Genomic DNA, 70,885 nt, shown 5'->3' on the forward strand with positions numbered 1-70,885 from the left:
AGAAGACCTTTTTTCACAAGCCCTTGTAGAGCTTTCTCACCGGCATGGCCTAATCTCATATGCCACAATCTAGTAGTATCTGAATCAGATGTGCCCATATTTTCAGAGACTACAAATGCTTCACCTGTCACAGTGCTTCCCTGCAATAAATACAAATGGCCACATCTAGGAGCTTTCATCACAACAAGTGCACCATAAGTAACTTTCAATGTCTGTCCATCTGAATGAAACCTGAAACCCTTAGATTCCAAAGTACCCAAAGAAATAAGATTTTTCTTCAAATTCGGTACATACCGAACACCTGTCAACTCTTTAACCATGCCATCATGCAACTTCAAACGAACTGTACCAATCCCTTTTGTTGTGCAAGGATTGTCATCTCCCATGAACACAACGCCACCATCAAACTCTTTCAAGCTTGAAAACCAATCCTTGTGAGGAGTCATATGATGAGTACAACCCGTATCCAACACCCACTTAGTAGCACAATCAAATGATGAGGAAGTGGTTAAAGCAAAATCAGAAAAATCTGTTTCAACCTCAGCAACATTAGCTTCAGAACTTTCTTTGCCTTTGGTCTTCAATTTAGGACAATCTTTCTTCCAATGGCCCTTATTACGACAAAAGGCACATTCATCCCTTTCCAAAGGTTTTCTACCTTTAGAGTTTCCTCTAGGTCGAGACTGTGATTTTTTTCTGCTAGAAGATGACTTCCTTTCCGATGATCTACCTCTAACAAATAAAGCTTCAGAGGTACTATCATGATTTTTATCTCTATGCCTCATTTCATAATTCATCAAGGCATTTGACACATCTTCAAATTTCACAGTTTCTTTACCATGCATAATAGTGGTAACAAAATGCTCATAAGAGTCCGGCAAGGAATTCAACAATATTAAGGCCTTATCTTCATCCTTAATATCCTCATCTAAATTTAACAAGTCGGCAATCAACTTATTAAAAGCATCAAGGTGTCTAATCATTTTTGTACCTTCTTTGTATTGGAAGCGGTAGAGCTTTTTCTTCAAGTGTAGCCGGTTCTCTGCACTCTTTGTCATATACTTGTCTTCCAATTTTTGCCACAACAAACTTGCTAATGTCTCCCGCATCACAAAATACTTCTGAGTTTTTGCAAGGCACAACCGAATTGAAGAGCAAGCCCACAAATTTAATTTTTCCCATTCCGGCTTCGACATAGTTTCCGGCTTCTCTCCCAAAGCGGCAAGTAGATCTTGTTGAGCCAACACATCTTTGACCTCACATTGCCACATCCCGAAGTTGTTTGTGCCATCAAACTTTTCCACTTCGAACTTTGCATTTTGCACCGTCGTTCTTGCAAACCCGGAGCTGCTTCCAAAAGGATTTTCATCTTGCCCGTCTGACATCTTTGGCAACTAGACAGTACCCAAGAGCAACTAGTGCTCTGATACCAATTGTTGTGCTAGGATAGCACCAAAACTTTTGGAACCAACTCAAGCTAACCCACAGGAAATTTATCAAATGAAAATGCAAGAACAAAATATAAAAGACACAAAGATTTTAACGAGGTTCCTCCACAGTCAGTGTAACTGGAGTACGTCCTCGGAGCAGTAGGAGCTCACCCAATAATCCACTATCAACCAAATGGGAGTTTACAAAGTGTTGGCAATCTCACAACCCAAATAACCCAATACACCCAATAGCTCTCACACACCAAGGAAACAAATAGAGAAAGAAATATAGTGATTAATTTCTTCTCTATACAAAGCTCAAAGCTATTACAATAATAATACTTTGATGGAGTGAGAACCAACCAAGAAAGAAAATCACATTTCTTTCTTATATGGAAGTTGCGTACCTCTCTTCTTCTTTCTGCTGCTCCCTTCTTCTCTCTGTTATCCGACTGTCTTTCTTCTCTTACAACCAAAGCAGCAATTGCTGCTCAAATTCATTAAGTCACCCCGTGACTTCTCACATGGACCAAAGAACAAAAAACCTTTAGACAAGATCCATGTTTTCCTCCCCAAAACAAGGAAATATGTTGTCTACTTTTGGTTTGTTTATTCTAAAGTATATGGCCACTTGGCCACATAATTCAACAGCCAGTTGATATAAATGTGAAATCCTAACCATTTAATACTACGGTTTAGTGATATTCATTTCCAGTTGATGCTTGAGTCATTTCGGATGGCTTTATGAGCAACATCAGCCCAGATTACCTCTAAGTACTTGTAAGTTGAATCCTAAGTACATGGATTTCAAAGCAGATTACGTAAGTAAGATGCCAAGAAATAAACAAACCAACACCAACATACACCTGAAAAAATAGCGATAGAGAAACAAAATAACCCCAAATATAGGAACTGAAGCATTCGATGATTGCATGTGCTGCAGAATGCTCTGCTAGCTTAACCAGCAAATACACTGGATTGTGGCTATGGGTACTGTTGGAGCGTAAAATTTCGGGTTCTCGAATTCTCCACCAACAAGTAATCTTAAACATGTTGAGAAGTTCTAGACACAATCTTCGTTTGTCAACAATGAGAGCAGGGGACCTGCAAGAAAACACTCTGACGCTCAAGTCAATATTTATTTAGGAATGCTCATAAAATATAGAATGATCTTATACCTCTCATTTTCTCCCCCCACATGCTGGTGGGATTGTTGGCCTTTTATAGGCTTCCAATTATTGGGCTCCAAGTTCCGCCTTCCTTCTATTTCTCCAGTTGAGGAGTAACTTTTGGCTCCCACAGGTACGTAACAAAAACTATGAATTGCATCAATTATATAATTGCTATTGATGAGTAGATTTTATATTATATATTTTACCCTAATCTTAGTATATTTTGGTTAATATTTTGGAAAAATTTTGATACTTTGAATTGTATTTTCAATCTACGACTTTCGACTTCCTCTGGAGCAAAACAGGACCAAATTGACGAATTTTGGATTAATTCCAGTTGGAGGAAGTTCGTGAGTCACTTAGCTTGATCGAATCAAAATTTGGGATTTTTCCACCAAGCGGTTATTTTATGGCGATAAAATAAAGGAGCGATGCGCGGTGCTGGAAAATGACATTTATGGGCTTAAATTACGTTTTTTGAGCCCAAGATGACCTCGGATGGGTTCATGACCTTCTGGAGAAGTGCAGAATATTCCAAACATTAAATCCAGGTATATTGGGCCAGTTTTGGAGTAGCTTATGGGTCCAAAATGTGGCTGTTCAGGTTTTAGGCGAATTTTACTATTTAATTTAAGTTTATGTTTCCTATTTTATTTTTTTATTATTTTTAGTTTCCTAGTGGGAATAAAGGACCTGTTTTTAGGGTTTGTGTGAGGGCTTAGCAGATATATTGCTTGGCCGTCTACAATTTTTCTCTACGCTTTATTTTTATGCAACTTTGGAGACAGAGAGAATTGCTAGGGTTTTTGGAGATTTTCTACTTGAAGGTGCTTTCAATCCTTTTCTTAATAATATTTTCTATGATTTTAATTATGAATATGCGTAACTAATTCCTTTTGCTAGGGCGAAGCCTTGAGCCTTAGCATGAATATGTGATTTTTATTTAATTGCTTATGATTGATTGCATGCATACTTTGAATTGTTAATCACCGGGATAAAAACTATCTAATTATCTTAATGCCTGATCACCATTAGGATTTTTAGAAAAGTAATTTGATGCAATTTTGGTCGGAATGTTCCCTGAAATTGACGCTGGCTTCTTGTGATTAATAATTGTAATTTCACTTAGGATGAACACTACGTCTTAAGGATTGCATGGTTTTTCAAAGGGTTTTCATAAAGCATAATGAGTCTTTCATGTTCATATTTGATCCGAACGTCCGGACGGGTTGCATGCTAGATATACGTTCTATGTTTGAGGTTCCAAGTAGAATATGAATTAGAAAAATATAACCTTCAAACTTGGCATGTGTAGATCATAAGTAATTGGTAAAAGTTCATAGGATTGCTAGGTGATGGTGGAACCCTAGTGCTTTCTTAATTTGATTTCTCCCAAAACTGTTTTCTTTTCCCTCTAGTTTTTAATATTGTAGATTGTCTTATTTTTATTAATTAAATTCGTTTTAATTTAAGTAGGTTATAAAATCAATCATCTCAATTTCTACTTTACAATAATTAATTGGAATTTGGTTTGTTTCGAATTATTTAATAATCCCTATGGAGAACGACCTTACGAGATCCGTTTATACTACAACAACCTTGTGATTCTTGCAAGTATAATAGGAGTTTTTAGCTCGTTCACATGTGTAGTAAAATCCTTATCAGCTATCTATACACTTACGTTATTTTTGGTGATGTGAAAGAAATTATTGTTCAATATATGACAGTCATATACCATGACGAGTTTATATAATGGATCAAATATTAAGGGTTTAACGAGAGAATTAGTTGTGTCATCGAGGATAATGAGTTATAAGCCTATATATCTTGATTGCAATCATAACTAAGAGATAAGAAATGATAATTATTGGTTTTTTTTGTTTCCGTTATTTGCTTCAAGGGCAACATAGGTATGTGAAATAAGAGGATTTATACCAGTCAATGGACTTTGAACCAGCAAGCAAAAGGACTAGACCAAACCCAAATTTGAGTGCAAGTGGGTCTTACTCGTAATTGGAACGTTAAATATGGTCTGAGACAACCCATTCTAATACCATATCAAGATTTCAAAGGGCTTATGATTCACTTCTAAGTACTGATCACACCGATATTGTCTCAACCTTATCACACTTACATAGCCCAACATATGTTGGGTTTTAGGACCTATGTTAAGTTATCTCTATCGAAGTCAAGACTTATCCAATCTTTCCAACCATCCAACTTGAATTTTTTCTAGTGCACATTCATGTTACAAATATGAACAAAAGCCGTTAGATATATCTAAGTTAAATGATCTAATAACTCTTGTTCAGATGTGTAACATAAATATACACTTTTCATGTGCACTAGAGAAAGTAGCCAACAAGAAAAGCTCATAGCTTAGCGCACTTGTCCACTGGGCTACATGTAAAGCCCAACTTGTTTGGTCCCAAACCCTTGGTTGACTATCTCTGTTTGAATTCGAACTAGCTGGGCCCTTGGGTTGACCATCCTTGTGTTTAGAATATTGGAATTAGGGCTTTATTTTTTGTTTGTGTTCTTATTGGGCAAGGCTTTTATGTATTTGAATTCCCCCAATATGTTTTGGGTTATTTTCCTTTCTTGTGGATTAGCCTGTAACATTTTTCTATTTAACGAATGTTACTTTTCGACAAAAAAAAGTGTTCAATTTCTTAGACAAAAATCATACTTTGTAGCTTATAGATTCTTTTTGCTCAATCAAAGAGAGTGCTCAATTCTTACTAGAAATAGACCAAAGGGGTGTGCTATCCACACACCCCTTTTTACTTCTCTCACACCCTTTGTTAATTTCTGTCATTTGATCTTCTTTAATTCATCTGATCCGACGGCCGAAAATTGAAAAGGTGTGAGAGAAGTAAAAATGGATGTGTGGATATCACATCCCCAGACCAAATTGCAGATGTCAAACTATTAAGGTACAAAGTATGAGGAACCCTAATATTATTATTTGAGATTCTGCGTAATACAGTTCTAATAATATGAAAAATAGTTTCATTTCAGAAAACTAAGAAACCTTACAAGGATTTACAAAGAGTTTCGTCATTCCCTCAATTGCCAATTAATTTTCCAATTAACCTTTAAAAAAAATTATAGAATGAGAGCATACTGACAAAATCACCAAACATTAAAAAAAAACACTTCTTGACCAAAAAAAAAAAAACATGCGGTCCCGCTTTGATGATGAGATCTGTCGTCGGTCCTGGAAAAATCAAACATATAGAACTAGTTTTCCTTTTGTCATTTCTTTGCCTCAAATTAAACTACTTTTCTTCAACGGTGGTTGTTAGTTTGGAGATTATTCAAAGCAAGGTGCAATTAAAACTATGATTCATCGTATCAATTTTGAATTTAAATAGTGAGTAGAGATTACAAAGAGAGATGAAACTATGTTCAATAACAATTTAACCATTTTGTTATTGCGTGATTCAATGAGTTTTTTACTGAATAATAGTAGAAGAGAAATAATCACTTTTAAAAAATGATTTTAGCACAATTTTTTTTTATGCATCTTATTAATTGTGACATATATTTATTTTTATTTGATCAATTATATGGTTGAAAAGTAATGAGAGTATGTCGAATGTAAAAAATATGCAACGAATAACAAATAAATGAGAGTTTGTAAGACGTTGCGAGATGAGATTTTAGTTAATATGCATGTTTTACAGTCGTAGTAATGAATAACAAATTTATACTTTGAGACATGGACAACGTGTTCAACTTAGGCTTCACGAGTCTATCAACCTTTGCAACGTTATACCAAAAAATGAGCCTATAACTATATAACCGTAGAAAGAAGAGGGAAAAAAACAAGGAGGATGAACTAGGGCACGAACGCACCAAGCAGAGCAAGCTACCTCTAAGGCCCCGTTTGGGATTGAGGTGATTTAAAAAAAAAGTCACTGTGAAAAAAGCTGAGGGTCATTTTTGTGTTTGGTAAACTGAAAAAAAAAGGCTTATTTTGAAAGCTGCTGTGAGAATAAGCTGAAAATCAAAGGAAAAGCTGAAGCTGCTATTTGCTGCTTTGAAAAAAAGCCAGTTTTTTCAAAGCACACGGAGCTATAATGCTCCTTTAATGAAAAGACACACTATCATCCTGCTTTTTTTTCCAAAAGCACTTTCACAAAAAAGTTTACCAAACACTCTACTGGCTTTATTTCACAGCCGCTTATTCTCACAGCACATCCGCTTATTCTCACAGCAGCTTTTTTTCAAAGCACAGCAATACCAAACCAGCCCTAAGTACTGGAGACTCCAGTTCTTGAGCTTTCAACTTTGCCTTCTTCTGAGCCTTCCCATAAGTTTCCCTTGTCCCTTCAAAACTGCTAAAGCATTAGAAACCTAGATTAACCGCCTCCAAACCATGCAAGCAAGTACGTACTCTCTTTCACACCAAACTAGTGGACTTCTAGCTTCCACGCCACCCTTCAATTTTGACATCAATCATTGCTATATCGGAGTAATTGATTCATCTAGAATGTTTCTTGAAACAAGACACGCTAATTATTTTGAAATATTTCAGGACTTGGTACCGAAAACGAATCAAGTGACCTGAGCTGAGTGCTGACGTCCAAATTCAACTCGACCAAATAATCCCAACAACTGTCATATCGACACACTAGTTAGTAACAATGCAATTACATTATTAACACAAGACGTTACGATTGCCTATATATGCTCCATGCAAGTCCTTCTTTTACGAAGAAGAGGATAAATTAGACATTAGAGGGTAATTTTCCAATGACTGACCGTATATCAAATAGAGGTACGAGCATATACACTCAACACCTTTTACAAAACAAAATGCCAAAAAAAATAAAAAATAAATGTAAAATGAACCTCGAGAATATAAGTCACGTGAAGGCACGTGAGGCCTCGCGTGCCGGCGTGCCCTGCTTTATCCTACAGAAAATGTTGAAAAAGCCTGGGACCCACGTGAGCAGCTGTCTCTGAAGCTTTTTCTTCTGACTTTTCGTGTCAGTGACGTATGCCTCCTCAGACATGTGACCACAATTATTTTTTTTACGTTTTTTACATTAATTAATTCGGATTTTTCAATAATATCCCGGATGAAGACGAATAGGTGACGTGGATAGCTCAGGTGGGCCCCGGCTAGATCCGTACGTGCAGTGGATCCAAGATGTCTTTTGGCCGGTGGGCAATGGGCGGTCTCGTGGAAGTGTGGTGTGGGTTGACAAATGTGCCCCTTGAAACCTTCAAAATTCCCAAACAAAACCGGTTTTTGGGTTTTTTCGGGTCCAATACCCGATACCCACATGAAAGCCAACGCTCCACCTCAATTTCCGTTATCCGTGTTTGCCCTACAATTTAAAAACTTTTTTTTGAGTATTTTTTTAATTTTTTTTATAGGATATAGAATAAAAACGTTTTCATAACATGGTTGGTTTGAATCTTGATCATGTCCTAAATGAAACACAATTTTAGATAATGTGATTAGGGAAGGAGTTTCGAACTCGAGATTGATGGATGAAAATCCGACACTTTATCTCTAAAATATTGAATCATCTGCAAAAAAAATTACAGATTAACTTGTCTTACCACTTAACTTGTCACTAATGCATGTTTTACTAGAAAAGTTTAAATGCATAATTGACTAACCTTTTAGATACTCCGTTGTAGTTAAGTTCTCTCTCTTTGTTGCCACAATATGCCTACAACATGTTGTGCACATAAAACATTATCCTATTCACACTTTTTACGTTGAAGTTACAAGAAAAAAAAAATGGAACACAATTTTTTTCAACATGTTGTTGAAAAAGTTAATTGATTAGCAATTTAAAGATGGAACACAATTTTTTTCAACGTGTTGTTGAAAAAGTTAATTGATTAGCAATTTTGTTTAGGAAAATGATTTCTACATACTTTTTTTGAACACCTTATTCCTTATTATATTTTGTCTAACGGTTAAAAAATAAAAATTATGTGTCTGAAAATGGGGTATAAAAATCATTTTCATTTTGTTATATTGTTTATGGGTATCATTGTAATTATGTCTTAAGAGTTTTTACTGTAAGATGAAGATTCGGTTGCCTCACCAAATAGAAGTAGGTTGGTTCTTTGTAAATATAATATTAGTAAGGGTAAATTACACTTTACCACCTTAGGTTGGAGGTCGATTTCAATTCCTTACAACATCTTTAAAACATTTCACTTTCATACCTCAAGTACTATTTTATTTCAATATAATACATCTGTTACATTTTTCATCCATTAATTAGTTAAGTACTGACGTGACGGCCACATTTGTACTACGTGACTGCCAAATTTGTGTCGCATGACAAATATTTTTTTTTATTCATTTAAAATATTATAATAATTTACCCTAAAAAAAAACACACACACTGAAACCCACCTTCCCACAAACAAACCCATAAACCTTTTCCCCCTCCCCCTGACCCACCTCCATCTCTTCCACTCTCTTCACCTCCCCTCCCATCCAAAAACCCACCCCACCTCTTCGGAGAAGACACATCAACAGCAGTGGTAGTGGCAATGGGTCATTCTCTGCCACGATATCCTATCCACCGATCCCTCCAGCACCCATCTTCTCCTCCTTGTCGGCGAATGCCAAGGCCGCATCACCCTCCTTGACCTCCACCTGAAATCATGATCCTCTGGTTGATGGGTTTTAAAGCTTGAAGCTTGCAGATGTGGGTTTTTTTTTATCTGATTTGTGCTCAAATTTTGGGGTTCTGGTTGTTAAATTTGTTCTTTCGAGGGTTCCGTGAACTGGGTTGCAGACATTGGATTTTGCATGGAAATTTTGAATTAGTGTTTTTTGACATTTGATTTGGGATTGTATTTTTGTAATGTAATGGAAGTGGGGAAGGTGGGGGTAGGGTGGGATGGGGTGGGTTTTTGGATGGGAGGGGAGATGAAGAAAGTGGAGGACATGGAGGTGGGTCGGGGGTGGGGTGGGGTGGGGTGGGGGGAGGGGAAGGTTTCTGGGTTTGTTTGCGGGGGTGGGGGCTGCAGGAATGTGGGTTTCAGTTTTTTTTTTTTTTTAAGGGTAAATTATTATAATATTTTAAATGAATAAAAAAATTATTTTTTGCCACTTGACACCAATTTGGCAGCCACGTGGCAGAAATGTGGTTGTCATGTCAGCACTTAACATATCAATGGATGAAAAATGTAACGGATGTATTATATTGAAATAAAACAGTACTTGAGGTATGAAAGTGAAATGTTTTAAAGATGTTGTAAGGAATTGAAATCGACCACAAACATGAGGTGGTAAAGTCTAGCAATGTGTAGTTTATTTGATTTAGAGAAATGCTAAGGAGACTCTTTTAAAAATGGAACTCTCTATAGAGTATATGTTACATCGTGTTTTTGATACAATCTTTTATAATGTGCGTTCGAAAAATTGATGTTAAATTGTCAGGTAACAGAGAGTTTATAAAGAATCTTACTTTGAGAAAGTCTGCTTAACGTGACGTACTCTAATTTTCAACTGTTGCAAAAGACTTATAATGTTCATCATCACCATTCATTCAACCAAATTACGTAATAGAGAAATGGCATAGAGAGAGAATTTCTAAAAAATGAGATTTTTTATGAACTTTCTAATAGCTCATGATTTTAGTATAATATTTTAGGGTAAAAGACTGTTTACTACCCTCATGTTTCATGGTTTTCAACATTTAGTACATCAAGTTTTTTTCGTCTCAGAGTCATACCTAAAGTGTAAATTTTGGGACAGTCTCATACATCCGTTAGTCAAACTGTTAAATGTGCCGTTAATTGTGACGTGGCGCCCATGTAGACAATAACTGGGCGCCACGTGTCAGCCACGTTTTTTTTTTAATTCTTTTTTCTTTCTTCTTCTTTCTTCTTTCTTCTTCTTCTCTGCAACTTTTTTTTTTCTTCTTCCTCATTCTCCTTCTTCCTTCCTCCTTCTTCCTTCCCCTTCTTCTCCTTCTTCCTTCTTCTTCCTTCTCCCTTCTTCTTCCTTCTCCCTTCTCCCTTCTCCTTCTCCTTCCTCCGAATCTGGGGAAGTTCTTTTTTTTTTCTCCTTTTTTCTCCTTCCTTCTTCTTCCTTCCTCTTCATCTTCTTCTTTTTCTTCTTCCTCCGAATCTGCCCAGATTTGGCTTTTTTTTTCTTCTTTCTTCTTCTTCCTCCTTCTTCTCCTTCTTCCTTCCTCCTTCTTCCTTCACCTTCTTCTCCTTCTTCCTTCTTCCTTCTTCATCATCTTCCTCAAAAAAAAAAAAAAAAAAAAAAAAAGCCTTCATCTTCCCCAGATTCGGAGGAAGAAGAAGGAAGAAGGAGAATAAGGGGAAGGAAGAAGGAAGGAGAAAGGAGGAAGGAGGAAGGAGGAAGGAAGAAGGAAGAAGGATAAGAAGGAGGAAGAAAAAAAAAAAAACCGAATCTAGGCAGATTCGGAGGAAGAAGAAGAAGAAGAGGAAGGAAGAAGGAGGAAGGATAAGGAAGAAGGAAGAAGGAGGAAGGAGGAAGGAGGAGGAAGAAGGAAAAAAAAAAAACTTCCCCAAATTCGGAGGAAGAAGAAGGGGAAGGAGAAGGGAGAAGGAAGAAGAAGGAAGAAGGTGAAGAAGGGGAAGGAAGAAGGAGGAAGGAAGAAGGAGAAGAGGAAGAAAAAAAAAAGTTGCCGAGAAGAAGAAGAAGAAGAAAGAAAAAAAAAAGAAAAAAAAACGTGGCTGACACGTGGCGCCCAGTCATTGTCCACATGGGCGCCACGTCACAATTAACGGCACATTTAACAGTTTGACTAACGGATGTATGAGACTGTCCTAAAATTTACACTTTAGGTATGACTCTGAGACGAAAAAAACTTGATGTACTAAATGTTGAAAACCATGAAACATGAGGGTAGTAAACAGTCTTTTACCCAATATTTTATTATGCTGACATGAAATAAACGTTAAATTATGAAGTGACAAAAAGTTGATAAAAATAAAGTCTTTAAGACTCATTGTTAACCATGATTAACCTAGCTAAGTTTAAATTAGCAATGAACAAAAAACATGCTTTGATTTGATAGCAAAGAATAGTAATCGACAGTGAAAGAGTAGAGAACTAGAAAACACATGCATTAAAGTAGTGAGCTCGATCGAAGTTGACCTTCGTTCGTCGGTACAAGAATACATATATAACTGTATACACAAGTTTGGTTCAGTTGTACAGATACTGTAGATGCAGGCAATGCCTCTGACCTCTCTGAAAATTTGAATAATTGAAAACAGAAAAAAGACAGATGTTCATGATTCTTTCTGCCAGTTCAAATGTATGGAAAATTTCCTAATGTGACAATTGGACGATTTGGGAAGACAATAGGGTCATCTCCGGTAACGTAGGGCCGATCGTAAATTTGTTATAAGGAAAAGGGAAATTTTATTTAAACTCATTAATCCTCTTTCCACATCCAACTTAGAAATTTTATCCCACAAACTTACCATTCTACCTTCAAATACAAATTTACAAACTTGAAAAAAATACACAAACACATAAACCCACCCAATCACCTACCCTGGCAACAACCGGACTTGATTATGGTCGTCATCAAGCAACCAATCGACAACCTTGCTAGGCTGGTTAAGACCAAGCCTTTCTTGAAGATCATACAATTGGATTGCAGTGGGTACCGATAGCCTCACCTGCCGATCTTGAAGCCCTCTTATGGTGCAAACCTTGCTATGCCTGTCCTTTCCTCCAAAAGCTCGAGACGCACGCACAATCCTTGGATCCTTCAACCTTGGCTATGGAGTTAATGAACGAGATAAATTAGGGTTTGATGAGATTTTATTAGCTTCTCTGGCGACGCATTCTCTTGGTGTCGTCGAAGACCACAACCGCCCTCCACTATATTTTTGATGTTCTTCTCCACCCTCCGGTAATCCATTTTCCAATTTCCGGCAGCCAATTGTGGTTGGATTTTTCGCCAGTTGATAATATCTTTCTACACCCATATTTTCTTTAGGGCATAATTGGAATATGAAATGTAACAAAAATTTAATGGGTGTAGAAATAAGTTTATTGGGTCCAAATAAAATTTCTCTAAGGAAAACTAATGAAAATTGTTTGAAAAAATTGAGTTTTAACGATAAAGATAAAATAAATGATGAAATAAATAGTATCATGATTAACTTTTTAGTGTAAAAATATGGTTTTTCGTTAAAGTAAACAATACTGGGAGTTTTTCGTTAAAATTCCCTTTATTATATAGTCTTTTGAAAATTAATACTATTGTAGGTTTAAAATTTTTCATCTCCAACTATTCAGTGTTAAATTTTATTTATTTATTTTGGTTTATAATGCATATGTTGGGGCCTACGAGGTGTATAAGGGATATGTACCTAGCTCTTGGTTAAATTTAACCATGATTCATTTTAGCAGATTTGGTTAGAGATGGCCTAACAAGAATCATAAGTTTACGGGACTTCAAGACGAGATAAAAACTTCAAAGATCAAACTAGAACATCAAGATTTTGGGGAGCATTGTTGTAGAAAGTATTCACGAAATAAAGGTGTAAAATTTGCTAGCATAAGTGAAGGAAAGAAACTCTCTTGTGACGGAAGACATTATTTTTAACAAGTGTTTGACGAGTGATGTATCTTTAAACATGTAAAAAAACATCCATTAGCTGGACAATGTACGTAAAATTAATCAAGGTCACAAAATTTAACAAGAACTATATACAAGTTTTTGGGAGTTGAAAACAAAATTGAAAGTTCATATATCAAAGTAACATCCAAACTTCGAGGAGCATTGATGTAAAAGTATTGACGAAATAATAGAATATATAAAATTTGGTTGCGAAAGTAAAAGAAAGAAACTCTCTTGTAATTAAAAATAGAGATGTACTATTCACATATCTTATTTTACTTTTTAGACATAGTTTGTTAATTTATATCCGTTAATTCTCTTCAATTCATCTAATCTGACAGTCGAAAATTAGAATATTGTGAGAAAAGTCAAATAAGGTGTGTGAATATCACACTTCTAAAAATATTGTATAGAACAAGTATTTAATAAACGTGTGACAAACATCTATTAGTAGAATAATATAACTAGAATTAGCATTAGTTGAAAACTTGAAAGATAAAATCTGTCAAAACGGAGTAGGATTCTCTCCTATTTTAATCTCTCTTCCCTTCCATCATCTTCTATTTAAATGGTTACGATTACGCCACGTTTATATCTTGTTTTAAAAAATTTATATGGAGAATAAAACAAAAAGAAGAGTGTGAGAGGAGATGATAGAAATAGATAGTAATAAGAAGGGAGACAATCCTATTCCTAGCGAAACGAAGAACGAAAGTAGGTAGGTTGGAATATAATGCATGCGAGTAAATTGTAGCAATGATCCCTTAACTTTAATCAAATTGGAGCAATGGTCCCTCAACTAAAAATCCATTATCATTGGTCTCTCAACTTATCAAAATGTGTAGCTATAGTCATTTTCATCAATTTCGTCAAAATTTTGTCAAAATAAGTTATATTGGAATAACCATTTATATAATTAGGGTCTATCAACTCATCAAAGTGTGTAATTATGATTATTTTCGTCAACTACGTCAAAATTTTTGTCAAAACGAGTTATGTTAGAAGAATCATTGCTACAATTGGTTAAGGTTAAAAGACTATTTCTCCAGTTGAATTAAAGTTGAGGAACCAATGGTAATGAATTTTTAGTTGAGGGACCATAGCTGTACGTTTTGATGAGTTGAGGGACCAATGATAATGAATTTTTAGTTGATGAACCATTACTTCAATTGAGTTAAAGTTAAAGAATCATAGCTACAATTTACTATAATGCACGCATTGAGCAAGGTGGAAAGTTTTGTCAAAGGACTAGGTGAGTAGGTGCCGATGGCGTTGTGTTGGAATTGAGTTGTCATGTCGACACAGTTGTAGATATTAAGTTGGTCAAATCAGTCCAACGCATTAAAAAGTAACACAGAATAAAAAGAAGAAGAAAGAAAGAGGAGGAGGAAGACAGCTGGGAAAGAGAAGGCACCCCAACCCCCTCACCCCCTCCCACCCCACAACCGACCACTTTCTAGTTCTACCACTTTTGCTTGCTCCCCTCTTGTTTACTTGTTTTACTTTTACGGATTAATTCTACGGAGTGGAAAGCGATCAACGGTTTAGGATTCTCAATTTGGCTTTGTTCCACAGATGGATTTTTTGAGTTCACCTGTTATTCTTTGGCATACCATTTGACACATAAATTATAGATATGAAATTATCTCATATAGTATTGAGCTGCATAAATAAGAAGATAGCTTGCTTGTGCAGTGAGATACCTTTTTACTTACTTGTTTTTGGGGCTTCTAGACATAGGCTTTGTGTCTAAAAGCCCATTTTACTTAAATAAGACGATTTCTAAACTATAACCTGAAAAGTATTTTACATCTAAAAAAGTTCTTTTATTTTAATACATGATGACATGTCACTTAGACGTTAGAACAATATAATAGATTATATTACTATTTACAAGAATGTCATCTTCATCGTGTCCACAACATAAGCTCTACCGTCAAAGTTTCAAAAACGTAATCATAGATTCATTATCACCCATAAATGTATCTTCCATCTTCATTGTCTACATGAAGGAGGAGGATTCTCTACCCTCATATTCTCATCTCCTTTCATCCCCTCCTCTCATACATTACTTTTTTTTCTTATTATCTCTATAAAAAAATCAATATAAGATGTTGACGTGACTTAACCGTGACCGTTCAAATATGTGGGCATGGAAGGGTAGAGAGATTAGGAGGGTAGAGAATCCTACTCCGTTTCGACATATTTTATCTTTCAAGTTTTCAACTAATGCTAATTCTAGTTATATTATTCTACTAATAAATGTTTGTCACGCGTTTATTATATACTTGTTCTATACAATATTTTTAGGAGTGATATTCACACACTATATTTTACTTTTCTCACACTATTCTAATTTTTGGCTTTCAGATCGGATGAATTGAAGAAAATCAACGGATATAAATTAACAAAGGGTGTGTAAGAAGTAAAATGGGATGTATGAATAACATTATTCTCTACAACATACCCAATATTTTTTTTTGTTCTTGATATTTATTCAAATTTTGAACATTGTATAACCAGTTCCATTGTCACACTTTTGAAAGCTCTCATAATGACATTGTGTGGAGAATGCACTAATTTACGTCCAAAACTTGTCTTAGCCAGACACGATTACTTTACCATGCATACCATGCGGTTGTTGAAAGACATAGTGGGGAATTTACATTTTGTTTAACAAACGATATTAAAATCCACCGTCAAAGTTTCAGAAACGTAATCATAGATTCATTATCACCCATAAATGTATCTTCCATCTTCATTGTCTACATGAATGCCATCATTATTCCCTATTACATACCCATTGTTATTTTTAAAAAAAATTTTGTTCTTGATATTTATTCAAATTTTTAACATTGTATAACCAGTTCTATAGTCACACTTTTGAAAGCTCTCATAATGACATTGTGTGGAGAATGCACTAATTTACATCCAAAAATTGTCTTAGGCAGACATGATTACTTTTACCATGCATACCAAGCGGTTGTTAAAAGACATAGTGGGGAATTTGCATTTTGTTTAACAAACGATATTAATATCACTAAAAGGGGGAGAAGTGGGTTTAGCCTCAATGTGGTTCAACATCGCATTTGGTGATAATCAAACCTAGGACTTTTCATGAAGATGAATATCACTAACTTGTAATACTAAGTGGTAGTATTGAATTTGCATTGTTTGGTTCTATGTACAATTAGGTTCAGTTGATTCAGTACATTGGGTGAGTTGTATAGTTTAGATTCGATTGATTCGGTATGATCAATTTGGTCCAGTTTTATTTTTTATTTTTTATGTTTTAGTTCGTTAGTTCCGACAATTTCAACATTTTTGATTCGTAGGCTCATACATTAGTTATGATTGCTTTTCAATTTTTTTGGTGTTTGATCCATATAACAATTTTACCTAAGAGTAATATAGGCAAATTATAAACAAAAAAAAGTTTATAAATAATAACTAAATTTGACGTGAGGTATAAGCTAACGTGAACATGAGTCAAAGAACTGTTTTTAATTTTTAGTCTTGCATACAATATTATTAAAAAATAGTATTTTTTAGAGCTTAAAATAAGTTTTCCTATTTTTTTTCTTCAGAGATTTGAACATGCATGCATGCTATTAAATTTGTTCAAATGATCTCAAAAGAAAAGACAAAAGTGTAGTAGTTCTTCTTTCTGAAAAATTGAGATCTCTTCATGTGTGAAAAAAGCAATAAAATCTATTTATTTTTTGGTAAAAAAAGCAATAGATATTAATTCGCCACAAAAGTAAAAGAATCTAATTAAAGAAAAAGGACAAATGAGATAGAGTATAGTATAAAATGAGTACTTGTGGGGTTTTTAATTTCTATTCTCAATTGATCTAAAGAAGTGAGATGTTCAAAATTTGAACTAATCTACGCGCTCAATCGATCATAGCTAAATATTAATTATACAATTTTGAAAATATAACATAAAGTTTTACCTACGAATAAGATAAATGCTAATAAACCGTAATGCTACTCATAAATTATATTTCTCATATAAGATGTTCATACTTTGTTCCCAACTGGAACTATGAAGAAAAGAACATTAACTTCGAAAGCTGAGTGATAAAGGTTGAAGATGTAACTGCTCTCTCTCTCTCTCTCTTCTCTCTCTCATTATATCATGCAAATGGATCTTGGGTCCTGGGTTAGAAATCAAGCCTAATAAAAAGGGTAAACTGTCGGTTTACCCCCTGAACTTTCACCTCACTTTCGATTTCCCCCCTGAACTTTTCTATTGGAAAATTAAGGACTCAAACTAATTTTTTTAGCCAATTTGCCCCCTACCGTTAGTTTTTCATATATTCCATCCATATTTCCGTTAAGTGAGACCATGTGCATAACATGTGAGGATAGTTAAGTCATTTCAATTTAAAAATGATTAAAAACTGAAAATAAATAATAATAATAATAATAATTTTCCCTCTATTTTTTCCCACTAATTCCTATCCTCAATTTTAATTTTCCCTCTCATTCCTACGCATGAGAAATAACATATGGTGTTATTGTCTTCATAAGTAGCTAAGTTAATCTTTTTTTTGAAGCATGTACTACCATTTTTATTTTCTCTAACAAATTAATAATTTGACAAATGCTTATGGTGTTATTGTCTCCAAAGCAGTACATTAATATAAGAAACATGTCCATTAAAAAGACTAGGGTTTCTTATATTAATGCACTGCTTTGGAGACAATAGCACCATTAGCATTTGTCAAATTATTAATTTGTTAGAGAAAATAAAAATGGTAGACAATAACACCATATGTCATTTCTCATGCATAGGAACGAGAGGGAAAAATAAAATCGAGGATAGGAATTAGCGGGAAAAAATAGAGGGAAAGTTTTGCTTTTTTTATTATTTTTAGTTTTTTAATCATTTTTAAGAGTGAAATAACTTAACTACCCTCACATGTTGTGCACATGGTCTCACTTAACGGAAATATGGATGGAATATATGAAAAACTAACGGTAGGGGGCAAATTGGCTAAAAAAATTAGTTTGAGTCCTTAATTTTCCAATGGAAAAGTTCAGGGGGGAAATCGAAAGTGAGGTGAAAGTTCAGGGGGTAAACCGACAGTTTACTCCTAATAAAAACACCCTTCTGCTATTTCCAAAGCATTTGCAGTGAGGCAGAAAGTCTGCAGGGTTCTTCCTCTCTCTCTCTCTCTACTCTCTAGCTCTAGCTATCTGTTTTCTTCCAATTTTTTTAATTAATTTTAAAATTCTTTTCTGGGTTATACTATACTAATATTTTATCTCTCATCTGTCTTGTCTGCTGTCTTTTCTCAAGTGCCTCAGGCTTCTTCACTCCACTTTAAACAAAACTTTGCAGGCTTTTTCTGTCAGAACCTCTGCCAAAAGCTTAAAAAAAAACAATCTCCACACCCAACAAACCCAACATATTAATCTCACCCAGTAAACAACTAATCACCACAACAGAAAAACAGACCAAGCTTGAACCCCACCCCATCTCTCTCTCTCTCTCTCTAGATGGACTTTCACCTTGAGCAATGGAGAACCCAGCAGCATGAGTCAGAGGAACAACATTCTGCAAAGATACCAAAACTTGACCTTGATCCCCATCAAAACTCAGAGCTTCCATCTGCTGGGTATGCTCTCCCTCTGTTTGTTCCTGAACCCAACACCAAAATCCTGTCAGCAGCATTTTCTGAATCCTCACCTGCCACCTCCAGATTTCCCAGTAAGATTTTATCTCCTTCTTGAACCTCTCCCTTTTCTTTCTTCAGTCACACACACATACATCCAACCCACAAGAAAAAGTTTGATTCTTTGAATAGAAAAGTTGATGTTCTTGCCTGGTCTTTTTTTCTTGTTTCTTCTCAAGTTTTATTTTTAAAAGCTCAAATCTTTTAATTTAATTATTGTTTTCTGTAGAAGAAATGGGAAGCTATTTCAGCTTGTCACAGTGGCAGGAGCTGGAGCTGCAGGCTTTGATATTCAGGTACATGGTGGCCGGTGCGGCTGTTCCTCCGGAGCTTCTTCAGCCAATCAGGAAAAGCCTCCATTCTGCTCCTTATTTCCTCCACCACCCTCTCCAACAGTTCCCTCACCTTCAACCTGCTTGTATGTGTACTTTTAACTCCAAACTTTAATTAAACCAAATATTATTATTCAGATCTGTCACAAATAAGAATCTATTTAAAATGCCAATTTGATTTGCAAACGCGGGTTAGGTTAGTTAGTTAGAGTAGCGTGCTCGTCTCTTGCCCCCTAAGCTCGAATCTCCTTTCATAAATTAGAGTAGTTTAGAATATCGTTTTTTTTTCAAAGAAAACAATGCTCATTTAGTGGATTAATATTCTAATCTAATCTAAATTACGGGGAGGAAGATTTGAACTTGGGTACATAACTTGCTCTAGTCAACTTTCTAAGCCCAGGTTTGCTGAGATTTGAGTGAGTTGAGCATGGAGATTAATGAAAAATCATTATGTGTATTATCTTTCAGTGTTGCAATCAGGGTATTGGGGAAGAGCTGCCATGGATCCGGAGCCAACGAGGTGCAGGAGGACAGATGGGAAGAAATGGCGGTGCTCGAGAGATGTGGTTGCAGGTCAGAAGTACTGTGAGCGCCATGTGCACCGTGGCAGAAACCGTTCAAGAAAGCCTGTGGAAGTTGCCACCACAACCACCGCCGCCACCACTACCGCTGGTGGCGGAGGGAGTGGCACTAGTCTTAATAATGCTACCACCGTCACCAATACATCCGCTACTGGGACCCATTTCGCTCTTTCTGGGTCTTCATCATCCCCTTCGATTGATCTTCTTCATCTCAACCAAAGGTAGTAAACACCACCACCAAGGCTATTATTTTTGGGTTTAATTCAATTTGAACTAAATTAATGTCACTAACATTAACCGATGTCACTTGTCGAATTAAATTAATGTAGTCCTCGACAAGTGACAACGGCTAATGTTGGTATGAAACACTTCAAGAATCAAACACACAAGAAAAATAAAACACACTAATCGTCATTGCACAATAGGTGGTGGCGGGTTTTGTTTCCTTTGTGTGCTACTTTTTAAGTGTTTCTCGCTAACATTGACGAGAGGGCACGCTAATAAAGTAGGTAGTTTAATTATGGAATCTCATGGGCCCCTAAAAGTACATGATGCTCTATTTATATGCTCAAAAACTTTTTTTTACTTTGATTTCTTGCCCGTAATTGCTAGTGTTTCATGTCAACTTTAGTTCTTCAGAGGCCAAACCTGAGAATATGAGCCTCTTCGGGCCCTGCAGTGAGGTCTTCGCTAGTGCAAAATCCGACAGCCATGTGTTGAGGCCCTTTTTTGATGACTGGCCGGGGAAGCTTCAAGAACTCGACAATGCAAGAAGCAATGCTAGCTCAATGAACTCGGCCACCAGCCTCTCCATTTCGATACGTGGAACTACCTCATCGGATGTGTCGTTGAAATTGTCTACTGGCAATGGGGTCGAGCCAGGCCACCAGGACAGCCATGCTGAGCGTGGGCAACCACATTTGAATTGGCCAGCCGGGTGGGCAACAAACCAAATGGCTTCCATGGGAGGACCACTTGCAGAGGCCCTGCGGTCCTCTTCCAACTCCAATTCGTCGCCAACCAGCGTCTTACATCGGTTGCCCCGCGCCTCTGCCTCCGAAGCTAGCTTCATCAGCACTTGAATTATCATCCGTATCAGACAGTTCCGGCAAGCTTCTTATAGTTGCTTGTGTAAATCGCTCTCATTATTTTACTTTAACTGGACGAGTTCTGTGTATGTTTTAACCAAAACAAATTTAACACTCATTATCTCGTAGATGTGCAATTGCAATTCACTTTTCAAGTTAAGGTGATTCTCCGTTGTGAGCTAGACCAGTTGGTCAAGACATAGTTTCGCTCTCATGCGCTTAAGTTTAAATTCTTCTCTTACATCGTTTTAAAGAAAAAACAACCATCCAAGCACGAAGGACTCATCGTATTTTCGGTAACAAAACTCGGCGAGCCCAGATGTTTGCCAACTAATGTAACACCACGATCAGCTACATGCTCCATCTGTACATTAGAAAATCTCTAGCTTGGAAAACAAACTGCCATGTATGTCTACTTTCTCATAGGCCTATGATAGACACTGGTCTCCTAAACTTCTGCCTAAATTCTCTCACCTTAGCAGTTTCAAGTTCTGGTTTTACTTTGTTAACCTCGTTCTTCCGACTTTGGCGTAGCATAACTGCCGAAGGCGGCAGCGGAATTCCACATTGACGGCACTTTTATTAGCTAATGTACAGGGCGTCTGGTTTTAGGAGTGCGGGAGGATGTAGACATTTTGAGCACCGGAACTGAATTAGAGTCGGATATCAGCCTTTTTAGGTCCCTCTATGAAGGCGTAGACCACGGCTGTTCTACAAGGTGCATACAGTAGGAAAGAATGAGGCCGCTCATCGAACCACCCATCCTGCAGATCACAATGAGGGTTAGTAATATTTTACAGCCGGGAAGTACTCACCCGAAGTCTACACATGATAGCACTGGAGAAGATCCAAAGGAAATTTTTCTTACAGTAGTGAAGTACTCAGCACTGTGATCAATCCTATCGAAGCCTCCGAATAACTTTTCATCTGAATCCAAGACAATCTGGAAGAAGAAACACAGCGTTATCATATGAAAAGAATAAGCGAAGAGGAGTTCTATGACATGCACTTAACCAATAAAGATCAATTCTAAAAAGAAAATGTGAAAGCGCGGAAAGATAGTATATTAGGCTATGAGGGCTTCATAGAAATTTTTAGAGGAAATACCTTATACTTTCCTGGCTTTAAGCAGCCAACTCGGTGGTCTGAATAGCTGTTACTCCAATGAAAATTGAAGACAAAAACCAGGTCACCCCTTTCAAAGACGATAATTTTGTCTCCTTCATCCTTGCGTGATATGTATTGATGCTCAGAAGTCATGAACTGCATCAGCAGTTGACCAATTTTTCATACTATAATCTAACAGATATGGCACAACCCATGCCCTAAGTAATTAAGTACATGTACGCGTTTGACTAAACTTACACCATAGGTTTCTTCAAGATGTTGCATCGCTCGATCAAATTCTTGCATTCCATGATATCTTAGATACTCTGCATCCCCCTGGTCAAGCATAATCAACAATTCAGAAAACATACGATGTAATCAGAAGCGACAAAGGTTATGCACAATTTATTTTCTGTAAGGCCAATATACCCTTAAAAGAACCAGGAATATGGAAATGGATATGCAAAGTTCGACAAGGAGATAGTACTTCAAGAATTTCATGTGCAACATAAAAGAGATTGCTCAACAGAGAGATTCTATAGTTTAGTAATTTGCTAGTAGTAGCACTGTCAAGATCAATATATCTTGATGTATGTATCACGAGTACGCTATTAGGTTACCAATCAACTTGACCTCGGTTAGTAATTTTCTACTGCCTTTACAAGTAGCATTTAATTGTATTATGTCATCATGCTCTTCAGTTTTTCAGCACAACTGAAAAATCTCTTAGGAATCATGCATTGCTTCAATTAGCCACCATCTGAACTAAACACAAATTCTTGTTACATAATTACCAAAATGTTGAGGCACAAAAGTGATATAAACTAACAGGCATGCTTCATGGATAGAAAGAACTTACAAGATCAAATCTACGTCGGCATTTGTCAAAACTGTTATTGTTCCCAGGGACTATTTTTCCATTTGGAAGATGTTGAACGCCTCTTGGAAAATCAATCCACTCTGAAGAGAAAAATAAACACAAATATAAAAATGAATGGCAGCTCGACAGAATGATGATGTACAATATCACATTTTGGCCTAATCTTACCAGGATGTCCAAATTCATTTCCCATGAAATTCAGATATCCTTCTCCGCCTAATCCCATAGTAATAAGCCTAATCATTTTATGTAATGCTATTCCACGATCTATAAGGGGAGTTGATGGTCTATCCAGAGCCATGAAATCATACATATCCTGAGAGAAGCATAGAATATTAGACAAATAATTCTAATACAAGAAACCAAAGTATACACATCCTTCAAGTTACGAGATATGCAAAATGCAACGAAAACTTGTATAACCTTGTCCATCAGCCAAAATGCAATTGTTTTGTCACCAACAAGAGCTTGGTCATGACTTTCGGCATAAGCAACACAATTCTCCCCCCACCTTCTGTTGGTGAGTGTGAAAACAATATCACCCATTTGCCACTGTTCATCCATTTTCCTACATCAAATTTCATGCGACAATGTCAACCAAAGCTAATTAGTTTTTTTTCACAAATGCCACCTACATCAGAGATAAAAGACTTTCTAACTTTAAAAATGGAGCAGATATGCTTTTGTATCGCAACTTACTGGAGGAGCTCAATCCATTTATCAGCAATAGCCATATGCAGGCGATAATCAAATCCAACACCACCATCTTCAACAGGAACACAGAATGTTGGCATTCCACTAACCTGTAAAGGTAGAAATATGCATAACCAGTATAACAGCCTATAAAAGTAGCATTTTCATCATATTTTAAACCAATTGAACAGGAAAAACAGATTTGACTTGTTAAATCAGCTAATGAGTGATGATTCAAAGCTCAAAATATTTATGGCTATTATTTCTAAAATCTAAATATAACAATGAGCTCCTCTATAAAACCTTCCTCAAACTCGACAGGTCAATTTGATTGAAACTCAAACCTGGCTGTATTTTCATTTCTAATGAGAAACATTGAAATGTTATCAACTCAAAACAAGCTGAATTAAATACTCATCTGAATAGAAATAGTTGTAAAACTACATGAACTTCCATGTCTTAAGGATTGGGGGAAAGTGGATGAGAGAAAAATTAAAATAGTAAAAAAAAAAAAAAACTAAAAAAAAATGTAGAACTTATATAACAGTGGTAATATTTTATTTTTCTTATTTCAAGTTACCAAACCTTGTAAACAGTTTATTTCAGTTCAGTCCACTGTGAAATCTAAATTCATTACTTGGGAGATAACTGCAACAAAGGATGCTCAACTTTACTTATGAAAGGGTATAGACAACATACATCTTCACCAATGGTAACAGCTTCAGGGTAGAGCCCATGAATCAAATCGTTAACCAGCATCAGGTAAGTAACAGCATCTACATCGGTTGCTAACCCAAAGTACTCACTGTAATTTCCAGTGAATGCTACCTAAAGCAAGCTCAACCAATAAACAAATATAAGAACCTGTCATTGGACATTTGAAAGTAAACTCGAATTGTAGTAGCATATGTAGCAACAGAGGTACCAATGGGAATACTGAAACTGATATTGGACATCAGAATCAACGAAAAACTATGCTGACAAAAGATTTTTTTGGGTCAAATATGCTGACGATAGATAAGCAAGGAAGTTTTCCATAAAAAATTGTAGGACCTTAAAGGCAAATAAAATGAAACACAACCAAAACAAAACGTACACATAACATTTATTATTTCAGTGAAACTTAAGATTGAATAGCATATGAGTCATTCAGATACCCATAGTAGAAGACAAAGTAAAATCTAAAATGGTACCTCCAATCCATGGTGAGTGTACATCATTGAAGTCACACCATCAAATCTGAACCCATCGAACTTGTATTCTTCCAGCCACCACCTTGCATTGGAAAGAAGATACCTCAAAACCTACATGAAAAGTTAAAATCAGTACCTCATAAACATAGGATAAAGCAAAAGATTAAGGCCAAATCTCTCACAGTGCACTATTTAAAGAAAAGAATGCACAAAAGCACATACCTCCCAGCTTCCATAATTAAACAAGCGGGAATCCCACATCCAATGATATCCTCGAGACCCAGAGTGGAAGTAATGACTATCGGTTCCATCAAACATGTTCAAACCATCCAATGTGTTATTTGATGCATGGCTGTAGTGTTACATATTTAGCAGTTAGATATTTAGACAAATAAGTTCATAGTAATTAACAAGTAATATTCAGTCTAGAAGTATGATTCGTGCAAAATATTTGAATAGGATAGAGTGAAAAAAGAATTTGACATCGTCAATCCCAATACAAATAGGTGGAGTAATACATCAAACAGACTAAAGTTAGTACAATAAGTATAAAAAGAAATTTATGGAAACTTAATCAGTATTTCTGCTAAGCATGTGAAAAATGTTGAATATGATTAACCCATGGATGTGTCCAGGAACCTAAGTCCTATCTGCTGCGAACAATTAGTTATTACCTGTGAACAATATCCATGAGTACAAGCAGACCAAGCTCATGAGCTTTATCTATTAGAGACTTCAGATCGTCAGGGGTTCCACAGCGGCTGCTAGGAGCAAAAAAATTGGTGACATGGTACCTGCACCACAAACAGAAAAAATTTCAATTTTATTTTTAGAAAACATCAACTGCTCACAAGAAATTCCATTTGTTTCAACAGAAATATATTTTCCCAAAAGATAAAATGGAGTACAAACAGTTGGAGCATATGTTAAAAGGACAATACCCAAAGCTAGCATAGTAGGAGTGCTCTTGAATAGCCATGAGTTGAACAGCATTGTAACCAAGTTTTTTAATGCGTGGAAGCACATCATCTCTGAATTCAGCAAACGTGTTAATTTTGGGCTCCTGCAACTCAAAAGTTAATGGTACTGTGAGGGAATAAAATTTAACAAGTGATTAGAAACCAAAAGGAAGAAGAGATCTAAGACAGCTCTGTGGCACAGTAATCCCCTTGAACTTTGGATGATTTCATGTGGATAGATTTCAATACAAAAAAAATGCCGTTGATGCTGTTAGAACTATTGATGACAGATATAAAAAGATGTTTCCGAATCATCTATACTATTCTTGTCTAACATGTTAAAACATGGGTCATAAAATTTCGGCCACAACTAGAGCATTCATTTGTGAGGCGCATGCCAAACTGAACTCCCAACTCAAGGATCTTAAGTTATGACCACCTGCACTAAAATAAAGAACTTTAAAAGCAGATTCTAAAAATAAGATCCTACTGATCTACAGCACACCTAAGGTGAGGCTTATCAAAAAGAAGAATTAAAAATTAATGTGCAAGAACATAATAATTAGCTGAATAAGCTAGAAGGGTTACGATGCACACCGTGCTACTCATTCCAACATGTGCCTCATAAATGCGAAGTGATTTTGGTCTACTCGGCTGAGAATGTTGAAATACATACTTTTCCTGAAAAGAAGTGCATGCGAGTATCATTAACCCATTGAAAAGTTGAACAACAATAGGAAACATGAACATGTAAATGAAGCAGACTAACCTATTTACTGTCTTAACTATTTCATAAAATTAATGAAGTGATGTTGGAGAGGGAATGATTCCCAACTGAAACCTATGATAAATCAAAGAACCAGTATAAGAATCCTAAGAATCATTAATGACTTGGGAATCATTCCCTCTCCAATATCACAAACATTTGCTCAATTTTGATTCAATCCTATGGTTTAATTTCTACCTTACTGCAGCCTTTCTTCTACCCAGAGCCCCCGCATCCCTACCAGTATCAAGCATAACTGATTTTTTTTCCGAAGAACATACCTCTTCTGGTGGATCATAGTATATGCCATTGTATGGGATTTCACCTGGAGCCTGTATGGAAAACTTGATCCAAGCAGGAATCGAGTCTTTGATGCCTGAAGGAGTATCCATACGGACCTGCAATTTCACATAACATACTGAATTAACTACACAAATTTATCTTATGGCAATAACATGAGATGGACAAAACTTGCAATTGTAGTATGCCTTGAACTATTGTTCATTCTCCACAATAATTTCTAGAAGAGAACAAATTAAAAAAGTGTATAACCAAGCTCTTTTTTGAAATTATCACTACAGACAAGTCAACAGACAAATTAGTTAAGGATTACTTAGATGAAAATAAGTCCTCTTTTTATTCGCTGGATTATGAAGCATTACAATAATAGAGAAAGAGCAGCAAAACCAGACATACAATTATCCACAGAAAATATTACCTTCACTCGAGAACCATGGGGAATTGCAGGTGAGCCATCTGCATTGTTTGGCAAAAAGATCTCCCAGACTCCCAAGTCATTCTGTTCACATATGGTACATGAGCAATGATGTTGTACAAAAAATATTAATCATGTGGCTTGATGTAATTCATTTGTCCACTATCTTGAAAATCCCACTGCTACAGTTCCAAAAACATACCTGAGTCATCACATCTGCATTCGTGTTCCAATTGTTGAAATCTCCAATCAGTGATGCTGACTGAAAAGGACAACAAGAAACGGCAACCATGAGATTAAACCTTATTAAGGTACCTAAACTGGTCAAATAAAACCTTCCATCAAATGACAAGATACTCCTCACAACAAAATAAGGGGAAAGGATCTTAGTAAGCACATCGTGTCTATGATTGTTGGTCTCAATAAGTCACCCTTATAGAGAGAGTAACTAACTGCAAAAAGTAAAATCCTTAAAACACCAGACAAGGAAAACAAACCTTTGCTCCAGGTGCCCACTCCCTATAAGTGATACCTTCGGCACTGAAAAACCAGCAGAGATAATAATCAGCATTAAAGATTTGACAAATTATAATTTAGTTTTAAACCAAAAACTATGGAAATTACTATGGGAAATTGAAAAAGGAACCCTAAAATAAAAAATAACAAAAGATATTACCCACAGAATAAATACAAAGATGTAAACAAGGACAATAATTAGCTAAGAAGGTGATAAAGGGCACTGCCACAATAAGGTGGATGAGAGCATGAAATCGCTAATCGTAACACAATATTTAATATAACGCCAGTATGCAGTTCAAAACAGTCAAAGGAAAAACCTTTCTCTCGTCTGCTCTATGATCTATCTGACCTTATACATCGACGCCCTATTAGCATATTTACCTATTAATTTCTATTCCATATCAAAATAAAAAACAACTAAAAATGTGGTACGTATTCAATGTTGTAAACTACTCAAAAAATATGGAAAATACGTGGACTCCAGAAGATAAAGCCAAAAGTAATACCTGCGTGTGAAGCCAAACTTCTCATAGCCACGAGAAAACACCTCTAAACCACCTTCGTACTTGTCAATCTCCTCACGCAGCCTTTTGTATTGTCTATAACTGACCATCGTAAAACAAAATTACTTAAAGCCTTATGAACCTAATTTGGACATAAAGCAAAGCATGAAGGATTTGTAACCGGAAATAAGAAAAAGAAAGAAACATAATTCAGTGCACTAAAGGAGCAAAAATAATCTTGCACTTGTTACACTAACCAGCTAGCTGCCATGTGCCCTTTTGCTTGAAAGGGGTAGCGACATTGCTGTTAATCAATTTATTTACTCTTTTTTCAATTTTAGGCCATCATCCATTCATGTTGTATATGTATTATAATCATAAACTAAAATATGAAGGGGCATCCTACCGGTAATCAAGGTGATCACGGTGACCCACCAAAAGTGAATCTATTTCATATATCTTTTGCCCATTGCCAGGCGGTGGAATTGTCTTTCCTGTTGCTTTGTTTGTAGCAGTACTTGCTTTCACTTCTAAGGGACGAGGTGTGTCCTCAACCTTGGCTTCAGCGTCATCAACATTGGCCACAACTAATGAAGGGGCATCCTCAAGCTTCTCTTCATCTTCCTTTGCTACATTATCTACGTCCTGAATCACCTAAACAAAAATTATACATACACAGTACAACAATATGTTATGCGGGATCCTCCAAGATGTCACAAGGAAATTGACTAAGCTACGGCATTCTGCACACCCAATAAAACCTTTGAATTGAAAGCATAATATTTTAATTGATACCACAGAACATAACTGGTATGCATATAGATGGGTATCATAAACCTGAGGATCCTCTGGAACTGTACTTGCAGCTCCCGACTGCTCCTTCTTCAAAGACGAAGAGCCATCACTCTGGCTGTCAGGAACAAGCATTTTCTTCGATGCAGTAACCGCTAAAGATGGCAAATTAGAATCATACGAAGGCTTTCCAACAAAGATCTTCCCTGCAAACGTGCATCAATTTAGCTTAACACACACACACACCACAAACATCGAATAAAAAGTATGAAATAATAATAAAAGAAATCATTTTTAAGCTAATAAATTCATCTCTTAAGCACAAAATCGACTAAAACAATGCCTTTTTTCTAAAATTTTAATTCTTTTCAACAAGAATTAAATTCAAAATTGCTATCGGACACAAAAAAAGCATAGGCATTACGTCCATATAATCCATAAACGAAATCCATATGCTTTTTTGTCCTCTTCAAAAAAGCATAAGTCTCCATTACTGTTCCAAGCTTCCAAAAAAGCTCACAGCATATCCAAGTAAGCTCCATCTCTAAGAGGGTGACCACTAACAATCAATCAATCTACGCATAACTTCAAAAACTAAAATTAAAAAACAATAATAATACGAATTATATAACAAAAAAAAAAAATTAATTACTGAAAAATAAACAGAAAATCGAAGCAGCCGATTGAAACAGAGAAATCGAACTCGAATATCAATTTTTTCGAAACGAAAAAAGAAACGGAGAGAGAGGGAATACGAGAGGAGGAGGTGTTGGAGAGGAAGAGAGAGAGGCCGGAGGTCCTCCGATCGCCATTGAAGCTGGAATGCGAGGTGTAGGCGGAAGGTAGGAGAGGGAAGCGAATCCCCGAGAGAGTCGAGACCATTTCTTCTTCCTCCTTTCGTTATCAGATCGACCGAAGCGCGCGAGAAGGATCGATCGATCTCGAAGCAGCAGCAGCAGCCGTTTCGTTTTGCGGAGTTTCGAAACTCGCCTCCCGGGAGAAACGTTGAGTGAGTGAGTGATGCAACAGAGAAATCGGGGGGAGAGAGAGAGGGTGGAGTGAGAGAGTAACCAAGTATTTTGTTGAATACCGCTGGATGCCACGTGTACAGTTGAGAGTTGCATGGGGATGTGTTGGTGGGACCCAGTCTGCTTCTCCTCTAAATTTTCGATCGTCCATGGAATTTCGACTTTTATTTATTTATTTAGTGTGTGTGTGTATATATATTTTTGTTTTTTTGAGAACTATAACTATTTATTTAGTATATATATTTGGTAATCTAAAAATTAAACAATAAAATAATGGGGGGTATGTTGGAGGGATGGAGAGGATCCTCTTGACCAATTATTGTGGGCCATTGGATAAAACTCCAACGGTTACAAATAGGAGATCATTTTAAAGTTATAATAATTATAACCGTTGGATTTTCATCCAACGACCCACAATGATTGGTCAGGAGGATCATCTCCATTAGCTCAGGAGAGGATACAAATCCTTGGAGGAGGATGAGGAACGAAAGGCTGTGGGGGTAGAGAAGGGATATTTTTGAGATTTTGTTTGCCCGTTTGTTGCCATTTCTTGTTATTTTCACATAGGTTACATTCTTATTGGAATAAAATGAATTTTTGTATTTCCTTCTGGAATTTTGATAAAAATTTAACTAGTTTTGATTGAATATTTTATAAAAGTGATTAGTTGATAGTTTCGTCACGATAGTTCACCCTTTAGGAATCGGAAAGATTTATAAAAACTATTAATCAAGAATTGAACTCAGAACATGCTGTGTGAAATACGAACTTGAAATTCGTCTTCAATTACTAGGTCACCTCGTGATAAGTGAGGTATTATATTCAATTCTCGCCAAAGACGAATTTAAACCACTTTATAATTAGGGAAGTGTTATTGGCAATCCAAAAATCTCATTCTATACTCCTCACAAGTATATTTTTCTTTCCAAATATAGAAAATTTGAAGTATATAATGAGATTTTTAGAATGCCAATAACAATTCCGTGAAATTATAATTTAACTAGTTTTGATTGAATTTTTTAATAAAAGTGATTAGTCCAGTCATTTATAGCCTATCTGTGACTCTATGTGTGTGTCTCTCTCTCTCCTATCATGCTCTCTCTAACAAAAGTCACTCTCATGAGTCATGACCTTTGTTTTCAGTTAACCTTAAAAAATGGACCGCAAGTGAATGATCCTCACAAAATGGAATATACCTTCTTCATCCGTCGATCGTCAGATAATTGAAGCGCCAAATTGACAATGAGTCATTCAATTGTAAATTCATGTATGATATGCGTTGCCATTGTCTTTTAAGCAACAGAGTTTCTAGTTTACAAACTTGCGCACAGATAGTAAAAGCTATAAACCTATGCTTATCAATTGTAACACAGTTTCTAGTTGGTCAACGCATCTGTATCCCGGACTATTTTCACAGAGGGGAGCACAACTGCAGCCACTGGTCTTTCCGCCATACCACCGCCTTCATCGATGATCAGTCTGAGGCCTTCAATGTTAAGTTTCCCGTGATGACCGCTTACAACAACAGTTGGTTTCTCTGTCAGTTCCTATCAGGACCAAAACACCGATATCTATTGATTTCAGTTGCATTTTATTGTATGAGGTTGTATATCATATCTCAGTTAACCCACAAAAGATAAAATCTTTATCAAGAACTAACGAACGTAGGAAATACAAAAATCATCAGACAATAAACAGCGAACGTTTCAGTAAAAAGGATTGCTGATATTAAGAGGTAGAAAGCCACTACCTTTGGTATATCCCATACATTCTTCCTCCCACTCAGAGCCTGTATCTTAGGCACCCGGGTGTCTCTGGCTCGCAAAAACGCCAACTGCTGTTTGACATCTTTATCTTTCTCTAAACCAGCATGGACAGCAATCAATCTAGAGTGTTTGATTCCATCTGCAGTCTCTATGCAGACATCATCCTGGAAAAAATGCACATCATCAAGACCGACTAAGGTCAGCATTTGGTCCTACAGTTTTCAACTACTGCATTCTGCTCCATGACACACAAAAAGAATCGGAAAGTGAACCAATTGAAATTTTAAGGTTTTTTCTCACATTTTAGTATCTTACACAACGACTCTAGTGTTCATCGAAAAAAAAGATAGCAAATAGAACAGGCCTCACCTCTTCATGGACCCAAACCATATCAGCAAGAAACTTCTTGTGTTCATCAGGAACTGCCTTAACCAAATCTGCCCATAACAATCATTCTTTCAACACACAAAACTACATAACAAAGCCACAGCATTGAATTTACAAATAAAGCACACAAACCAGTCTGATAGACAGCTGGATTGTAAATATATGACACTAAGTCACCAAATCACCGAGTACTAACAAGTTCTTTATTGACAAGACCATATTCTAAACTATTCTAATCTACGGGAAGGAGGATTCACATTTGGATGCTAGGGGCGGGAACATTACCCTAGCAAACTGCCCTAATCCACGTTTGCGAATACTAATAAGTCAATAACACAATGGTACTTCCACAACTTAACAAAGTTTAGCATTTGTCAATTGCTAGTGAACAGAACTGGAATGCATATAATTTTTAGGCCTCTTTTGGATTGCTTGTGGAAGGGTGCATTCCGACAACCAAAAGTTTTTCTGTCTACGTTTTGAGAGAAAAAAAATTTGAAGCGATCCTGAGATGGAAGAGTTTTCTGGAGAGGCAGCTGCTAGGCGCTGAAGCAATTTCCAGTGCTTACTGCTTTTCCATAAGTTTTTTTTTTTTAATAAAAGCTTTGATATGTTATCATAAAATCACTTCTATCAGAAGCTCTTTTGAGCACAAGTCTTTCCTACATAAACAGTCCCAACCGACAAAACAACTTAACAATTAACAGAAACATCAATTGGCATCAAATGGATCAAATCAACAAACAGAGAATCCAATCAAACAAACCAAAACAAAAGAAACCCAAATCACCAAACAAAAAACCCATGAATCTCACACACAAATCCAGAAAAACTCGAAACACATACCAGCAGAACCATGTGGGACCCCATAGGATTCAAATGTGGGCCCAGCATCATAAATTGACCCTTTGTACTCTGTCCCTTTGGCCACATTAAACTTAGCCTTGATCTTGCCACCCCATCTCCTCCCCTGCAAGTGCATCCTCTCGTACCCATCTCCCTTGAACCACCCTTCTCTATCCTCGCTATCCTCATACTCCTTCCACCCATCGGAAAACTCCGACCCGTCAGGAGGCGGCGGCAGGACGCCCACGAAGGCGGCGAAGGCCAGGTCGTGGTTGCCGGTGAGGAAGACGTGCTTCTGATTCGGGTACCTGGAGGGCAGGGAGACGAGAAAGTCGATGACTTTTTTGGTGTCCGGGCCGCGGTCGCAGTAATCGCCGAGGAAAATGATGAGGGCGGTGGAGAAATCTGATGGGTCGATGGCGGATTGGAGATTGGACCAGAGGTTTTGGAGCTTGGTGTGGAAGCCATGGGTGTCGCCGATGCAGCACACTATTCTGGGTTTTGCTTTTGGGTCTGACATTGAATTTGTGTGGTAAGTTTGAGTCTTTGAGGCTGATGGTGGTTGCGTTGGGAGATCTGGGGAGGTTGAAATTTGAGAAATGGGGATTATATAGGTGGTGGTGTTTAGTGGCTGTCATTTTACTGGCGGTTTTGAAACTTTTTGGTGCGACTGTTAGAGCAACTCCACCCTTGTGGATTGCTCGGGGGACAGGGTAGAGAAAAGGGTCCGAGGCCCTGTGGATTTGCTCCAGCGTGAAGGAGCCCGAGCGGAGGTTGGGGCCCGAGCTTCGGGCCTTTTTTTTATGTTTTTTTTTTCTGTCAGGTGCGAGCATCCCACTCGAGCGTGGGGTGTGTCGTCCGATAACTTTTCAGAAAAAACAGCCCACTTTTCAGATATCAATGTTACCGTTGGGAAGCCACGTGGCTTCCCACGGTCTGTTCGATCTCACGACTATTTAACTTGGACCGTTCGATCTCAACGGTTAAAAAAATAAAAAAAATCTTATTTAATATCAACCGTTCGATTTGAGATCAACGGTCGATATTAATATGCTTTATAAATAAATAAATAAAACGAAAAAATAGTTTTAAAATTAAGAAAAGTTACCATTGTGACATGTGGTACAATCTGGAGTGTTGCAATTCAATTTTTTTTAAATCCAACAGCAGAGATTAATTATTTGAATAAAAAAATTAAAAAAAATCTGAAAATTAAAAAAAAAAAGTTTCTACTTTTCTATAAATATCTTCTCATTATCATCTAACTTACACCACAATTTCATATGTTCTCAACTACTTTCAATCACATTCCTATCTTTCTCTCAAAGTTTCAATCCAATTTTTTTCAACAAAATGACTACTGATGCAGGTACGAATTTGACGTCTCTTGAAGATGTTGCATTAGGTACTAGATGGGTTGAAGTTACTCATAGTTCGGGTACGGGTAATGAGATGCAGTTGCGAGAAATGTGAAGTCTTATTCATACCAATTATCTTGAGAAAATGGGTGGGAGTAGAACCAAAGAATCGATGTCTAGTCGTTGGAAATTACGGTGTGATGCAGTGTTTAAAATATATTCAATACGATCGATATATTTATAATAGATATCGATATTGATATTTTTAGAGATTTGTTTATCGATATTTTTACTGATACTGATATTTTAAACACAGGTTAGACGTGAATTGATAATCCTAATTTGACTTGTCACCCTGGAAGATTTATTTGTTCATGACTGCATTATTCACAAATCAAGTTGTAAAGTCAATAAATATGATACACAAGTAACGTCATTTGTTATTGGCACAAGTTGTAGGGTTGTATACTTTGACAGTTACACAAGTAAGCCATAAAATAATATAATCGGAAGAGTAAAAAAGATACAAGTGAAGTCTAGTTACTTGCTACAAAGAGAGCTTATATATAACGCTTCACGTGACATAATTGTAGGGTCGTATACTTTGATAGTTATACAAGTAAGTCATAGAAAGAGTCGAAAAGATACACAAGTCTAATTGCTTGCTACAATGAAAACTATATATGTAACAGTAACTTCACATTGACATGTTATACAAGTAAGCCATAAAATAATATCATCTTGTCATTCAAATACATTAGTCATGAACACTGAATTGATAGTACTGTTTGACGTGATTGATGTATATCAAATAGCCGAGTGGATGGAGGAAGACAAAAGGATGCAACATGAATTTACAAATTTGGCGTCCAAGTGCCGCTTTGGGAGCCTTTTTTGAAAAGAACGCGACGTCCCAGTTCAAACTTGCTGTTTTGCTATAATACATAATGAATTTTAGTCATTTGAGTTCGTTTAAACTTCAAAAACCGAATTTTAATGTTTGTAATAAAAATCCAACTTTTCAAATTCCTTCCAATTTATATCATTTTAATTCCCTAAGACCAGTGAGCTTCCTAGGGATGGATTTAAGTCTATTTTAGCATTTTGGCTCCTATCACAATCATCATTCAATAATTATTCAAATAAACGTAATAATATAGCAAACGGACCTCAGTTTTCTGATAATTATAACACGTGAATTAGTTATATGACGTTATTTAATATCAAACACTCAGCTTCAGCTATGTTTTTAGTACAAAAGCAACACTCTTACAAAATAATACAATAATACACATGATAAGTAGGGGAAAAAGGGAAAACAGTTTTGGTTTGTTTTCCTCCATTACTTACAAAATGCTAATCTTAACTCTCCAAGACTCTCTTGAGTCGATTTGCAGTAGTATGTAAAGTTGGTTCTTTCTTTATCTCCTTTGGAAGTTGAGGAACTTGATGCCATAGGCAAACACAAAGCAGAAAAGGAGAACCCAGCCGACGTGTGCGGCGGCGACTGCGGGAAGGAAATCATAATCAAAACCGAAGGCATCTTTGAGGAACATCTTCAATGGCACGGTGCCATATCCAGGGAGGACAATGTCAGCATTCTTGTCACCCATTTGGGACATCACAAGGCCATAAAGTGTCCAGGCCACAGGGGAAGCCCAGTAGTACCACCTCCACCAGATTGGTATTTGCTGCAACACAGATAGACATTCAAAGTTAATGTGGATTTTTGAAACTATGGACTTTCATATAGTGTGGTTAAACGGAAGCAATGAGCATCGATCGCGTATTTACGGTTATTTTGGGATTGATTTCGCAAAAAGCAATTTTACTTATAAAAGATTTTGTCATAAATATGGCAGACGTTTCTCCATAAACCGCTTCTATGGTAGGCGTTTCAGCCATCCCAGAAGCAATCCCGAATAGGCCCTTAATTTTGATATCACGTACCGGTCTTGGAATGAGGAAGCCGGAAAACAAGTTCCAGAAAATGAGGAAGAAGGACATGACAATGGCAGCAATCTGATGGCCTGGAGTCAGTGCAACGACCATCATGCCGTACATGGTGAAGTAGATGAAGCACATTAAGATATAGTAGTAAAACCACAAGAATTTGCCGATTTTCCACTCGAATCCAATCATGGAGTAGAGGAGAAGTGTATATATGAATGTTTGGATTGCAACATAGATTGTCTCTACAGCCACCTGCAAAAGAAGAAGATAACTTGTCAGTCAAGTAATATGATGGTGCAACAAGGTCTCTAAGCAATTTGTCAATTTTATATATTACCTGAGAAAATGCATAAGGCAGTTCAGAATACATCCCGGCAGCTCTTTCGCGGTAGAAAACTGTTCTTTCAATGGCAACAACAGATTGGACCGCAGAAGCATTCGTGGCTCCAAGAAAAAGCACAGCAGAAAACAAGGCTCCCAAAAGGTTCATCAGATCTTGTTGTTGGGTTCTGTTACAAGAAAACTTTCATTTATATTAAACAGAGATGCTAATAACATGATTTCGTCAATTATGCAGTTAAAAAACCAGATCTTACATCTGCTGTCCCTTCTGCCAGAAGATAATACCGAATAAGACACCGATGACAATGGTTATGAAGAATCGGATGGCATTGTACTGAGAGTTTCTCCAATAAGACCAATACATTTTCCAGAAACAAGCTTTGCACTGAATAGAGAAAGGTTGGGAGTATTTGGTTGGAAAGTAAAGATCTTTGGACCCGGGAGCCGGTGTGCTAAGCTCTTTTATAAGCTCCTGGTTCCTTCTAAAAGAACATCAAGAGGAAGAGTGAGAATCTTAAAACTAGAAATCATAGATTAACCGATCGAGAAAGATATTACGACACTTACTTGTAAAGCAAGGAGTTTGTGTAAATGTCTGCAAAGTCCACATCAAGTTGAGTCTCAACGGCAGGAGCAGTGACCTCCAGCATCCATGTAGCAGGATTACAACCATCCTTGATCTTGGTCACACCATGGATGGCCTGTAGAAGGTTAAATATACGAGTCGAGACTGCATTAAAATCACAGGAAATGACTTCCACAAATGCATGTTCTTCTTCTGCACACCTCGTGTATTTCTGTCACTTGATTCTCCTTTGATTTTCTCAATGTAAAGACTACAAATAAACAGGGGTGTGCAAGAGAGAAAATGCATGTGCGGAAACGACTTCTCTAAAATCACTAGTGAAGGACGTACAAGAAATAAGAACTGAAAGGAAAACTCACTTCAAAATGCTCTACAAGCTTGTGAGAATGGCGGCCGAGGGGTCCACCATAAATGACTTGCCCTCCACGTTTCATCAGAAGTAACTCGTCGAAAGCTTCAAAAATATCTATGCTTGGCTGGTGAATTGTGCAGACAACAGTTCTGCCTGTGTCCACCGTGTTTCTCACAGTACGCATGACGATAGCAGCAGCCCTGGCATCGAGACCAGTTGTCGGTTCATCCATAAAAATGATAGAGGGATTAACAACCAGCTCCACAGCTATGGTTAGTCTCTTCCTTTGTTCTGTTGAAAGACCGTCTATTCCCGGGAGGCCAACAAGAGAATCCCTTAGTGGATTAAGCTCAACCAAAGCCATGACTTCTTCAACAAACATCTGTATCACCATTAGGAAGAAACTTTTGGTACTCGAGAAGATTGAAAATAGGATTTCAAGAAGAAAGGAAAGATTCCAGTGCAACATACCTTTCGTGTTTGTGTATTTACATCAGAAGCAAGACGGAGCCAGGCTGAATACAGGAGAGATTCATAGACAGTAACATGTGGGGAATGGATGTCATTCTGTTCACAATAACCGCTGACACGAGCAAATGTTTCTTGCTTCTTTGGATAACCAGATATGTTAATGGTCCCTTCGATATATCCACCAGTCTTTCTACCTGCCAAGACGTCCATAAGAGTTGTCTTTCCAGCACCACTAACACCTACAAGGGCTGTCAATATTCCGGGTCTAAAAGCACCACATACATCTCGTAGCAGTTGAAGGCGATCTTCCTCAACTCCATGAGTCTTCATTTCCTAGAATCAGTAATCGATAGAAGTATATCTGTTGATCAAAATGAGTATGTAAAACATTTGGAATAAAATGTCTAAAATGAATAACTTACAGAGGGCATATCCACGAAGTAGTTCACATGGTTAAACGCAAGCGAAAGAGGTTGGAAGGGCAAAGCCATTCCTTTCTTTGGTGCATGATCCGAATCGCCAATCATTTCTGAAGAACTTTTCACTGTCAGTTCTTCACTTAACGACTTCTTTCTCTTTCCTTCACTTTCTTCATCAGACACGACAGCTTTTGCATCCCCGAGAGCTGATGTTGGTTTCCCAAAAAAGAAAAGGAGGGTGTGTCAGCTCCGGAATTTCATTCCGTTAAGAAAAGAGAGTATAGCTTCAAAATGAGATGAACTTACGGTTCAGATAAGTCAATGCTGCAATGAACAAGATGTTGAAGACGAGAGAAAAACCAAATAGTGCTCCAATACATATCCAAAACCAGTATTCATCTGTGAAGAATCCTCTAGACTTGAGGAGGACTTCCCCGACTGTAGTTGCGTTAATTCTTGGATCTGTATTTGGCTGCAAAAGAAGATAAGAATTGATTAGATGAAGGTGTTTTTATCGAAAAATCATGAACTGAAGACTATCAAACCACAGAGAGATCTAACTGCGCTCCATCTTTTGTCAAGGAATTCATTCATGACGATCGCATTCTGTCCATACATCATAGGGAAAATGTAGTAGCCCCATAGCACCCAAGGCTCAAGGTCGTCTGCATTCATAAGAAGAAAAATAGCTTAGAAACTGAACAATCATAAAGAATTGAAAATTTTCAAGAAATTTGGAACAAATTTAAGCATGCTAACATCTTGCTTTAACTACATTAACACGGTAAAGTTAGATATAAGATCGATTACTTACTTTTGGAAACAATAAATCCTCCCAGAACGAATACCATTAGCAAGGTAAAAACACCAAGCGTGGTAGCAACAACTTGTGTTCTTCCAAGTGCAGCAATGAACCGAAAGAGGGATAGAGCCATCTGATGTATGCCAAAGAATGCCAAGAACTGTTTGAAAAATCTGGAGCAGTGAAGAAAAAATCATGTGAGTTGTTAATCAGGAAGGATATAAATTTATAAGATGCAAACTGAAAACTGTGAACATTACCATTTACCTGCTAGCAGCTGGAGCAAATCCAATGCTGTAATAGGTAAGAATGATCCAAATCGCAGATTCCATGAACGAAAGCGGGATCCTGAGGACCCAAATTGGTAATCCGAAAGCCCACGCAGGATAAAACAAGAAATCCCTCTGCTTATAGAAAACAGGAAGTCTGAAAACAGTCATTGCCAGTTCTGCCATACCATTAAACATCACATTGATCAGACTGAAGAACAGTGCTCCGAAAAATTTCCCTCCATCTTGTACTGTCCCCACAGGCATTTCTGTTCTAAGGAACACAGTCAAGGCGATCAATGACATGATCGTTATCTGCGTGGTCTTAAATATGTAAACGAACGAATTGCGCTTCATTAGCAGCCACTCCCTCGAAAAACATGCCTTGAACAATTCCCAGTTTGAAATGCCATACTTCCTTGTGACCAATGCAGCTGGATGAGCTCTGGACTTCTCGTAAGGAACCCCGAGATCAGCTGCAAGCTGTTGGCCAATACGAAAAGAGTTGAAGGCCTCCACGAACTCAGGAACCGAAATATATCTGTAAGGTTGGCTTTTTTCGAACCAATACTGCTCTTGGTCCTTCCTGGATGTCACTTCTTGCAAAAAATCAACAACTCCTTTCCTCTCTGGGCACTTGAATCCCATGCGTTCGAAGAACTCGAGGACACTCTCGCGCGGACCTTGGTACACGATCTGCCCTTCCGAAAGCAGGATTAGGTCATCAAAGAGCTCAAATGTCTCCGGCGCAGGCTGCAGAAGAGAGATGACCATGGTAACATCCATTATGTGAACCAATTGCCTCATGTATCTGCATATCTGAAAAGTTGTGGAACTGTCTAACCCTGTTGATATTTCATCCATCAGAAGAACCTTTGCTGGTCCTACCAACATCTCCCCTACACATTGTTCAAGCAATTAGTCCCTAAACCATAATTATAAGAAGATTTGATGAACAAAATTAATAACATGGTGCGAAAAAATGTACCGGTGGTCAAGCGCTTTTTCTGGCCACCGGAAATACCCCTCCTCATATCATCACCAACCAAGATATCAGCACAGGTATCCAATCCAAGTATCTGTAAAAACTTATTTACTAATTAGTCAGATTTTCCAAAAATCATAATCCAGTAGAGATTTAAGGGACAGAAATAAACAGAGGTGTGCGAAAGTCGTTTGTCTTAAAAAATGAAGGCAATCACAAACCTTGAGAACATAATCTGTGACCAAACTAGTCTTCTGGCCTGAGACTGAGGTGGCTTTCATGAATGCATCAATCTCGGGGTCCGGCTTGATTCCGGCTTCTTTCTCTCTTCTTGAGAGTTCAACCAGCATTTGGTATCGAGCTCCGACACCCAAACAACGTCCCGAGAAATCCAACGTCTCTCTCACTGTCATTTCTCCACAGTGTAGATCATGCTGGCTAATGTAAGCACATGTTCTTCTAGGAACAAACTCATGCAGTTCATGGCCACAATATGTGACTTTCCCAGAAACCTGCTCACCATTTTCCGAGTAATATCAATAACAAAGCTTAATTATGCACACTAATTAAAAAGATCTAGAGAGAAAAAAATCTCACTCTTAGATCATCGTCAAGCTTTCCTGCAAGTGCTAGTAACAAGGTTGTTTTGCCTGCACCTGGAGGACCCAAAAGTAGGGTCATCCTGGGAAATTACCAAATCAGTTAACTGTTGAGAGCATTCGCCTATGCACCCAAGGTTTCGAGTTCGAACCCGATCCCCAACACAAAACTAAACGGCTGATGTAAATTCATACCTGGAAGGTCTGACTATTCCACTAACATCCTTAAGTATCTGGATCCTTCTCTTTTTTGATGGAGCAAGCTTAATTAATCTCAGAACACTCTGCAGCTCAAAAAACTAATATCTTGAAAAAATAATAATTTAAAGAAATTAAAAAAGTTAAGCAAGAAAAATAAGTTTTTTCATAAAATCAGTTAAACCAAGAGAAATCAAACCTCAATGGTGTTCAAGGTAACATTAAGTAGAGTAGGCAGTGCTCTGCTCCCAACATACACATCCCCATCCATAGACAAGTTCTCATATCGGACTTCAATCTTCGGAATTTCGATCCCCACACTAGAAAAATCACAAAAATTAACAAAACTCAAAACATAAAAACATTAAAAAAATCCTAAAAATACCAAAAAAAAAAGAAAAAAAGAAGAAGAAGCTCTGTTTCGTATTTTTTTATACCAAAAGTTGCTAAGTAGTAAAAAATGTTGCTTTCATAAAAAGTGGAGATGAGTTTTTAATGAATAATTTCAATCCGTGTAAGATCCTCATTAATTATTTAAAACTGATATTATTTATCTTTCTACACACATTTTATCCCTTGAAAAATAAAGTGACCGCCACAACTACCACCACGACCACAAACGGCATCACCACTGCTACCGTCTCCCCTAGCACAATTGTTACCTCTACACTCCAACCACCACCCCCACAATTGGCACCACCACTATCATACCCCCATCATTGTTGCCACCATCACCACCACAACCGCCAACGCTGCTGCCACCGCTCTGCCACCACCACCCCTACTCCCATGTTCATTTTTGCTGTTATATACAATTATATATTTTTATATTAAAATTTACCAAATGTTTAGAAAAAAAAAAAACAAAAGCAATCCCAAACTAACTCTTAATTTCCTAGTTTAAAAAAAAAGCAAATATATGATTTTCAAAACAATGTTTCGTAGATTAGAGCAGTTAACTAGGATAGTCTGTGACCACCCATACACTCGAATTTGAATCGTCTGTAAATTTCCTAGTTCATAATATCGCTTTCTACTAAAAAAAGAAAAGAAAGTGTTTCAAACCTATCAGTTCTGTCCCTAAGTCTTCTCAAGAAACTTTCGTTATCGTCTTCCACAACCTTCAATATACTCTCCATCAACTGCTTCCTGTCCTGCATTCCCAGCTTCGTCACGTCCACCTCATCAGTCACCACCCTCCCATTGTCCAGCACCTTCCTCAGCATCCCTCTTTTCAACCTGTCATACGTCGGCAGCCGCTCGATCGCCGCCCACCGCAGTTCCTCCTCCTCATCCTCATCCTGCCTCCCGCTCCTGTTGAACACATCCGGCGGCGCCTGCCACACTTCCCCGAAACTTGTGGACGCCCAGCTCCTCTTGCTTCCCGACCCCAAGCTTCTTCGGCTGCTGGTCGACTGGGCCAGATCGTCGCTCACCAAAGCAGCCGCCATTTTTGATCTAATTCAACACAGCTTTTGCTTGTGTCCAACTTATCGATTATTTGCCACGTTGCTCATAAAATCGTGGTAAAAGGAAGCAACGACAACTGAGAGTTCGTTATATAACTGAACTGTGCCGGTGCTTTGGATATTATAGCAAACTCAGGTGCTTATCTTTGACCTAAATTAACTCAGGGTCTTATAGAAATGGTGGGGAGTGGTGGGACTTAATCATCGTCGAGGAAACGGCGTGCCACGGTGGTCCACTGGCGGCAATAAAAGAGAGTGAGTGTGAGTGGTTTGGGAGATTTTTGGTGAGGTTTCAATTTCATATGTACCGGCAGGGAATGCAATGCAGGTTTGAATTTAAGAAGCTTCCCTTTTTTGGCGCTGATGTGTGCTGATGTTGAGTGTTTATATTTATTTCTTATCTTAAACAAAGCGATAGATAATTCGAATGCATAATCTTGACTATCATACTACAATATAATGCTTTTAATGAATTGAATGCATAATCTTGACTATCATACTACAATATAATACTTTTAATGAATTGAGTTACAAGTTATTCCATGACTTTGAGTGTTTTTAGTTGAATGTATGTGGGTTGTTTTAACTTGAGTGCATTCCATAACAATTGATTGAGCAATTAGCAAGTTTCAACACCTAATCACTGAATTCATTCTTTAGGTTAACTATGAACCATGTAATTAAAAAACCAAAAAGTTGTATCGCATTGTTTACCAATCATTTTTCTTTGTTACGTTGGAAAAAATTGAACTTAAAACTTTGAACTTATCATAATCTTCTTAGCCGGGTACCACACCTGTTCTCTTAAAAATAAACTTTTCTTATAATTAAAGCACAAATTGATACTTACTCGCTATCTGCAAGTGGTCTTGTTCTTTTTCTGAGATTAAAAGATATCTGAAATAGTCATTATGTGCAAATGATTTTAAAATTAATACCAATACGAAATTGACTTTTAGAGCTCTAAAATTGATGAGGATTCCTCTCCGGATTCTCTTTGTGAGAATTATGGGAATTCTCAAATCGTATCCGTTCATCGTATTGTTGAGGGAAAACTTAGAGTACACAACTCTAACACAAGTGTTGGAGAGACAAAACAAGTAAACAAATTACTTGTATTACACACAAAATATTACAACACACAAACTCTCAAAAACACTCTTTAGAAGCTATGACACTCACTATTTCTAGAGACACACTTTAGACCACTCACACTCCTTACTTAGCTCTCTCTTCTTGGCTACTTTCTTCTTTGATTACAAGCTTAGCTTACTTGGTTGATTGGTTGATTACATAGCAACACACACACTCCACCTATTTATAGGTGAGGTTAGCCGACATTGGACATTGCTAGATCATTACAGGTTTTATCTTAATATGCATGAACACCCACTTAACAACTTGCTAAAATTATCTAGCATTTTACCTTAATATGCATGCACCTTTTATAATGCACCACCGACTAATCAACTTGCTAGAATCTTCTAGTACAATCCTATGCATGTTTGAACTAGAACAATCTAGTTCCCTTATACCGACTAATCTTAATGAGCTGGTGTTGATCTTTAACACGTACATCATGTGGTAAAAAATTATTTTAAATACTTCTATTTAAAATTAAATATGAATAGTACTTGATAAAAACCGACCATACGATATACGATGAACGGACACGATTTAAAAATCTCCAAAATTCTCACAAAGAGGATCTGAAAAGGATCCTCATTCCTCTCAAATAGTTGTCATGCATGCCTTTCTCTATATTTTACGTCTGAGACAAAAAGTTCACTATAAATATGTTTCTAGGTCACTTTAAGAGATATATTTCTCAATCCTAGGAAAACGAGTGTTCCAGATATTTAAATGCGAAAATTTGTAGGATATTGCTCATTTTTAAGGGAAAATTAGTATCCGATTCTTAGTTATTCATGTCCATAGATTGGGACTTTATTAGTTTTCAGATTTTAATCGAAGTCTTTAGCGTTAGTGTAATAATGAATTTATAGGTCAGCTACATAGTTTTTTAAAATAATGAGGAGATATCAATCTCTTCATCTCGTCGAGTACTACAACTTTCATGTTTGGATCACTTGATTTGGATGAGTAACGAATAAGTTATGAACCTTAGAAACTCTACCACCAAACCGGCTAAAGGGTGGCCTGAAAACCACCCTCAACCCAGGCCTTTTGGCCGGGTTACCCAACCATTTTACCCAAGCCCTTGGGCCAAGCCTTTAAGGCCGAACCCAGGCCTTAGGCCCAGCCCAGGTTCCAAACCCACCAGAACCCAAGTCCATTTTAAACCAAAACCTTGGGCCTTTGTGACCCAAGCCTAATCCCTTTTAAAACCCAAACCCATCAGAACCCAAACCTAAGTCCAAACCCTTTGACCCGACCCGGTCTGACCGTTAACCTTGACTTTGATCGGTCAACGGTCAACAATCAACATTGACTTTTTGGGTTTTTGTCTGGGACCCCTCTTAGGCTAATTTCGATGTCCTGAACCCATTTCCAATGTTCGTTTTCCCAAAATAAGTCGTTTGAGTAGAGTTTGACTAAATGTACCCTTTATGTGCTTAGGTGCATATATTGTGGCGTTTCTGTCTTCGCTAGCAACACGGCTTTTCGAGGGTGAAGTACTATGAGTGGACCCTTTCTAAAATGCATGTTTTAATAGTAGAAATGCATATATGAAAAGCATGATTTAATGATTACGTTTTATGAAATGCTTTGAGATAACATGCTTACTGAGACTATTTGAATTATTACTATTTTTCCTATAACCTATGTTCGTATAGATTATCTGATGGATGACGATATGATATTTAGAACATGTTTAGAACACCTATTTATAGTATAGATGATGGATGACTTTATACTATGAAGTTGTTTTTCAAATATATGTATGTTCAATGGTTTTGTACTTACCTAGTGGTCTCTATTTCGTTACGGGAAAATGGATAGATTCCGGTCCGTCCCGGGCGACGATTATGGTGTTGGCATAGGGCATGAAGTATTTTTCCTCTGGTTATTAGCACAGGGACGGGGAGCTGGCATGAGACCTGTGGGTAATTTTCCTCTGGTTGTTTGCACAGAGACGGGGAGCCGGCATGGGGCCTGGAGGGATATTAGACATTCACTAGTGATTACGATATATTTGAGATATGTTTTGAGACATTGCACGGCATGCTAGGTTTCAGAAAACCTATTTTTACCATGTTATATGAGTTTTCATAAATGACACACCCCGATCCTAGAATCAAAGCGTGATGGCCGTCACGTGAGCGTGACCTAACCAAAAGTGCGACGCGGAAACAAAAGATATGAGAAATACGAAGGAATAAAAACCAATTACTAGCAGTAATATCCATCTAGCATGCTAGAGTCAGTTTAAGTGTGCAGTACACAATTTCAAAGCATAAATACTAGGTGCAGTCAAGTAGGACTATAATTAAATTACAACACCCGCAGGTGAGTCCTACATGCAGGAAGTCTGTCAGAACGCCGAAGAAAACCTCGTGAGCCACCAACTGCTAACTAGAACCTGGAGGGGCGCAAAACAAAATTGAGTGGGTCAGTAAAACCAAAGTTTTCCAAAACATTTCATTTAAAACATTTCTAACCCCTCACTATAAAACCTGTATACTTTCCCAGAAAATAATATAATAGCATAATATTTGTTCATATCTCTCAAACATCAAACTTTATTAAAATCCAGTAAGTATGCCAGGCTATATATGTCAATGACAGAATATGGATGCATCAATATAATATGTGATAAAATGAAACAACCGGAGACCCCGCAGTTGGTCTTGTACGGTTCATTCTATAGCTCAATATCCAACCCAGCCGGAGTCACCACGGTGACCTGAACGGCACTACTCTGCACATAAATCGAAACTACCTAAAGTAGTCTGTACGATAAGAAAGGTGTAAGGATACGCTCTAATGCTTTTCTCATCAATCATCTGCGCGCATAATCTAAGGTCACCTACTAGTCGGAACCACCTCTAGTGATCTATACGACTAGCATGTCGGAACCCTCACATGGTCTGTACGACATGCACCTACTTGGATCCAAGGTGAACGTGCGGTGCGGTGAATAATATAAGCACTAACACCAGGGGTGCAAGTTATGAGCTCTCAACACAATTCACATCATCAATGATTCACATGAATAACATAAAACTCACCTGATACTCACCTGTGCGTCCACAGCACCAATTCACATATATATATGCATCAATTATCAATTCATATATCTCATAATATGCATGCATGGCATTTTAAAATGTACTTTCATTTAAACTCAATTTCTGGGAAAAATATCAATAGTATATAGGTATAAACAGAAATACTGCCCACTCACTGGTAAGTCGATGGGTCGTAACCCCCATGACGTCCTTAGATGCGCTCGTCCTCGGGATACGTGTCACCTATATGCGAAACAACTATAAAAACGTTAATTAAAGCACATAACCGACAATTCGAAATAACTTCTCATATGGTGCTCAATTTGGGTATATGAATATACCACATCGACCTACTCGACGTCACGGACGTCGAGAAATTTTTAGAAAAATTTTCTGAGGCTGCACGAGCCCCCATGCGCCTGGACATGCACGAGTCCATGTGCCCCCCACGTGCGTCTCATACCTCGGGCTCGCCGGATTGGTTTTTCCGGTGGCCTGAAAACCGGAGATTTTTCAATCTCCTTGTTCTTCGTAATTTCTTAACCATTTTCTTCGTATTTTATATCAAAATGAAGCCCTAAACATGTAGTTTCACGTTACACTACTTTAAGGCTCTAAAAACTAGGAAATCTCATCGGAAAAATTCCAAGAAAACCGGCCAACTTTGAACTCAATGATCCCGACGTCCAAAACCTTCAAACGAAGCACTCCGAGCTTCCTTGGGACCTCACTAAGCTCACTATAAGCTTAGAATTTCCTGAAATCTAACAATTCATGTGTGCATGAACAGTGACATAAAACTGGGGTTTGGGTTTCATGTGATTTAGAAGGTTTCTCGTTCTAAAACTAGTACCAAACGACTCAGGAGATCGAAAAGATGAAGAACCTTACCTTTTTGGCGTCGATCCGCGATGTTTAGAGGGAATTTGGTCTCGTTCGTACGATTTCGAGAGGGAGAGAGTGACTGAAACAGAGAGGAGAGGGAGAGAGCACGGGGGAGAGAGAGAGAAAGGGTTGACCGTGTGTATGTGTGTGGTCCATCTCAAGCCATCACCATCCATTTCTTTTTCTAACTCCCTAACCACATAAATTACAAACCAATTTTAATCCAACTTAAATTATTTTCCAAAAGCTTATGAAATATGTGTAATTAGTCAATTAATATGTCACACACACACATACCTTAATACCCGTCAGGGTAATTCTGTCATTTCACGTCCCCGATATATAGAATCCCGGGACGGGCTGTGACAATAAAACATGGGGGTTAGTATGTTGATAACTGCTTTATTATATTTATATCAACTTGATCCACTCATGTTTGTTTTGTGCCCCCTTCAGGACTTAGAATAGAGGCAAACAATCCCGGCGTCAAGGCACTTCCACATCGGCATCTTCAAGTCCTCTCGGTGTATGACCCATTCTTTTATTCATTCAATTTTGTTTTAGAAATTCTTTTAGTGTTCTAGATTAGATGTGTGCTCTGAATACATTCCTCAAGAGTAGTTGGCCACATTTGGAAGAACTGAGGAAGATGGGGTGCTTGGTACTGGATGAAGTTGTTACGACAACGGTTTTTATTTGATTCGGTTTGAAGATGGCATTCTTTGTGACACGGTACAAGAGTTTTCTACAGGCAACACTGGTTGTCAGAGGAGTATTGTGAACTGGTATTCGGAGGATCGAATTTACGTTATGTGAAATTATGCATCCTCAGGAAATTACTAGTTGCTTATCGAGGCAACAAATGTGTGGTCGATATCTCGGGCGGCCGACTGTGGTATCGAATACTTATTTGTTGGTTTTGTTAAGCAAGTGGGCAAGAAAACCCATCTACGGAAGTTACAGCTTCGCTATTGTTGGGGCTCGACCCAAAGACACATCTGTTCTCGAAGTACGTGACGTTTCGTGTGCTTGGGTGAGACCCACTCTCATTTTCTAGTTTTGGTTTTCAATATAAGTATTTTAACTTCCTTTAGTTTAGTTACTTGTTTTTGTTGTTACAAATGTTTTGGGGGAAGTATTTCCGTTTTCAGTTTTAAGTTCAACACAAGTTTTCGACCTATATTTTATTACTTATCTATTTTGGTGTTATTGTATTTTACGTACATATTTTTTACCTTACGTCAATATGAATCTTCGACTTTATATTTTTATAAAGTATGTTTTCTACTCTTACATTGATGGGGAAAGAAGGTATGAGCTTGGAGGCAAGAAAGATGGAATCATTGCAACTAGATCGCGACGGGGTGGCATTTTCCCTTTTGTGCAACCACTCTGATTTGATTTCTTTGCTACATATATATTTTTCTTCTCCCTATTTTTGAGGTTTTTAGTGTAGTAAGTTATTTCAAATTTTGGGACGAAATTTTATTTAACGGGGGTAGATTGTAACAACCCATCCCAATCTTATCAGAACAAATAGGATATTTTCGTGAAATTGCATCTTGGGCTACATCTTTTCCTTTTAAAATTATTTTTGGGTCTTAATTGGTGTGCCAAGGGACTCACCCCTGATTTGGTTCCCTCGGCTTTCCCTTTTTTTTTCTGATTTCTAACACACACACACACATACATGCATGCGCGCGCACACACACACACACACACACACACACACACACACACACACACACACATACACACACATAGTTCTCTCTCTCTCTCTTCCTATCACTTTCTCTCCATTTCTTTCTTCCCGTTCCACACCCCTGAGGGCTCTCTCTCCTCTGCAACCTATCTTCCTCCTCATCCCTGAGCTTAACAACATTAGCAACCCTCCAAAGTGATGCAAGGACCTCGTGAACCCGTGGCTAGAAGCCGTGTACCCCAACAGTGACGTTGTCACTGTTCATCATCTTCCCTGACTTATTTATTGATTTCCCGACCAAGGTAAGCCTCGAAATTGGTCCCTATCATTGTAGATCATGTCTAGGTTCACGATTAGTAAGTTTTTTAGGTGGTTTTAGTGGTGTAGGAACTCGAAAAAACTCAAGGAAAGTCACTGTGCAAATATGGAAATTTCCAGGTCGTGATCATTTGGCCATCTTTCAGGCCATTTTTCGGCCAAATCCGGCCACCACTCGGTCCCCACTTAGTATGAAATGGGCGTTTGAAGTGGTGCCTAGAAATCCGGCTTATTCATTGGCCTGAAAACGGGTCAACCCGACCCAAGTCCTTTGAAACCAACCCAAAACCCATAGGTCTCCAGCCCAACCCGTGACCTTTTTAAGCCCAAACCCAATTAATTACCCCAGGCCCTTTTATCAACGCAATTCCCTAACCCATTAACCCTTTATCCTAAGCCCAACCCACCTAGACCTAATCCTAACCCAAGTCCAAAACCCTTAACCCGGAACCCTTTCTATACTAATTTCGACGTTTTGAAACCGTTTCCGACGTCAATTTTCCCGAATTCAATTGTTATAATATAGTTGTATTAATTGGATCCTTTATGTGCTTAGGGGTAATTATTGTGGCGTTTCCGTCTTCGCTAGTTTGCGTGGCTCTTCAACGGCGAAGTATCTGTGAGTGGACCCCTTCTAAAATGCATGTTTTAATAGTAGAAATGCATACATGAAAATCATGATTTAATGACTACGTTTTATGAGATAACATGCTTACTGAGGCTAGTTTGAATTATTACTATTTTTCCTATAACCCGTGTTCTTATAGAATATCTGATGGATGACGATATAATATTTAGAACACATTTAGAACACCTCTTTATAGTATAGATGATGGATGACTTTATACTATGAAGTTGCTTTTCAATATATATATGTTCAATGGTTTTGTACTTACCTAGTGGTCCTAATTCTGCTACGGGACTGATTCCGGTCCGTCCCGAGCGACGGTTATGGTGTTAGCATAAAGCCTGAAGTGTTTTTCCTCTGGCTATTAGCACAGGGACAGGGAGCCGGCACGGGGCATGGGGGCAAGGGGCATGGGGGTAATTTTCCTCTGGCTTTTTACACATAGACGGAGAGCCAGCATAGGGCCTGAAGAGATATTAGACATTCACTAGTGATTATGATATATACGAGATATGTTTTGAGACATTGCACGACATGTTAGGTTTTAGAAGACCTATTTTTATCATGATATATGAGTCTTCATAAAACCTGGGGGTTAGTATGTTGATAATTGTTTTATTATATATATATATCAACTTGGTCCACTTATGTTTGTTTTGCGCTCCCTTTAGGACTTAGAATCGAGGCATACAATCCCGACGTCAAGGCACTTCCGCATCGGCATCTTCGAGTCATTTCGGTGTAAGATCAATCATTTTATTCATTCAATTTCATATTATTTCTTTTAGTATTCTAGTTAGTTATATGCTCTGAACACATTCTTAAATGCATATTCTTTATTCTTTTATATTTATAAGTCTTATATATCCCTTGTTTTTAGCATTTGCACTCAATAAATAGCTTTCGTCACATACGGGTATCAGCCAACATGTACCTACCCTGATGTTCGGGGAATATCAAGGTCAGGGAGTGTCAGATTGGTATCAGAGCCAATCCCTGGCCAGAAGTGTGTCGACAAAGACGTCGGGCCCCTAAGGGGGTGGATTGTTATATCCCACATTGCACAGGGGAGTGGATCCTTATATGTACATGCCTTATATGTACATTCTTGTTTAACCTTTCACAAGAATGTAAGGTTGTATAAGTCTAACATGGTTTTACTGCTCGAAGGGCAAGCCGTAGGCAGTCTTTCAGAAACTGTAGGCTACCTTAGCGCACTCAGTAGCAGTTTTAGGGTTCCAAGGCGAGGGCGTATTACGTTATATGCCCCATTCGTCTCTAAGGCTTGGTTCCCCGCAGATTAGGCCAAGAGGCGCAAAATCCTTCAGTTAGGTGAGCCTTGAAAAAGACCATTGTGGCTACTGTTAGGAATCCCGGCGTATGCCATCATGCATCTAGTTATACTAGGGCAACCCAGCTCAACCACGTCTGGATGTTCGGATTGTAGAGTTTATCCTCCAGTTTTGGAGAGTAAACCCATGTGGGTGTCGAGGAATTAGTTTACCCTCTTGCACTGGAGATCATGATTGGTCCCTCGAGGGGTGCAATTCCTACGGTGAGTCCCTAAGAAGGGTGCGGTCTTCTTTTAAAGTGTAGGAGCGATTAGGTGTTGTAGACATGTAGTCGAGCCAAGTTGTAAATTACTTATGAATTCCTCATTGAAAAATGAGTGAAATGAACGAAAACATAGCTGTAAAGTATAAATTGCATAACAACATGATAATCCTCAGCTTGCAAGGTGGTGCCCATTGAGCTGCTTGAGTTCTTTAGGCTTTGATGTAGTGGGTGGTCACACATGGTACTTCCGCATATTGTAGGCGTTCCACTGCTTTTCGATCTCTTTATCGTTCATAGTGGCGAGGGTGTAATTACCTTTGTCGCTTACTTTGCTGATCTTATACGAACCTTTTCAGATGGGATCCATCTTTTTGGAGCCTTCTCTACGGGCAGTGATGAAGGCTTTTCTTAGGACTAGATCTCCAGGTTGGAACTGCCGGATCTTGGCCCTTTTTTTGTAGCTGGAGAGTAGTTGCTGCTGGTAGGTTGCGATGCAGGTGATGGTTTGCTAGCGCTTCTCCTCTGCCAGATCTAAACTTGTGGCTATTTCCTTATTGTTCTACTCAATAATTGGCAGTATAGTGCTGATAGTTGGCATGATAATGTTGGGAAATGATTGCTTCCGAACCAAATGCCAAAGAGAAAAGAGTATCACCGGTTGCTCGTCTTTTAGTGGTGCAATAAGCACATAAACATCCGTGGAGTTCGTCTGGCCATTTTCCCTTCTTGTCGGAGAGGGATTTCTTGAGGTAGTTGATGAATGTCTTGTTGGATGCTTCGACCTGCTCATTGCCTTGAGGATACCTCGGCGTGGACATGCGCTGCATGATGCCATACTTTTGGAAGAACTTCGCTAAATCTTTGCCAACAAATTGCGGGCAGTTGTCAATGACGATGGACCGAGGGATGCCAAATCGACAAATGATGTTCCTCCAAATGAAATGTTGTCCGTCTGAGTCGTGGTTGTCATGGGCTCTGCTTCTACCCATTTGGTGAAGTAATCGATTGCCATGATCATCATACCTTTGCCTCCAGTAGCGGGTGGCATTGGCCCTACCAAGTCGATTACCCACTGCATGAATAGCCAAGGACTCGTCTGCGGGTGTAGTTCGCTGGCAGGCAGTGTTGGTACGATTTGTAGCGTTAGCAATCGTCACACTTTTGTACTAACTCCTTAGCATCTTGGTGCATGGTAGGCCAGTAGTAGCATGTGTTAAGAGCCTTTGTGCTAAGGATTGGCCTCCAGAGTGATTTCCACAAATGCCTTCGTGGATTAGCTTAGAACTTTTAGGTCATCGAGAGGCGCTAGGGAACAGAGATGTGGTCCGGTGTAGGATCTTCGAATGAGAATGCCATTCCACATGTAGTAGCGTTTTGCCTTTATTTGGAGTGTTATACAAAAAATGTACCCTTTTTTTATATAAAATTCATTCAATCTTTTCTCTAATCCATTTTTTAACTTATAAGGGTACATTCTATTTTGTTGATTTGAAAATGTATCCATCTCAAGTTTAATAGAGGAAATTTAATAATATTATTAAGCTTTTTTTTTTTGAAAAATGTACCCACATTTTGGTACAATAATGTTTTGGTTAGTTTTGATGAGCATACCAATGTGTGTGTGTGTGTGTGTGTGTACACCCAATATATTGGATAATATAATTTATCTTTAATATTTTTTTAATCCCATAAATTATGGGTTTTATATAAAATCTCATTAATATAAATAACTACAAAATTTATTTTTAATTTTAAAATATTATAACCTACATATAAATACATTATTACATTAATATCAAGGATTTCGATCAAAAAATGAAAACCACAAAGGTTTTAGTCAAAGAATATTGGTATTTAAGGACCGCATCCAAAGTTTCCCAATAATATAGTAACCTACATAGAAATATATTATTACATTAATGTCAGTGACTTCAATAAAAAACTGAATATCAACAAGATTTCAGTAAAAGAACATTGATAGCTATAGACCGCATCCAAAGTCTCCGTTTCATAAATAACTAGCTACCCTCCTTAATTTTCTTGTGCAGAGAGAGGGGATGGGGGCAAGGATACCAATTAACTCTATAATTTCTACCAAGTAGACCAAACATGAGAAGTTTCTTTATATTCACTTGAACAACCAACCAGATAGAAACCCACCAAATTAAGCCAAAAGTAAACCCTAATAAGTGAGACAGTTACAGAAAAGAACTTTAATGATTGAGCAGTGACTGTGCCTGCTCTCAAATGGCAATTCCCAATTGCTGTTTAGTGGATCTAGTTTCTGAGATTGAATGTTTACATAAATTGGATGTATATCAATTGAATTCGCTGACAATGCATGGAGGCGTACGTACGTAGTAGAAAATGATGGCACGTCTATCTAACCCTAAATCCCTTATGGGAAATTTTATTTAGACCCATTTATCCTTTTTCTACACCCAACTTATAGTTTTTAATCTTGAAGTTTCAAATCTGCCCAACAATTTTCTTTCTACACCCATAATGAAAAAGAACAAAAAATATATATAATATAAAATTCCAACACTAGAAAACCCGAGCCATGCCATCACTCTAAACCCTAACCACCCCCAATTTCTACCCCTCCCAACCCCCCCCCCAACCGTCATCTACTTATCACTCACAGTGAAAGCCCCAAGGATCTTAGCCATCAATGTCCCTTTCCCGACCTTACGCCGGCCACACAATAGCTCTCTCTTCCATCCAATCCTTCGAACATGTCTGAATTATGCCGAAATTGTCGATGTGTCAAATCTAATTGTGTTGGACCATATGTTAATAATACCATTAATTTTTCCCAATATATATATATATATATATATATTGACATGTTTCTTTTGGGTTTTTTAATCGTGGGTTGTTGGGAATAATGTTCTAATTTCCAAATTGTTGTAGGTGGTAAGGGAGGTGGCGGTGGGGAGTTGGGGAGCTTAGAAACTGGGTGGTTGAGGTTTGAAGAGATAGGATGGCTGGAGTTGCCTATTGCTAAATTATTATTATTTTCTTTTTATTTTTGTTGGGTATAGAAAGAGAATTATTAGGCACATTTGGAATTTCAAAATAAAAAATAATAAGTTGGGTGTAGAAAGAGAATAAATGAGTCTAAATAAAAATTTTCATCCCTTATTTATTAGGTTACGTATACTTCATTGCCAAGTGTTGGTGCTTCTAGCCTTTTCAAAATGTCCAGAAAACTGGGCAATACATCATATATTATTATACTAGTGAAGAATTTTTTTTTTCAAGTGTCTTTTCACTTATACAAAGACATATGGCATATGTGTTCGTGTTTCGGGCACCTGCAATGATAGATGACGCTTTGCAGCTTGCTTGATAGATATAAGTCATTCCAGGGAAAATAAAATAAAATAAAAGTTACTCTAATTAAATACGTTATATATTGATCTGTCAATGAGCTTGCTTGATGGATATAAGTCATTCCAGGGAAAATAAAATAAAATAAAAGTTACTCTAATTAAATACGTTATATATTGATCTGTCAATGATTAGTAAAATGCTCCCCTATTAAACTATTACCGGATTATAATTCATAGATCTCATGTGAAGTTGTGTTTATTTTATTAAACTGTAAATTAAAACGAAGTACACCGCAAAAATCAACTTGATTAATATTCAAATTCACATTATGCGAGACAATTTGGTATAGAGACGCTTTTCATTTGGGTTTTGATATGTACACTCGCGTTTTATCAATGACAGAGCAACATAGAGGCCAGGATAAGCCCAGACCTGTCCTAAAACTTTTATAATTTATATTTGTCATCTGCTAGTTTTTACAATAAAGAAAATGCAGTTCATTAAGTAGTCATTAGTAGAATTTGACAATTACATAATGCCATGATTCCGAAACTTATGGTTGCCAACGACCTTTAGTTTTCCATAAACTCAGCTTTATTACTACTCTTCCACCAGTTTGCTACCACCTGCCAATATATTATTATATTGCATGAATATATCGTAACGTCACTTTATAACAAATTTTTTTTATCATATAAAAACCAATTTCTTTTTTGGTTGAATTCATATAAAAACTAATTCCCCATATGATCAAGCATTTCGAATGTCTAGCCTGATCCATCTTGTAATATTTGCTTAGCGTTTCAAGAGTACTGAAAGTATTCTAAATGCTCGTTACAAGAAAGAAAGAAATAATAATACTTCAGTATTATAATCTAGTGGTATTCCTCTTAATTTGTAAGTGAGATGTTGAATATTCGATTCTCGCTAAATACGAATTTAAACCACATTATTACTAGCTCATTGTAAGACTTAGCTACTCCACCACCCCTTAGTGTAGATAACATCGTTTTATTCAAAATAAAAAATATAAAAAATTGAACTAGTCCGATTTTGTCCTTAGATAATAATACTTCAGTATTATAATCTAGTGGTATTCCTCTTTATTTGTAAGTGAGATGTCGTATATTCAATTTTCGCTAAATGCGAATTTAAACCACATTATTACTAGCTCATTGTAAGACTTAGCTACTCCACCACCCCTTAGTGTAGATAACATCGTTTTATTCAAAATAAAAAATATAAAAAATTGAACTAGTCCGATTTTGTCCTTAGAATAATTCATAGTATGGGTTGGTATATTGACATATTTTTCACGGAATGATCATAATGATTTACATTGGACAAACTCAGAGACCACTTCTTAGAGATCAAAATGAGGAGTTATATCAATCTCAAAGACCATTGGCTTCAAGAGCCAATAAAATATATACTTGATTCCAAATATACTTGTATAATTGGCATCCATGCATGTGTGTAGTACGTGTTACAATAACAACAAAGTCTTATTTACTAAATAAGGCCGGTTGTATAAATCTTGGAACGTCACTACGCTAGGTTTTGCACTAAATCTTCCGTTAGCTCCAAACTTAATGTCTTTTCTTAAGGTCTCTTTCCAAGTCTCTTTCTGTTAGCTCCAACAATAACAAAGTCTTATACCATTGATTGATGATTTCTTTTCTCTTACTTTAGCTTCGAGCTATCATTGAAGACATCTAATGGCTTGTAACTTCTTTCTCTACCATACACTGGAATCATGTTTATAGCTAAGCCAATTTCTTTGCGGATGCTTATTTAGGCTAAAAATAGTATGTGACCTTTAACTATGGGCCTTTATTTTTACAAAAGATGAACAGTGAAACCAACTCAAAAATATATACCAAGTCCCTTACTTACAACACAAGAAAAGAATCAAGAACGAGTCAGTATCCCACTCATGACACAATCCTTTGATTAGAAGTTAAAATAACTTGTGATGCAAGACTGAAGGGAGCGCGAGGATTTAGTGGAAGTGGCTAACTGTTCTTCAGTCAAAGTAGGTAATAACTTATGTAATAAATAATTACTTTTTACGGGTGAGACTACTTTTTTCTCTCTATGCACTCTAGAATTGTTACTTTAGGTTTAAATTAGTAGCACTTTCCACATCACCATCATTTTATGGTTTCGTCACTTTCTAGGTGACGGTCAACACAATTCGGTTTAGGCGTCCAGGTAGATATTCCGGCTTGAAATGTGTCAGTTTGATATTAGAGCCAATAACGGCACGCCTAGCATTCCAACACACAACTTGGGACTTTCATCCAGTCTCTAATTGCCATTGGCTCAAACCTTTGAGAGAAAGGAACTCTCAACAATGCCATTACTAGCAATGGGTTTTCTATTCAAGACCCTCACATTTGCGAACTTTGCTACTCAATTGCTATCTCCCTTAGCGATGCTTTTAGGCCTTTCAATTAAGTTATACTTTGAACCGGTGTTACAGTATACACTAATACGATCCTTGGCTGTTAAATCCTTGACCACAAATCCAGCCCTCTAACCCTCTATCGGTTGCTCACAATCTGAAAATATATCCAAAAAAGATCAATGCTGAAGGAGCCTATTCTCCTTGCGCATCCAAGAATAAAGAACGAGTTCAAGATGAGGTAGGCAAAAACTTAAATTTACATCTCCCTCGGAAGCAAAAACCATATTTAGACGTGATTTTACATCTAAAATTTGAATCTCTCTGTTGGAGATTTGCTCCGATGTATGTTGGGAGAAGTTTCTTACAGCACATTTAAGTAATCGTCAATCTTATCAGTAGAAAACACGATCCATGTGCAATCGGAATTCATAATCATTCATAATCGTCAATCTTACAATAATCTTTTTTTTTTTGGTCAAACAAATTTTTTGTTAATTTTGATGAATGTACCCAGGTGTGTGTGTGTATATATATATATTGGAGTGTATAATTTATATTTTAATATTTTTAATCTTACAAATTACGGGTTTTATTTAAAATCTCGTTAGTATAAACATTTATAATGTTTAATTTTTAATTTAAAAAATATAATAACCTACATAGAAATATATTATTACATTAATGTCAGGGACTTCAATAAAAAACTGAAAATCAACAAGATTTCAGTAAAAGAATATTGATAGTTATGAACCGCATTCAAAGTCTCTGTGTCATAAATAACTAGCTACTCTCCTTAATTTTCTTGTGGAGATGGAGAGAAAGAGGATGGGCCAGGTTACCAAATAACTCAATAATTTCTACCAAGTAGACCAAACATGAGAAGTTTCTTTATATTCACTTGCCAACCAAACAGATAGAAACCCACCAAATTAAGCCAAAATTAAACCCTAATAAGTGAGACAGTTACAGAAAAGAACTTTAATGATTAAGCAGTGACTGTGCCTGCTCTCACAAATGGCAATTCCCAATTGTTGTTTAGTGGATCCAGTTTCTGAGATTGAATGTTTACATAATATGGATGTAATATGAATTGAATTTGTTGACAATGCATGGAGCCGTACGTAGTAGAAAATGATGGCACGTCTATCTAACCATAAATCCCTTATTTATTAGGTTACGTATACTTCACTGCCGATTGTTGGTGCTTCTAGCCTTTTCAAAATGTCCAGAACACTGGGCAGTACGCTATATATTATTATACTAGTAGAGAATTTTTTTTTGAAGTATTCCTTCACTTATACAAAGACATATGACATATGTTTTTGTATTTCGAGCACCTGCAATGACAGATGACGCTTTGCAGCTTGCTTGATAGATATAAGTCCTTCCATGGAAAATTAATAAAATAAAAGTTACTCTAATTAAATACATTATATATTGATATGTCAATGATTAGTAAAATGCTCCCCTGTTAAACTATTACCGGATTATGATTTACAGATCTCAGGTGAAGTTGTGTTTATTTTATTAAACTGTAAATTAAAACGAAGTACACTACAAAAATCAAATTGATTAATATTCAAAATAAAATAATTATGCAAGACAATTTGGTATAGAGACGCGTTTCATTAGGGTTTTGATATGTAAACTCTCGTTTTATCAATAACAAAGCCACATAGAGGCCAGGATAAGTCCAGACCCGTCCTAAAACTTTTATAATTTATATTTGTTATCTGCTACTTTTTACAATAAAGAAAAAGGAAAATTAATGAAAAGGATTTCAAATCTTTACATTTTAATAAAAAACCACTCACGAACTTTATTTAATAATAAGGACAAAAGACTAAAAAAATAAAAAAACTAACACATCCAACTTGCGCTCCCCCCCCCCCCCCAAAAAAAAAACTTCAAACACTCCATCTTTTCTCCCATCTTTTTCCTTAATAGATTTTTTTTATTTTTTTTTTCTACCAAGATAGTGAGAATTTTTTAGTGTGATCCCTAAAGGAACATTGGCTGCCATGCCCATTGATTGGATCACAAGCACTTTTGCTGGAAGGGGTTGTGGGCGAAGGTTTTTTGCAAATGCAGTTTGCAACAGGGCTGCTGGCGGGCACTTGAGTTTCATTCCTGGAGGGGGCTACAAAACCTTTGCGACTAGTAGAATGACACTGCTAACAGCACCGTATGACTTTGCTATCGGACAACTTCCAGAGTGCAGCCACTCATTACCCAATGCCTTGTGATTAGAATCTTATTTAGAGGAATTAGATTTCCTTTGCTGTTTCTTCCATGCATCGAAACTGAATGGCCATCCAGGACCAAAGATTGAGAGACAAATTGTAGCTGCCTTTGTAGCTAATGGATTAAACATGGGTGGTAGGGCCGAAGGTTGAGGCTCAACTATGTCAAAAGAATGCGAAATCCAAAATTGTGCACTTGGTTCTTTAAGCACACTGTTAGAGACATATTTACGGTAACCCCATATATAGTTTAGATTACTTGCACCTAAAGTTTCTATATTGTAATATTTTAGTTTCCTACCACTTATTGGAAAACTCAAAAACTCTTCTTCGGTGTTGAGCAGTCTGATTCAAAGAGGGAGAAGAATGTAGGGGAAAAGAATTTATGAGCAGAAAGAGAGGACCATTCAGAGTTTCATTTTAGTAAATTTTCATAAACAGTATCGTAAGTTTCATAAATAGTGTCGTAAGTTTTCATAAACAGTGTAGTAAGGTTTCATAAACAGTGTAATAAATTTCATAAACAGTGTATCGTGAGTCTGCGCGTCAGATTTTTTGTCATTTTTATTAAAATTATGTCTTTTTCATTAAAATTTAAGTTCTTTTGTCATTTTTATTAAAATTTAAGGGTTTTTCATTAAAATTTAAGTCTTTTTAATTAAATAAAGTTATAAGATGGTTTTTTATTAAAATAAACTTAGTCCAAGCCCTTTTCATGAAAGTTCCCTAAAGAAAATGCAGTTCATTAAGTAGTGAGTAGAATTTGACAATTACATCATGCCATGATTCCGAAACTTATGGTTGCCAACGACCCTTCGTTTTTCATAAACTCAGTTTCCAACGACCCTTCGTTTTTCATAAACTCAGCTTTATTACAACCCTTCCACCAGTTTGCTACCACTTGACAATATATTATTATATTGCATGAATATAATGTAACGTCACTTTATAACAATTTCTTTTTTTACCATATAAAATGTAACATCCCGTTCTGGATTTTTACAAAACAAAAGGGTAACGTTGTAATTTCATGTTGGTTTAGGATATTGGTTTAAAATATTGTTTTTGAGGGCCTTAATAGGTGTGCCCAAGGGGCCCACCTTTGGAGTTTGTCCTTGGCCCACACCTTTCTCTTTCTCTTTCTTCCCTCCCGTAGGTCTCACTCTCCCTTCTCTCTCGGCAAGCATCGAAGGGTGCCATGGGGGAAAGCACCACCTGAGAAACCACTCATTTCACCCTTTAGACCTCACGAGCTCAAACCCGAGCCCTGTTACGAAGGAAAAATCGAGCCGTGAGACTCTAACTCCAAACTCCGATGAGAACAAAGTTCCACGACGCGACTTTGAATGATTTTGTAACTTTTCCGATTTGGGTAAGCCTCAAAACACTCCAAATGCTTCTCTTTTTGTCCTTATAGTTCTTTTCTGACCACGTAGTTGTGTTTAGACGTCAAAATACGAAGAAACACCTCGGAGGACTATATTCCCAGTTTTCCGACGAGGTGTTAAGACTTGTAGACGTTTTCCGATCATATTCCAACCACGACTGGCCACGAGGAAGGTGTATTTCGACTCCTTGCTTCACGGGTTTCATTTTGGTATTTTAGTTCATTTGTTTTGACTAAGTTTCGAGCTCCATTAGAGCTCAGGAATTCTCCAACCGATTTCTGGCCTTCTTTTCCCTTGGGTCCGGTGACTCACAAACATTAGACCTAAAACCTTTTTTACCCAGCCCATTTGAGCAGCCCAATCCCTTAGCCTTTTAAACCAAATGACCTAATTAAATAATCAGGCTTTCAAGCCCAAAACCCTAGTTTAACCAGGCCCACCCAGCCCGTTGAACCCAAACCCTTCACCCTTTGAAACCAGGCCTTGGGGCCTAGGACCCTTCGTCCCAAACCCACCAGCCCAACCCGGATGAAATATTCTCTAGAATGTTCCTGGAATATTCTTAGTGTTGACTTTTTCAAAATTTACTCGGGACCCTTCTTAGGGTAATTCAACATCTTGAATCCGTTTTTGATGTCCGTTTTCCCAAATTCAATCGTTATAGTATAGTTTTATTAATTGGATCCTTTATGTGCTTAGAGGCAATTATTTGTGGCGTTGCCGTCTTCGCTAGTTTGCGTGGTTCTTCGGCAGCGGAGTATTTATGAGTGGACCCCTTCTAAAATGCATGTTTTAATAGTAGAAATACATACATGAAAATCATGATTTAATGATTATGTTTTATGAAATGTTTTATGAGATATTATGCTTACTGAGAATATTTTGAATTACCATATTGTATCGAACTCATGTTCTTTGTAGTATAGATGATGAATGACTTTATACTGCTTATGAACGTGTTTTTGCACACTTTTTTATAGTATAGATGATGAATGACTTTATACTATGAAGATGTTTTTGAGATACACACACACACACACACACACACCTATATTTGGAAAGTCTATGTTCAATGGTTTTGTGCTTATCTAGTGGTCACTATACTGCCACGGGCGAGGATTATGGTTGTTAGTTGTGGGCTGGGAGAAATAATCTCTGGCTTCGAGTCGAGAGACATGGAGTGTAACATCCCACATCGACTAACTGAGAGGGGGTGATGTGCCTTATATGTATATGCCCACCTCCATATAGCACGAGACCTTTTGGGGACTCACTAACTTCAGATTCCATCGGAACTCTGAAGTTAAGCAAGTTCGGGCAAGAGCATTCCTAGGATGGGTAACCTCCCTGAGAAGTTCTCGTGTGAGTTTCCAGAAACAAAACCGTGACGGAGTGGTCAGGACCCAGAGTAGACAATATCGTGCTACGGCAGAGTCGGATTGGGATGTGACAAAATGGTATTAGAGCCACCCTGCCGTGTGGTGCGAATGTGCCGACGAGGATGTCGGGCCCCTAAGGGGGTGGATTGTAACATCTCACATCGACCAACGGAGAGGGGGTGATGTGCCTTATATGTACATGCCCACCTCCATATAGCACGAGGCTTTTGGGGACTCACTGGCTTCGAATTCCATTAGAACTTCGAAGTTAAGCAAGTTCGGGCGAGAGCATTCCTAGGATGGGTGACCTCTTTGGGAGTTCTTGTATGAGTTCCCATAAACAAAACCATGAGGGAGTGGCAAAGGTCCAAAGTGGACAATATCATGCTACGATGAAGTCGAACTAGGATGTAACATGGAGCTGACATTGGGCTAGGAGAAATCATCTCTGGCTACGGGCGCAGAGACATGGAGCTGGCATTGGGCCATGAGATATTGTTATTGGATACCACTAGTTAGCCCACTATATACGAGATATGTTTTATGAAAGGTTTTATGGCATGCTAGGGTTTTCGGAAAACTTATTACATATTATGCTATTGAGTTTTCATTAAACTTTGAGGGTTAGTATATTGAATAACTATTTTATTATGTATATATATCAACTTGGTCCACCCATGTTTGTTTTGCCCCCCCTCAAGATTTAGATTCGAGGCGTACGATCCCGACGTCAAGACACTTCCGCATCAGCATCTTCGAGTCCTCTCGATGTAGGACCCATCTCTCTGTTCATTCAATTTTATATTATTTCTGTTAGTGTTCTAGATTAATTGTATGCTCTGAACATGTTCTTCATTTGCATATTCATTTTATTTAAATTTCTATTACCTTATTCAGATTTTCAGTTTTCATGCATTCTAATATGGCTTTGTCACCTTCACGTGTCGGCCAGCATGTGCCTACCCTAGTGTTCGGAGAATATCAGGATCGGGCGTGTCTTAAAAACTAATTCCTTTTTTGGTTCAATTCATATAAAAACTAATTCCCCATATTATCAAGCAATTCGAATGTCTAGCCTGATCCATCTATAATATTTGCTTAAGGTTTCAATAGTACTGAAAGTATTCTAAATGCTCGTTACGAGAAAGAAAGAAAGAAATAATAATACTTCAGTATTATAATCTATTGGTATTCCTCTTCATTTGAAAGTGAGAGGTTTTAGATTTGATTCTCGCCAAATGCGAATTTGAACCACATTACTACTAGCCCATTGTGAGACTTAACTACTCAACCACCCCTTAGTATAGATAATATCGTTTTATTCTAAAAATAAAAATAAAAATAAAAATAAAACACTAAACTAGTCCGATTTTGTCCTTAAAATAATTCATAGTATGGGTTAGCATATTGACATATTTTTCACGGAATGATCATAATGATTTACAGTGGACAAACTCAAAGACCAAAATGAGGATGGCAATCTAAAGGACCATTGGCTTCAAGAACCAATAAAATATATACTTGATTCCAATATATACTTGTATAATTGGCATCCATGCATGTGTGTAGTATGTGCTACAATAACAACAAAATCTTATTTACTAAATCGGGCCGGTTGTATAAATCTTGGAACGTCACTGCACTCGGTTTTGCACTAAATCTTCCATTACCTCCAAACTCCATGTCTTTTCTTAAGGTCTCTTTCCAAGTCTTTTTCTGTTAGCTCCAACAACAACAACAACAACAACAACAACAACAGAGTCTTATTCCACTGATTGATGATTTCTTTTCTCTTACTTTGGCTTCGAGCTATCATTGAAGACATCTAATGGCTAGTAACTTCTTTCTCTACCATAACCTGGAATCATGTTTATGGTGAAGCCAATTTCTTTGCGGATACTTGTTCAGGCTAAAAATAGTATGTGACTTTTAACCATGGGCCTTTCTTTTTACAAAATATGAACAATGAAACCAACTCAAAAATATATACCAAGTCCTTTACTTACAACACAAGAAACGAATCAAGAGCAAATCAGTATCTCACTCATGACACAATCCTTTGATTAGAAGTTAAAATAACTTGTGATGCAAGACTGGAGGGAATACAAGGATTTAGTGGAAGTAGCTGACTGTTCTTCAGTCAAAGTAGGTAACTTATGTAATAAATAATTATTTTTTACATATGAGACTACTCTTTTCTTTCTATGCATTATAGAATTAGTTACTTTAGGCTTAAATTAGTAGCACTTTCCACATCACCATCACTTTATGGCTTCGTCACCTTCCGGGTGACAACCAACACAATTCGGTTCAGATGTCCAGGTAGATATTATGGCTCGGAGTGTGTTAGTTTGGTATTAGAGCCAACATCAACACGCCTAGCGTTCCAACACACAACTTGGGACTTTCATCCAGTCTCTAATTGCCATTGGCTCAAACCTTTTAGAGAAAGGAACTCTCAACAATGCCATTACTAGCAATGGGTTTTCTATTCAAGATCCTCACATTTGAGAACTTTGCTACTCAATTGCGATCTCCCTTAGCGATGCTTATGGGCCTTTCGATTAAGTTATACTTTGAACCGGTGTTACAGTATACACTAATACGATCCTTGGGTGTTAAATCCTCGACCACAAATCCAGCCCTCTAACCCTCTATCGGTTGCTCACAATCTGAAAATATATCCATGAAAGATCACTGCTGAAGGAGCCTATCCTCCTTGCGCATCCAAGAATAAAGAACGAGTTCAAGAGGAGGTAGGCAAAAACTTAAATTTACATCTCCCTCGGAAGCAAAAACCATATTTAAACGTGATTTTACATCTAAATTTGAATCTCTCTGTTGGAGATTTGCTCCGATGTATGTTTGGAGAAGTTTCTTACAGCACATTTAAGTAATCGTCAATCTTATCAAAAGAAAACACGATCCATGTGCAATCGGAATTCATAATCATTCATCAAGAGCAAAGTTTCCGAAACAACAAACCGGTTAGGAACACTTTAAACTCATCCATAGCAAGATACAGGAAGATTACGATCAGCTACATGTTACAAATTCCCCACAATTCATGGTACCGAGGATAACCTGGTTCAAGCATCATTAGAATTACATTTTGAAGAACAGACCCGACCACTATTCAATCTCCGCTGGCACAGCCCCTACAGCCGCAATGCACACACTCGATAACCTTCTCCTCCCTCAGATGCTTAGGAACTCGGCAAACACACGTGGTGGCAAAGTTATGGTCCCGGGGCTGCATGCATCTTAAACAGCAGGGCCGTTCGTAACCAGGCTGCATTTCAAACACAAACCATATGTCATCACATGTTGTTAGATAAATAGACTTTAGATAAAAAGACACAAACTACATGAGTATGCAATATTTTCTTTCAGTATCCTAATTAAAGTACAGCTTTAATACGACCTTATTTAATATCAGACACTCAGCTTCAGCTATGTTTTTAGTACAAGCAACACTCATACAAAAGAATGCAATAATACACAAGATAAATAGGGGAAAATGGGAAAGCTGTTTTGGTTGGTTTTCCTCCATTACTTACAAAATGCTAATCTTAACACTCTCCAAGACTCTCTGAGTCGATTTGCAGTAGTATGTAAAGTTGGTTCTTTCTTTATCTCCTTTGGAAGTTAAGGAACTTGATGCCATAGGCAAACACAAAGCAGAAAAGGAGAACCCAACCGACATGTGCGGCGGCGACGGCGGGAAGGAAATCATACTCAAAACCGAAGGCATCTTTGAGGAACTTCTTCAATGGCATGGTGCCATATCCAGGGAGGACAAGGTCACCATTTTTGTCGCCCACTTGGGATGTCACAAGGCCATAAAGTGTCCAGGACACAGGGGAAGCCCAGTAGTACCACCTCCACCAGATTGGTATTTGCTGCAACACAAACAGAAATTCAAAGTGAATGTGGATTTTTGAACTATGGATGGTTAAACGAAAGCAATGCACATCGATCGCTTATTTGGGTTATTTTGGGATTCATTTCGTAAAAAGCAATTTTACTTGTAAAAGATTTTGTCAAAAGTGCTTCTTAAAGAAGCATATGGCAGGCATTTCTCCAGAAAGCTCTTATATGAGCAATAAGCTTAGCTATTCCAGAAGCAATCCCGAATAGGCCCTTAATTTTGATATCACATACCGGTCTTGGAATGAGGAAGCCGCAAAACAAGTTCCAGAACATGAGGAAGAAGGACATGACAATGGCAGCAATCTGATGGCCTGGAGTCAGTGCAACGACCATCATGCCGTACATGGTGAAGTAGACGAAGCACATTAGGATATAGTAGTAAAACCACGAGAATTTGCCGATTTTCCACTCAAATCCAATCATGGAGTAGAGGAGAAGTGTATATATGAATGTTTGGATTGCAACATAAATTGTCTCGATAGCCACCTGCAAAAAAAGAAGATAACTTGTCAATCAAGTAATATGATGTCTGCAACAAGGTCTCTAAGCAATTTGTCAATTTTATACATTACCTGAGCAAATGCATAGGGCAGTTCAGAATACATTCCGGCAGCTCTTTTGCGGTAGAAAACTGTTCTTTCAATGGCAACAACAGATTGGACCGCAGAAGCATTTGTGGCTCCAAGGAAAAGCACAGCAGCATACATGGCTCCCAAAAGGTTCATCAGATCTTGCTGTTGGGCTCTGTTACAAGAAAATTTTCATTCACAGTAAATAGAGATGTCGATAACATGATTTCATCAATTATGCAGTTAAAAAAACCAGAGCTTACGTCTGATGTCCTTTCTGCCAAAAGATAAGACCGAATAAGACACCGATGACAATGGTCATGAAGAATCGGATGGCATTGTACCGAGGGTTTCTCCAATAAGACCAATGCATTTTCCAAAAACAAGCTTTGCACTGAACAGGGAAAGGTTGGGAGTATTTGGTTGGAAAGTAGAGATCTTTGGACCCGGGAGCCGGTGTACTAAGCTCTTTGATAAGTTCTTGGTTCCTCCTAAAAGAACATTGAGGAAGAGTGAGAATCATAAAACTAAAAATCATAGCTTACCCGAGAAAGATATTACGACACTTACTGGTAAAGCAAGGAGTTTGCGTAAATGTCTGCAAAATCCACATCAAGTTGAGCTTCAACCGCAGGAGCAGTGACCTCCAGCATCCATGTAGCAGGATTGTAACCATCCTTGATCTTGGTCACACCCGGGATGGCCTATAGATGGTTAAATATACGAGTCCAGATAGCATTAAAATCATAGGAAATGACTTCCACACCATGCATTTTCTTCTTATGCACACCTCGTGTATTTCTGTCACTTGATTCTCCTTTGATTTATTCAAAGTAAAGACTAGAAATAATAGGCGTGTGCAAGAGAGAAAATGCACGTGCGGAAACCGCTTCTCTAAAATCACTAGTGAAGGACGTACAAGAAATAAGAACTGAAAGGAAAACTCACTTCAAAATGCTCTACAAGCTTGTGAGAATGGCGGCCGAGGGGTCCACCATAAATGACTTGCCCTCCACGTTTCATCAGAAGTAACTCGTCGAAAGCTTCAAAAATATCTATGCTTGGCTGGTGAATTGTGCAGACAACAGTTCTGCCTGTGTCCACCGTGTTTCTCACAGTACGCATGACGATAGCAGCAGCCCTGGCATCGAGACCAGATGTCGGTTCATCCATAAAAATGATAGAGGGATTAACAACCAGCTCCACAGCTATGGTTAGTCTCTTCCTTTGTTCTGTTGAAAGACCATCTATTCCCGGGAGGCCAACAAGAGAATCCCTTAGTGGATTAAGCTCAACCAAAGCCATGACTTCTTCAACAAACATCTGTATCACCATTAGGAAGAAACTTTTGGTACTTGAGAAGATTGAAAATAGGATTTCAAGAAGAAAGGAAAGATTCCAGTGCAACATACCTTTCGTGTTTGTGTATTTACATCAGAAGCAAGACGGAGCCAGGCTGAATACAGGAGAGATTCATAGACAGTAACATGTGGGGAATGGATGTCATTCTGTTCACAATAACCGCTGACACGAGCAAATGTTTCTTGGTTCTTTGGATAACCTGATATGTTAATGGTCCCTTCGATATATCCACCAGTCTTTCTACCTGCCAAGACGTCCATAAGAGTTGTCTTTCCAGCACCACTAACACCTACAAGGGCTGTCAATATTCCGGGCCTAAAAGCACCACAGACATCTCGTAGCAATTGAAGGCGATCTTCTTCAACTCCATGAGTCTTCATTTCCTGGAATCAGTAATCGATAGAAATATATTTGTTGATCAAAATGAGTATGTAAAGCATCCGGAATAAAATGTCTAAAATAAATTACTCACAGAGGGCATATCCACGAAGTAGTTCACATGGTTAAACATAAGTGAAAGGGGTTGGAAGGGCAAAGCCATTCCTTTCTTTGGTGCATGATCCGAATCAACAACCATTTCTGAAGAACTTTTCACTGTCATTTCTTCACTTAACGACTTCTTTCTCTTTCCTTCACTTTCTTCATCAGATACGATGGCTTTTGCATCCTCGAGAGCTGATGTTGGTTTCCCCAAAAAAAAAAAAAAAAGGCGGGTGTGTCAGCTCCAGAATTTCATTCCGTTAAGAAAAAAGAGTACAGCTTCAAAATGAGATGAACTTACGGTTCAGGTAAGTCAATGCTGCAATGAACAAGATGTTGAAGAGAAGAGAGAAACCAAATAGTGCTCCAATACATATCCAAAACCAGTGTTCATCTGTGAAGAATCCTCTAGACATGAGGAGGACTTTCCCGACTGTAGTTGCTTTAATTCTTGAATCTGTATTTGGCTGCAAACGAAGATAAGAGTTGATTAGATGAACATTTTTTTATGGAACAAAAAATCATGAACTAAAGACAATCAAACCATAGAGAGATCTTACTGCGCTCCATCTTTTGTCGAGGAATTCATTCATGACGATTGCATTTTGTCCGTACATAATAGGGGAAATGTAGTAGCCCCATAGCATCCAAGGCTCAAGGTCGTCTGCATTCATAAGAAGAAAAATGGCTTAGAAAGTGAACAATCATAAAAAAATTGAAATTTTCAAGAAACTTAGAACAAATTTAAGCATGCTAATGACTTGCTCTAACTACATTAACACGATATAGTTAGATATAAGATTGATTACTTACTTTTGGAAACGATAAATCCTCCCAGGACAAATACCATTAGCAAGGTAAAGGTACCGAGCGTGCTAGCAACAACTTGTGCTCTCCCAATTGCAGCAATGAGCCGAAAGAGGGACAGAGCCATCTGATGTATGCCAAAGAATGCCAAAAACTGTTTGAAAAATCTGGAGCAGTGAAGAAAAAATCATTTGAGTTGGTAATCCGGAAGGATATAAATTTATAAGATTGGAAACTAAAAAATATGAACATTACTATTTACCTACTAGCAGCTGGAGCAAATCCAATGGTGTAATAGGTAAGAATGATCCAAATCCCAGATTCCATGAACGAAAGTGGGATCCTGAGGACCCAAATTGGTAATCCAAAAGCCCATGCAGGATAAAACAACAAATCCCTCTGCTTATAGAAAACAGGAAGTCTGAAAACAGTCATTGCCAGTTCTGCCATACCATTAAACATCACATTGATCAGACTGCAGAACAGTGCTCCGAAAAATTTTCCTCCATCTTGTACTGTCCCCACAGACATTTCTGTTCTAAGGAACACAGTCAAGGCAATCAATGACATGATCGTTATCTGCGTGGTCTTAAATATGTACACAAACGAATTGCGCTTCATTAGCCGCCACTCCCTTGCAAAACATGCCTTGAACAATTCCCAGTTTGAAATGCCATACTTCTTTGTGACCAATGCAGCTGGATGAGCTCTGGACTTCTCATAAGGAACCCCGAGATCAGCTGCAAGCTGTTGGCCAATACAAAAAGAGTTGAAGGCCTCCACGAACTCAGGAGCCGAAATATATCTGTAAGGTTGGCTTTTTTTTAACCAATACTGCTCT

At 37.6% G+C, this 70,885-nt stretch overlaps 5 protein-coding genes across 8 annotated transcripts in view; 1 reads left to right on the top strand and 4 right to left on the bottom strand.

The window, feature by feature from the left end:
- Positions 1-18,316: 18,316 nt before the first annotated feature.
- Positions 18,317-21,054, top strand: LOC114820094 (growth-regulating factor 3). Of its 2 annotated transcripts, none has more exons than XM_029090331.2 (4): positions 18,317-18,928; positions 19,123-19,311; positions 19,694-20,027; positions 20,438-21,054. In XM_029090331.2, exons 1-4 carry the CDS (start codon positions 18,718-18,720, stop codon positions 20,886-20,888), a joined length of 1,185 nt encoding a protein of 394 aa, XP_028946164.1. In that variant the 5' UTR covers positions 18,317-18,717; the 3' UTR covers positions 20,889-21,054. The 2 variants fall into 2 exon arrangements, with proteins under 2 accessions (XP_028946164.1, XP_028946165.1); XM_029090332.2 differs by having other exon boundaries at positions 19,126-19,311.
- Positions 21,055-21,082: 28 nt separating this feature from the next.
- On the bottom strand, positions 21,083-30,086 carry LOC114820093 (1,4-alpha-glucan-branching enzyme 2-2, chloroplastic/amyloplastic). 2 transcript variants are annotated; one of them, XM_029090330.2, is made up of 22 exons: positions 29,777-30,086; positions 29,067-29,227; positions 28,636-28,883; positions 28,233-28,331; positions 27,705-27,747; positions 27,410-27,469; positions 27,211-27,291; positions 26,774-26,890; positions 26,324-26,407; positions 25,709-25,830; positions 25,442-25,561; positions 24,990-25,119; positions 24,768-24,878; positions 24,274-24,402; positions 23,581-23,684; positions 23,305-23,449; positions 23,050-23,197; positions 22,861-22,961; positions 22,260-22,337; positions 22,002-22,157; positions 21,763-21,837; positions 21,083-21,658 (listed from the first exon to the last, which is right to left on the bottom strand). In XM_029090330.2, the coding sequence occupies exons 1-22, from the start codon at positions 29,901-29,903 to the stop codon at positions 21,548-21,550; spliced, it is 2,550 nt and encodes an 849-aa protein (XP_028946163.2). In that variant the 5' UTR covers positions 29,904-30,086; the 3' UTR covers positions 21,083-21,547. The 2 variants fall into 2 exon arrangements, with proteins under 2 accessions (XP_028946163.2, XP_070665062.1); XM_070808961.1 differs by having other exon boundaries at positions 28,636-28,874; positions 29,777-30,081.
- Positions 30,087-31,272: 1,186 nt separating this feature from the next.
- Positions 31,273-33,742, bottom strand: LOC103424253 (tyrosine-protein phosphatase RLPH2-like). Its single transcript, XM_029090586.2, has 4 exons — positions 33,049-33,742; positions 32,185-32,252; positions 31,800-31,979; positions 31,273-31,596 (listed from the first exon to the last, which is right to left on the bottom strand). The coding sequence occupies exons 1-4, from the start codon at positions 33,566-33,568 to the stop codon at positions 31,426-31,428; spliced, it is 939 nt and encodes a 312-aa protein (XP_028946419.2). The 5' UTR covers positions 33,569-33,742; the 3' UTR covers positions 31,273-31,425.
- Positions 33,743-35,605: 1,863 nt separating this feature from the next.
- On the bottom strand, positions 35,606-43,280 carry LOC114820108 (ABC transporter G family member 34-like). Its single transcript, XM_029090378.2, has 18 exons — positions 42,448-43,280; positions 41,582-41,702; positions 41,380-41,468; positions 41,183-41,267; positions 40,807-41,097; positions 40,589-40,679; positions 39,599-40,499; positions 39,344-39,504; positions 39,091-39,194; positions 38,836-39,001; positions 38,533-38,735; positions 38,111-38,443; positions 37,647-38,021; positions 37,269-37,402; positions 36,956-37,183; positions 36,697-36,868; positions 36,357-36,611; positions 35,606-36,097 (listed from the first exon to the last, which is right to left on the bottom strand). The coding sequence occupies exons 1-18, from the start codon at positions 42,831-42,833 to the stop codon at positions 35,828-35,830; spliced, it is 4,365 nt and encodes a 1,454-aa protein (XP_028946211.2). The 5' UTR covers positions 42,834-43,280; the 3' UTR covers positions 35,606-35,827.
- A 22,542-nt stretch (positions 43,281-65,822) lies between these two features.
- Positions 65,823-70,885, bottom strand: part of LOC114820095 (pleiotropic drug resistance protein 2-like) — a 7,901-nt gene continuing 2,838 nt past the window's right edge. Inside the window, exons 7-19 of one of the 2 annotated variants that reach the window (XR_011574063.1) lie at positions 70,307-70,885; positions 70,051-70,211; positions 69,798-69,901; positions 69,539-69,704; positions 69,230-69,432; positions 68,808-69,140; positions 68,344-68,718; positions 67,966-68,099; positions 67,659-67,886; positions 67,399-67,570; positions 67,058-67,312; positions 66,454-66,795; positions 65,823-66,185 (exon numbers count right to left, since the gene is read on the bottom strand). The exon at positions 70,307-70,885 is cut by the window's right edge and continues 322 nt beyond it. Coding sequence is in view for 1 of the 2 variants with exons in the window: in XM_070809789.1 (XP_070665890.1) it covers positions 66,526-66,795; positions 67,058-67,312; positions 67,399-67,570; positions 67,659-67,886; positions 67,966-68,099; positions 68,344-68,718; positions 68,808-69,140; positions 69,230-69,432; positions 69,539-69,704; positions 69,798-69,901; positions 70,051-70,211; positions 70,307-70,885 (2,980 nt within the window). In the remaining variant the exon portion in view is untranslated. Of the gene's footprint in view, positions 66,186-66,300; positions 66,796-67,057; positions 67,313-67,398; positions 67,571-67,658; positions 67,887-67,965; positions 68,100-68,343; positions 68,719-68,807; positions 69,141-69,229; positions 69,433-69,538; positions 69,705-69,797; positions 69,902-70,050; positions 70,212-70,306 lie in introns of those variants that run through there. The other variant, XM_070809789.1, reaches the window with a different exon arrangement.

This window comes from Malus domestica, chromosome 12 (genome assembly GCF_042453785.1).
Source record: "Malus domestica chromosome 12, GDT2T_hap1".
NCBI lineage: Eukaryota > Viridiplantae > Streptophyta > Magnoliopsida > Rosales > Rosaceae > Malus > Malus domestica.

Coding starts and splice junctions, on each gene's coding strand:
- LOC114820093 (XM_029090330.2), bottom strand. CDS start 29,903: ATGGTCTCGACTCTCTCGGGGATTCGCTTCCCTCTCCTACCTTCCGCC. Junction 27,748..28,232: donor AAGTTTGGCTTCACACGCAG/GTATTACTTTTG, acceptor CTGGTTTTTCAG/TGCCGAAGGTATCACTTATA. Junction 25,120..25,441: donor CTCATGGATATTGTTCACAG/GTAATAACTAAT, acceptor GTAACACTACAG/CCATGCATCAAATAACACAT.
- LOC114820108 (XM_029090378.2), bottom strand. CDS start 42,833: ATGGCGGCTGCTTTGGTGAGCGACGATCTGGCCCAGTCGACCAGCAGC. Junction 41,703..42,447: donor CTTAGGGACAGAACTGATAG/GTTTGAAACACT, acceptor TGATTTTTCTAG/TGTGGGGATCGAAATTCCGA. Junction 36,869..36,955: donor TGGCAGAAGGGACAGCAGAT/GTAAGATCTGGT, acceptor TTCTTGTAACAG/AACCCAACAACAAGATCTGA.
- LOC114820094 (XM_029090331.2), top strand. CDS start 18,718: ATGGACTTTCACCTTGAGCAATGGAGAACCCAGCAGCATGAGTCAGAG. Junction 18,929..19,122: donor TGCCACCTCCAGATTTCCCA/GTAAGATTTTAT, acceptor TGTTTTCTGTAG/AAGAAATGGGAAGCTATTTC. Junction 20,028..20,437: donor CTTCTTCATCTCAACCAAAG/GTAGTAAACACC, acceptor TGTCAACTTTAG/TTCTTCAGAGGCCAAACCTG.
- LOC103424253 (XM_029090586.2), bottom strand. CDS start 33,568: ATGTCAGACCCAAAAGCAAAACCCAGAATAGTGTGCTGCATCGGCGAC. Junction 32,253..33,048: donor GGTCCCACATGGTTCTGCTG/GTATGTGTTTCG, acceptor TGTTATGGGCAG/ATTTGGTTAAGGCAGTTCCT. Junction 31,980..32,184: donor TGGTTTGGGTCCATGAAGAG/GTGAGGCCTGTT, acceptor CATTTTTTCCAG/GATGATGTCTGCATAGAGAC.